Source organism: Papaver somniferum, chromosome 5 (assembly GCF_003573695.1).
Source record: "Papaver somniferum cultivar HN1 chromosome 5, ASM357369v1, whole genome shotgun sequence".
Classification (NCBI taxonomy): Eukaryota; Viridiplantae; Streptophyta; class Magnoliopsida; order Ranunculales; family Papaveraceae; genus Papaver; species Papaver somniferum.
In genome coordinates, this window is record NC_039362.1 from 214,465,006 (window position 1) to 214,523,939 (window position 58,934).

The following is a 58,934-nucleotide window of genomic DNA, read 5'->3' on the forward strand; positions in this document are numbered from 1 at the left end:
GGATCACGAACCCGGTTCGCAAACAATGGTGAACTGAATTATATGTTGGATAAATTAGCTAACAGTTGGCGAACCCAGTTCACGAACTTAGTTCAACTATGTTCCGGAGTATTGTAGGGTTTGCGAACCCGGTTCACGAACCGCACCCTGACTCGTGAACAAGCCTTGCGGTTCACGAATTGTTGTACCAACTGTCCTGACAATGTTTAACAGGTTCACAAAGACTTATTTCAAGCATTCCTTAAACCTTCTTAAATATTTATAATACTTCATTAATCACTTAAACACTTATATGTGCAATTCATGATTAAAGTCTTGAGTGTTTGAATGAACATCAAATAAGAATTTAGTTCTTTGGCTAACTTACCAAACAAAACACTCATTATGCACGACATGGTTACCGAACCAAACGTGTATATTCTTATATTGTGTTTCAAATATTGAAATGAGGTTAATTGATTCTCAAGTTATCTTAGATTGAGTTCTAAGCTAACCCCGATCTTTGAAAACTATAAATAGAGCCTCTCCGTCAACTGGGAAATTTAATCCCTCACACTTTGTGTCCAAGTTGATTATAGATTCGTCCTCTATCGACCGTTAATTTAAGTTTACGACTAAAAGAATTCGTTTTGGGTATTCATGAAGCTAGGTACGACTAACTTTACCTTGATAAATCGCGTATCCTGATCTTGCTTTCTGTTATCGAGGTTTTCTTCAATCTCTTTCAGGCAAGATAGATAGTAATCGCAAATTAATTCTCTTCATCTCAGACTTTGTGATTCTTCAAGATAGATATCTAAAGTTTGATCTTAGTTGATCTTTTGACGATTGTTCTTGAGAGGTGGTTAAGAATCATGCTACTCTTCGGGAGTCGTAAGTTTCGGATTTGTGAGGTTTGCTAGTTTTGTCTATTGTAAACAGATTTCTACACCTTGATCAATCTTTTAATCTAAACAGAAATCAAATAGGCTTATCTTTTATAGGAAGATTGGTATGAAAAGTCTTCAATTAGGATGAAGCAACTCTTAGGCTGTAAAGGACGTCAGCTAAGGGAATCAAGTGCGTAGAACCTTGCGAGATTCAAGAGAGACGTTAGGAACGCAACTGCAGCTGAATCGCATGGAGGGTGGATTCGGTCTCAAATACATTCTAATCTGAAGTTTGATAGTACGCTAGTGTCTGTAGCGGCTTAATACAATGTGGTGTTCAATCTGGACGAGGTCCCGGGTGTTTATGCTATTGCGGTTTCCTCGTTAAAAAAATTATGGTGTCTTGTGTTTTTCCTTTTTCGCATTATATTGTTTATCTTTATAATTGGGTTTACATAGATTTGTACGCATTCAATCTAAGTAGATACGTCCACTTAATTGTAACCGATTATGAAACTTGTTTCTTGTAGAATTCCTATCTTGAAAGATAGATAACAAGTTTAATCACTTGGAAGAATTCCGATTGGATTAGTTGGATACAACTAAATTGATCTTGAATATTGATTTTTGAGACCGTCCAAGTACCCTGCTTAACAATCAGGTTCACAGACCTTGTGTCTTTACAGGTACTGATTGAGTAGAGGTTGAGATATAAACTCTATATACATATTTTCAAGGGTCATTAAGTTGGTGTAGTTGATATTGTATTAAGTTTTGTCTATACAAGTTTCCGAACGAAAAAGTTGGGTGTATTTGGTATCCCTTGTGTTTTCAAGTTTTACACCACCTGTAGAAAATCTAGACAAATTCAAGATCATTGGCCCATTCAATGGGTTCATGTGCTTGTATAGGTTTTACATCAAGTATATTTTCGTAGTTATTATATAGTGTACTGCAAAAAAATTTAGTCTGAGACCGACTTAGTAGACTATAAATCAAAATATATTTGTTCAACTAAATTCGACGATAAGCTTGATCACATATAAAAACTCATGAATTTGACCGAGCGATATTCTAACACATTCGTTATAAAAGCAAAATGAAGATTTCCTGCTGAACATAAGTTTTTTCATCACTGAGATTCATTTGTGTTCTAATGTTTATATAATTTAGCGTGTTAGTCCCCGAAGGACTCAATTTGTATCAGGTTATGATGAGTGATTGGCGACCTTAGCAAATCTCAGAAGGATTTGATGTCCTTCAATTCAGGCAGCTACCGAATTTGTGAATTAATTCAAGGTTGAAAATAAGTTATAATCGTCCTTTGGATTAAAAGATTCGAGTGAACGATGTCTTTTTGCATTACAATTTTTTGGTACATGGATAAATTAGGATGAACTGGTGATATCATATTTTAGCGCTAATATACATGCTTGAACCAACCTATAAGATCTCGTTGAAAATTGAAATATTTGCATGACCTGAATTTCGTATACATGCTAGCCTAAGACCTGTCTATGCAAACCTGAGTGTTTATATTCATGACACTTAATGTATTCCGGCAACCAATATTATATGATCCCGTACAGTATAAGGAAATACATCTGTCCCGTACATAGACATATTTCTTTACAGTCCAGAAGTACCATGTAAATATAGTATGTGCGCATTACCTTGTTGTTCTAAATTTTTTTTTGCAGAGTTAGTTTTTAAAAATTATATAATAAGGCTTATGATAATCCTTTTTCATTGTTATGCTTGAAGTTAATGCGACAATCTGAAACTGGTGTGAAATAATGAAAGACATAGATACTAGGTATGCAATGTTGGTTTGCATCGGTTGCATGACCCCTCCACACATTGTTATAATAAAGTAGTATTCAGTAAGCGGTATAAGTTTTGCATCACCAGACGTTTTGAGAAGGTTTTACTTCAGAGGAGAGTAATTTTGCAGGATCTATGTTGGACTTAACATATTCGACCATTTCTTTAGTCAATGTTTTATCCTATAAGGGTAATTTCTTGCCAAAATTTTAATGAGGCATGTGAATCCAATGCTATCCGCAATATGAAATGTTATACTCTTTTTCCTTTATCCAGGATATGGTCCCTTTAGGTGTTTCCCGGACAAGGTTTTTAAGGAGGCAACATATACATGCCCGATTTAGTTTCTAGATTGTTTGTAATAGTACTCTTTTTCCCTATTAATTTTTCCTGAGAAAGCTATTGATGAGACAACCAATTTAGAAAAGCCACAAAAAAAAAATGCTAGAATAGACGTTCAAAAAAATTAACCAACATCTTGTTTTCAAATAACCAGAATAAGGAGCAATATTAAGTGATTAGTTTTACATCGCATCAAGAGGAGTGATTATCTTTGCTGATCGTGGTTTCTCTTAATTTTAACCAAAAAAAACACCTATTAATCATTTGAACGCCTCGAAGACATCCTTGTCCAATTATTTTGTTTAGTTATTATTTTATTTATTTATTTACTTATTCTGATTTTTTGATCTTAAAGAATTTGGAGTTGACGAGCTTCGGATTTAGGTTATTGGTATCATCTTAGACACCCAAATACTACCATTGTACTAGCCCTTATCCACTACCTAGATGGGAATAACCTAGTTAGGGAAACAAAATGACTGACTGGCCTCCATGACACCTCTCCCTTTGCTAATCTGAAGCTGTTTCAGAAGTTTTCACTTGCACACACTGTTTTAGTGAAGCAAATGAATGATCTCGCACGATGGATCTCCTCCACCTCCTCCCCTCTTTCTTGTGTCGATGTCTGAGTCTCTGACCTCTGTTTCGATCTCTCTTTAGTTTATTATTTTTCTTTCGTCTGTCCAGATTTTAGACAAAATCTGATGTATGAAACGTGATTAAAAAAATCAGGAGGGTTTACAATTTACCTGTCAAAGATGGATTAAAAAATTGCATTTGAATTTTGTTCGTATTGAGGTTTAATGTGGCGACCAAGTGTTCATCATCTTCAACAAAACTGTGAGCATCTTTTGTTATTTTATCATTACTTCAAATCTACTTCATTTGTTAATCAATTTATGTCTTTTTATTTGTTGAAATGTATCAATCAATTTTTTCTTTTTTTTTTTTGGATTTCCACTGATTTGTTCTTCTGATCCTTAAATTACTTATTTTAATTTAAGGTTTCTGAATACTTCACTTATTGTTTTGGACTTTCATTTCTACTGCATTTCTGATTGATTTCGATTTCTAGGGTTTTGATTGAAGTGTGAAAATGTGGGGTGGTATTATGGGAGATGGACCGGAGATTCCATTTGATGTGACGAAAGTTGTTCAGGTAGAAGAAGAATTTGAACCAACAAGTGCAATTGTGTTCTTTGGATTATGTATGGTTTTGGGAATTGGTTCAAGACATGCTCTTCGTGGTACTAGAGTGCCTTATACTGTTGCGCTGCTTGTCATTGGTGTTGGACTTGGATCTTTAGGTGAAATTCTTCTTCTTCTTACTCATCTTTTTTAATTGGATGTTTAGATTCTTAAACTAAATTTAGGTTTTGTAAATTTGGTTATGTGGACCTCATTAACTTTTTCAAATCTGCTTTTGCTTTTTCAGTTAAACTTTTCTACTGAATTTTGTTTTTTGTTTTTGTATTTTACTTTAGTTGTTTGACGAAATAACTGATAAAGTTGCAATGATTTAAGTGGAATTAGCTTAGTTTCGTTGTTTTACCCCTTAGTGCACTGCTTTTTTCTCTATTCTTTTTTAGTTTAGTTTAGTTGTTTAGGTGATTCACATGCTGAATTTTGTTAGTTGGGAGGATGATCTTCACACCATAGATCGTTGTTTGAAAACGACTGTTATGCTGGCCTTTGTTGTAACTGGTATTGCGGCTTTAGGAGATAAAATTTAGAAATGGAAGCAATCTAACCGGCTATTTACAACTGTTTAGCGACCACCTATGTGCTTTTGTCCGTTCATGAGGAAGAAAATGGCTGTTAAAATGAATTTTGTGGCAGTAATGGTGGAAACTGATTTCGATGTAGATCGTCTATATGAAACAGTCTGTCATCATGATAACTTTCAATCAATCTCATTTACAGTTAGTTTAGAAGTTGTATTTTTCAAATTCTATTTTAAGTTGTTCATTTAAGACTGTTAGATTGTAACTTTGCCTTCAGTTGCACGTGTTATGATATTTACAACTTACGCTGAATTTCCAAGTACTCATGTTATGTGCAGAATTTGGTACAGATCATCGACTTGGAAAACTTGGGGCGGGTATTCGCCTATGTAAGTTTTACCTAATCTGTGATCTTTGGCATGATGTTTGTTACTGAACATTAACTTGTGGTCAAGTCTAATGTCATCTCATATGAGGTGGCTTACTCCATCTTAGTATGGTTGGATAGTACGATTATATATCTCTATATAGTATCTTTGTTAGTAGAGTTGATTTCAACGAAATATCAGACCTTCTGCGATTATAATGGTCCATTTTTTGAGTTTCCATATTTTGCGGAGCGATACTTGTCAGCATTCTCTTGTTCGTTTTCTCATGTACCCGAGACATTGAACTGTTATTAAGGATATAGCATCACAATGCAATGAAATATTTGGTTTACATTTTCACTAAAAAATTTCTAGTGAGGTTAAATATGGCTTTTGAAAACAGGGGCAAGTATCAATCCGGATCTTCTCTTGGCTATTTTTCTTCCTGCTCTTCTTTTCGAGAGCGCCTTTTTGATGGAAGTACACCAAATCAAGGTTTGGCTTTTAAGTTTTTTCACAATTTAAGGACTTGATCTTTGTTATTTTTGTAGTGTTTTGTGTTATTAGGAATCAAAACCTGCATTTCACTATTCCAGATCAAATTTCATGCTTTTATGTTCTCCCAATGTATGCCATTCAAGTAAGCTGCATTTTTTTTGTGAATTGTAAAGAGGATCACCAAACCATTTTTGATTTCATGACCTCAACTTAGAAAGCTTGTCATATATGGACCAGTAACTGAATGACTAAAAGTACTTGACATGAGAAGGACAGAAGAAAAGGCAAATATGAAATTTCTAAACTTCTTTACAGAAATAGAAACTCTTGTTTGATATTTTCACTTTATGTAGGGTTTCAAGATTGATGTTGTCATGAATGTTAGATATAAAAATGGTTAGGTCAGAAACATGTGATGCAGCACAATTACAAAAGTTGCATAGAAATTACAATAAACTGAGAAGATTTAAGATGAGAATCAACAGTGGAAGAAAGGTTGGGCAGTGGAGGAACCTAAAAAATTGAGGTGAAAGAATCACATGAACAAGAAAATCTGAAGAGGGGTAATTTTTTTTATTTGTAAGATCCCTCATAATTGACTCAAAAGTTATGAAGCACAATCCACACTTATAACAATATCAAGGATTTACTCACAGCTAAAAAACACAGTATCTGCACAAGGCCTGTTAAAGTATACCTGGTTCAGTTTCATAGCTTGAGGCCGAAGTTGTTACAAACTCTTATATCACGCCAACCCAAGCTTTGTTTTGTTGTGTTTTGAATTCACGAGTGCTCTTTTCCTCCATGAATCCCACATAATAGCTGAAACATTAGATTAGGCAGACTTCCTTCCCTTACCGTTGATCATAATAGTTATTACATGATTCACATCCTTAGCGCTGACTTTTTCCTCTTACACTACTATTTAATCCCCTTCAGAGATGCATTGGTCAAATGCTTATTCTCGCTGGCCCTGGTGTTCTGATTTCGACCTTCTGTCTTGGAAGTGCAATGAAGGTAATTAAACTTTTGACTTTGTTTTCAAAGAAAGAACAATTTGCCGGTCTAATAGATCTTCTCAATAAACATCTGTAGCTTGCTTTTCCATACAACTGGACTTGGAAAACATCCTTGTTGCTAGCAGGGCTTCTTAGTGCTACTGATCCTGTTGCTGTCGTGGCTTTGTTGAAAGAGCTGGGTGCAAGCAAAAAATTGAGTACAATAATTGAAGGAGAATCATTGATGAATGATGGGTATTCATCTGACCCTTATAGTTGTCAGAAGTTCCACATTTTTTTTAGCCGATTAGTGTAATATGTGCTCTTTCTTTGGCTGCATGCTCATGAAATGCTTTGATTGCTTTTATCTATACGGTACATTTGGATGTCATAAGTATTTTTGAATTATAATGTTGGCTGTAAGAAAAAGTCCCTGTTTCCTTTTGCAGTACGGCGATCGTGGTTTATCAATTGTTCTACCGTATGGTCCAGGGAGAGAGCTTCAGTTTTGGAGATATAGTCAAATTTCTATCACAAGTTTCACTTGGAGCGTATGTGTTCTATCACCTTCATGATTAATTGTGTGTAATTGGAATGTTGGTTATGAGGCTCCTCCTTTTTCCAGTGTAGCTATTGGTCTTGCTTTTGGAGTGGCGTCTGTGTTGTGGCTGGGGTTCATTTTCAATGACACAATCATAGAGATTTCACTGACTCTAGCAGTGAGCTATCTTGCTTACTTCACTGTAAGATTCTCGTCAGTATCATTTTGCAGTTTAAATCTATTTCAGCATAAACTCTCTTTATGTTCCTTTAAAGCAATTCCGTGTGTTTTGGTCTTCACAGAAGGCCCATTACCAATTTTAGGCTATAATGTTTTTTGGGGGGTTTGCAAACCTATGTAAGTGTTACATTAATTTCTGTGGTTATGTTGTTATAACATGGATTGTGTTTTTTTTTATGCTAGGCTCAAGATGGCGCTGGCGTGTCAGGTGTTTTGACAGTGATGACTTTGGGGATGTAAGTTGAATATGCCACTGAAGTCACAATTTCAGATAATCAATTGTATTAATCAAACTTTGTAGAAATCTTCTTATGGAGTTAAAATCTTGACAGGTTTTATTCTGCAGTTGCTAGGACTGCTTTTAAGGGTGAAAGCCAACATAGCTTGCATCATTTTTGGTACGCTTCTTGTATTTTGTAAACCTATAAGGTATTGTTTCAACTGTTTAGAGCCTCTTACCAATTTAGTTTTAATGATATTGTTGCATATTGAAGAAAAACAGTTTTTACAAGTACACGGATTAATGTAAAACTAACTTTTGGAACCATATAACAATGAATTGTTTGGACTCTTGCCTTTTAAAATGTAACCTTTTTTAATCGAACCTAGAACTTTTACCTCGATTTGTCAAGAGACAAAAAAGCCTGCAACATATATAGGATACGCTGTTTGTTAGAACTCTATTAGAGTGACTCGGGAAAAGCCCATACGTGTCTTGACATTAACTTGCAGCTTCCACTTGTTTTTGAATTGTATTATCTGAGTTTATCAAATCTATCCCCAAAAAGAGTTCGGAAAGGAAATCTGTATTTGTAAAAGCAGTGAGTCTCTCATTGCTGATACTGCAGTGGGTCACAAAGGTTGCGTCCATTGAGAAATTTTGCTGAGCATGATATTTGTAGAAGTTGTAATTTTTGATGCCATTTGTTAACAAATATATTCATACCAATATTTGCTGCGTCGAACCAGATGTACACAAATTGGAACAGTAAGATACGTTCATGTGCACTGCAATGCTGCGAAGTCTCTGCATTCTGTTTCTTTGAAAGCATAATTTCCACATGAGTTGATTATTATATTACCTGTTAAGCTTGTATGCAACGAATGTATTTACTTTTCTATCTGGTTTCAGCGAAATGGATGAACTTTTAAATCTTTGAAAGTGTTTTTTTTTTCAGGGAAATGATTTCGTACATTGCTAACACCCTCATTTTCATCTTAAGGTGCGAATTTGTTCATGTATTTCAGTTCTTGTGATCATGTCCCTAAGTGGTGAATGTATCTGCATGACACTAGCATATAATTACCTTTTCTTATAATTGCGCTCCCATGATTTTATCTTTGAGTAAAGTAAGACGCTCTTTCATATGCCAATTGTCCCAAACTCGTTGCTGCTATTGTATCATTTATGGAAAACCATGTAGGTATGAGGATGTGTTGCCATTATCTCCATGTTAGGTATGAGGATGTGTTGCCATTATCTCCATGTTACTAATGAAGAATCATGTGCTATCACCTTTATTCCACTTTGGCTTTAAGGTGGGGGATTGTCATATTTTCTTGGTATTTTATCTCTTTTTATTTATCTTATGTGAGTCCAAAATTCTTCCACTTTAGCTTTAGGATGGTTGAACAGGGAGCTAAGTTTGTTTGTATCTATTCATCAAATTTTTGATTCTAACCCTTCTGGTGTTACTGTTGATCCAAATAGTCCTGTGAATCAACATCAAGTAATTAACACCTAATTTTATTGTGGGTTTCACGATGCTTTGATTTCGAACTATTTCATTACTTTGTCCTGTTGAACCAATGAGCTAGCGACACCTTTATAAGCAGAAAGGCTAAGTGGCACTTGTTTTCTTCAGATGGTCACATGATCTCTAACATAATATGTATTTATATATCCATTGTTGTAGGCTGACAGTTAGAAATATATAGAAGATTATCATTATCAGAATATTAATTGCAGCAGCAAATAATTGTGCAGTCAAATTTAAGGAGTATATTTTAATATGTTAGACCATGTTCTTGCATTTATTATTTGTTGACTAATAGCTTGGAGCTCGTTTGATAAAAGACACCTACTGTAATGCTTAGTTGTAGTGCGAACTTCTTTTTCCTAGTTAATTATTAACTATGCTTATCTGCACTTCCTTGTGTTGCAGTGGGGTGGTTATAGCTGAATCAGTTCTACACAGTGAGAATTATTTCTTTAAGCATGGTAAAGCACCATCAACCTCTTTACACAGTTTCTACATGATTCTATTTTTTACTTTCTAGGTTTGAGTAGGTTTGGCAAAACTTATTTTGTTCTGTACATTATTATGCAATTTTTCTGAGAAGCTTGCCAGTTTGGAAAAACTTGACGAACTTTGTTCTCTATAATGTCCAAGAAAAGAAACAGAGAAAAGCTTAGGTCAAAAATATTGAAATTGTGCGTCGGCAATAATGCAGTTTATAACTAGCAACATGGTCTAAAACTTCCAAACATTTCATAATGCTCAGAGCGTACATTTATAATGTTTGCATGTCTATATCAATTTCAACTTTCAAGGAAAAACCTGACTAAGCAATCTTGATCAGTCTGTCTAATTATTTTGTTACTGAGTGACGAATGCCAAGATGTGTAGTGATTTCCTCATGTGCCATAACAGATTGTAACTCCTTGGCTTGATACTGTTGGAAGGAAGTATAGCTATTTTGACATTGGTTAAATGTGTTCGGCAAGGAGTGACAAACATTTGTAACTTTCGTGACTCCTAGACCTGTTGTTATGGCAGTGCCTTTTCTTTAAGTGATTTGAACTATATCTTGCCTCTGAATGAAGCATCCAATTCACATAAGTTGCAATAGTCTAATGCTGTCCATCCTCAAATTGCTTTAAGTGTTCGCTTTCATTCTTCAACACTCATATTGAAGTCTCATGAGTGACTAATCACAGGAGAGACACTAAGTTTGCTTTTGTCTGATCATTGTTGGCCACTAAGGTCTCCATGGTCAAACAAAGTCTCCAAGTAACTTTGTCTAACTTTGAGTAAGTAGTGATACATGGCATTTCTTTCCCAGTAGGTTTTTGTTATCAGTGTTAGATATTCAAGAAGCAATGCTTTTGAGAAATTCTTGATGTGGGTGCGTGGGTCCGATCATAGTGTGACATGTGTCCTATGTGGTTACTCATTTAAACATAATCTGTCATAGATACTTTTATCACATGCCGTTTTTTTTTAATTAAATTTCAGGTCTACTGTACAGCAGATTGTGTTTCTAATGACTATATAATTTGACAAATGTGAAATGTTACACTATGTCATGCTCTCACAGAACATGGACCCACATCAAAATTTACTCAGTGTATTGTCATGCTGATTGTTTTGTTTGTTTCAGAAACGTCATGGGGCTACCTCATTCTTCTCTATGTCTTCGTTCAAGTGTCCCGCGTTATAGTTGTTGGGACCTTGTATCCATTTCTGCGTTATTTTGGATATGGTCTCGAATGGAAAGAGGCAACTATTCTTGTTTGGTCAGGCTTAAGAGGTGCCGTGGCATTGTCATTGTCACTGTCAGTGAAGGCAAGTTATTGTCATACTTGTTGGTAACTTTCTGTAATTTCGTTAATATTTCTCTCATAAGTTGTGTGAAGTACAGATACCCAATAATTGTGGAACAACACCAACTGAGCCTTATTGCAGGTTCTACATGTCCTATCAAACAAAACTTTAGATACCTATCAGTGGGAAAAACGTTTTTGTTAAAACCCAACTTTCGAAAACAAATTCGGCAAAATAATAGGTATTGAGAATAAAGTGCTTACATACCAAGTCTAACTGCAGAAATTGAGAAAATAGAAGAGAACAGGGAGCATTCCTCTATGTAATTAGTACATCCTGTATTCTGGTTCTTTGCCACTGTATCTTTTTGTTTTTATATTTCCTGTTACACACGTTGTTAAACTCAAAATTGCCACCTCAGTTTACAGTACGTGTTTTCTAATTTTTCGAACAGTTTCTGATTGTTACACACCAATTCACATTTTAGATTCTGTTTCTTTATGGTTTCAGCGTGCGAGCGACAGTTCGGCCTTTCTAAATCGAGAAACAGGAGCTCTGGTATATCATTTCAGTACACGTTTTTTATTTATTTTATGGCCCACCTTTTTCCTTCTGTAACGAATGACTGGATGCTTATAAGTACTCCTTCCTTATAGTAACTAGAACATTTTATTTTTACAGTTTTTATTCTTCACGGGTGGGATTGTTTTCTTGACACTCATTGTGAATGGATCAACAACACAGTTTGTTTTACATTTTCTGGGTATGGATAAGCTATCAGCTGCAAAGGTGATATTACTTTTAGTTCTTTCTTTATTTCCAGGAAATGTAGAATTGTTGATTAATTAATGACATTTGGCCATTGGCATTGTAGATTTGTGGCTTCTCTTATCTGTTCCTCATCTGATTTTAATTTTTCAACTATCTATTTGTGATATCAGAGACGCATATTAGACTATACAAGGTATGAAATGATGAACAAGGCACATGAAGCATTTAGTGATCTTGGAGATGATGAAGAACTAGGACCTGCTGAATGGTCCACAGTGAAAAAGCATCTTGCTTGCTTGAATAACCTGGAAGAAGACCAGGTGCACCCTCACTCTGTATCCAGACATGAGAGTAGCATCCATGCTATGAATTTAACAGACACGCGAGTTCGCCTCTTAAATGGTTAGTGCATAGTTTGGCTCTCTCATTTTCATTATCCTGTCTTCACTCTGAAACCTCAAGTATAGCGTTCTTTTCACCATGAATTCCATAAATTTTCTTTCTAAGTAGTATGATTGATTATCTGAAACTCCAGAAGTAAAATACTTTTACTATCCAGATCTCCTAATGCTCATTGTACATTTGATTAAGTACTGACTCGAATCTGATTGACGAATAAGCTATTTAAAAGTCAGAATTTAAGGAATCATTATCAGTCTTGCTGGGCTTTGTCCATCCCTTTCTCATTTCTTACTATTTTTTATCTTGATTAAGAACATAGTGACCATACTAATATATGTAATAATTGTCAGAGTAAGGTTATACGATGGGCTTCCAAGTTCTCCTAGGGAGACTACATCATGTGAAACCAGCCATGGCTATTGAAACTACTCACAGCTGGCAATATGCCTCATGCTTCTCGAATCGGTTAACACTATTGGCATCTTTAGTTCATTAGTTGATAACTCAAAAATCGATGGCAATCTCATATTCGATTTCACGAAATCTCCTCTTTGTGTTCCATTTCAATCCCTCTCTATTCAGTGTTTCTGAAATTTACTAATTAAAATCTTGTTCCATATATCTTCTCGCTTCACATTTCAAATCCTGGATATCTGTATTCTATGTCACAGGAGGTCTCTGTCTATATTAAACTATTACTACTTCCTTGATGCAATTTATAAATAAAGCTATTTAAGAATAACATTTATGGAGCCAGGAGTCCAAGCTGCTTATTGGGGGATGCTAGATGAGGGAAGGATAGCCCAGAATACTGCAACCATTTTGATCGAATCAGTTGATGAGGCAATTGATTTAGTCAGTGATGATTCTCTGTGTGACTGGAAAGGCCTAAAATCTCATGTTCATTTTCCAAGTTACTATAGATTGCTCCAGATGAGCATCTGTCCACGGAAGCTGGTGACTTATTTCACAGTGGAGCGATTAGAATTTGCATGTTACATATGCGCTGCATTCCTCCGTGCTCATAGGATTGCAAGAAGGCAACTTCATGAATTTATTGGTAACCTATTTTATCCTTAAATTTTGCAATGTAGTCTGGATTTTACCTTAAGTGAGTGCTTTCTTTTAATTCTGACCTCCCTTTTTTTAGGTGAAAGTGAGATTGCTTCTCTTGTAATTAATGAAAGTGAATCTGAAGGAGAGGAAGCAAGATGTTTTCTGGAAGAGGTCCGCGTTACTTTCCCTCAGGTTCGTAATTTATAGTACTCTGAATTGAATTGGCATTCTGATTTCTATCTAGACTGACTTTTTATAACGAATCCTTAAGTGTGCTTCAGTAGTTCATTTCTATCATGATGTTTTAGTTTTCAAACCCTTGCTGGTAGTTGGTTGGTTTAATGCTTGGTTCTTAATGTTTAGAACTTCTCATAGGTTTTGCATGTTGTGAAAACAAGACAAGTTACATATGCGGTACTAAAACATTTGAGCGAGTATGTCCAAAATCTCGAAAAAGTTGGGATATTAGAAGAGAAAGAGATGATTCATCTTCACGATTCGGTGCAGGTGAGTTGAGAGGGTTTCAGTTGTACGGCTACGAATATACACCCTTCTTCATTCCAATTCATACTCAAAATTTTGATATTATTCTGCTTGCCAGACTGACTTAAAGAAAGTTCTGAGGAACCCTCCTTTAGCAAAGATGCCAAAGATAAGTGATATGTTAAGAGTTCACCCTTTGTTGAGAGCACTACCTTCTATTGCACGTGTGCATATTGAAGAATCTACGAAAGAAGTAACAAAATTGCGTGGAGTAACACTCTGTAAAGAGGGAACCAAACCAAATGGAATATGGCTTATTTCAAATGGAATTGTGAAGGTAAATGAATTTCAACTTATTATGATTTGACTTCTCTTGGATTTTGCTAGTAACCATGTCAACTTTGACTAAAGAATAAAAATCTTTATTCTGCAGTGGGGCAGTAAGAATTTCAGAAACAAGCATTCTTTGCATCCGTCATTCTCACATGGAAGTACTTTAGGTCTTTATGAAGTACTAATTGGAAAGCCCTACATCTGCGACTTGATCACAGATTCTGTTGTACACTGTTTCTTTGTTGAAAGTGATAAGATACTTTCGTTGCTCCGATCAGATCCTGCTGTGGAAGGTATCCTGTGGAAGGTAACTCATGATAGAGAATATAAAGGATTAATGTGCACAATCTGTAGGGCTGCAGATAAACTCACACTAACCATATTATAAGGTGTTCAATCTGTTGACAAGAGATAGTGCTTAATTTGAACCAACCATTTGTACAAGGATTTGCCAGTTGATAGAGATGGGAAAACATATGGAAGTTCTTATTATTTTTCTTACTTTTGCAGGAAAGTGCCGTAGCCATTGCAAAAATCCTTCTTCCCCAAATATTTGAGAAAATGGCTATGCAAGAATTGAGATCCATTGTTGCGGAACGGTCGGAAATGAACATATTCTTAAGGGGAGAAATTATAGAAATACCCCCTCATTCCATTGGATTTTTATTTGAAGGATTTGTAAGAATCCAAACCAACCCAGAGGAATTGGTTGCATCTCCAGGAGTGTTGTTACCCTCATATGGAGATTTAAGCTTTCTCAATTTGGAAACATCAGGTAAGCAAATATCTCGTCCAAAAATATATGCTTATGTTTTTGTTGGAGCATTAGTAGTTCTGTGAAGCCACCCTCATAGGAACCTAATTTACATCTAATAGCTGAAACACGAACCTTAACCGCACGTCATTTTTATATATGACCAGAGTAACTCATCCATACAATTTAGTGTATCCTGTGGACCAAGATTCATGAAATGCATCATATACTGACAATAATAACGTCATTTACACTGCATACTTCGGAAGATAAAACAAGCTTGATAATGCTGTAAATGAGCTCAGTTGTTATACAATGATGAAATTCACCTCATCTGGAGTAACACACAGTATCATTGATGCTATGAATGGCATGAGTTCTGAGACCTGACCCTGGTTTTGCTTAGGGGTTGGCTTGCTTAAGAGTTTTGTAAACAGCTTTTTGCTTGTTGCACCCCAGGTTGAATGTAATGAATGAGACAATTTTAGAAGCTCGAACCCGACATCTGCTTGTTCGATGACCAGAAACTAAAATGATCTTCAACTCCTGATGATAAGGGTAAAAATAGAACTGTTTTTTTTCTATGCAATGTTCTTATACCCAACATTAGATCACTTGGACTGAGAAACAATTCTTCATCTAGTTTCAAATTAAGTCAACAAGTTGTATACTCAGAATTCTAAACAAAATATACATTTGCATAGAGAGTTTGCACAAGACATGGTATGTACTGGGTTTAATGCAAGTGTGTCGTGCTCGTGCATGCAATAGTGACTAGAGAGCTAAAGATGGAGTTGGAAGTCATCGGATCAGGTAAGTATTAAGCTACACAGCTGTACATGTTAAAATCTAATCGAGAAAAGTATCGCTGAGTAAATTATTACTTAAATAGCAATCTGGTATACAATACTTAAGCGACTGTACATGTTAAAATCTAATCGAGAAAAGTATCGCTGAGTAAATTATTACTTAAATAGCAATCTGGTATACAATAATTAAGCGACTGTTCTGAGTCACCTGTTACAGAATTAAGTGGAACATGCAATTTCTCATAATGTCAATCGACTTTATTTTGCATTCCTCTCACACATCTGGTTCATTACTCAGTTTAAAATGAAACATTAAAACCACTTTTGGGCATATGTATGTAGTCTGCCTATTTCTTCATGGTAAAACCATTCACTCGACTTTACTTGGTATGCACATCCTTTGTGACGCTAGAATAGTGATATATGGATATTGGGTTGAATGCAGGTGCCAAGGCTGCAAGTTTCTGTCATCAAGGGACCTCGTATGAGGTTGACTCAAGAGCTAGGATAATTATATTTGACATGGCAGCTGTTGAGGCTGACACACAACTACAAAGAAGAACATCTTCGCGTATCTCTGCTGCAGCTGAACCATCTAGAGGCCTAAATAGAGAGCATGGTGGCCTAATGAGTTGGCCTGAGCACATGTACAAAAGCCAACATAGTCAACATGAGGTAACCTATAACACCTATAGTTAATGTAGATGATCGTCTCTTGTGGTTGTATTTTTTGTTACTAAACGCAGTTTATTCTTACAAGTTCACTCAGTCAAGTGTATATAGTGGTTTTAAGGGGCCCTCTATGGCAAAGATCCAAGGTGGTACAGTGGGTGATATTGAAATTCTCACCTAAAAGTAATCCTGTCCTTGAGACAACGAACTCCATTTCCATTGATTTGTACAATGGTGCAATGGTATCTCAGTCCTCCATGATTTTGAATCACCAAATGAGGGGATTAGTTTACAGGCTTGATTGAGTTATTTTCTGGCGAGCATGGTCCGCGGGGACGAGAATATACACACACAGACACGCACACACACAGAGACAAGTACTACCCCAAACTCCACCCACTCCAAAATACCCAGCCTTGGATCATCTCTATATGGCCGCAGAAGCCACTGTAAAAGTTGATCCACGTCTTTGCTAATTAATTCTTTGCAATTGTAGCTCAGTTTAGCCCTCTATCCTTTTGTACTAACTGTTTCTTATCTCATCTCATCTGAATCAGAAGCTAGGTAGCAGCTATAGAAATTCTAAAAGTTTCAAGGTTTCTAGAAGTTTTAAGACTTCTCAGAGGAAGGAACAGCATAGCCAATCATATCCAAGGGTTCCATCAGGGAAAAAAGAGAGGTCACTTGTGGCTGTTCAATCAGAAGGATCTAACAATGTGAGAAAGACTAGCTTTAAAGTAAAAGATTTCGCAAGACCGGATGACATTCCCCTCAGCAGAAACAGAAATGAGAGTGGAAGAGATGATAACTCAAGTGAGGACTCCGGCAAAGAAGAGGAACTCATTGTAAGAATTGATTCCCCAAGTAGTCTTTCATTTCAACATCCTTGAGTCGCTCGACTGTTTCTTTGATCATTTTCATGTAGATGGTTAAGATACGTCGCAGTGTTGGTAAGTTCGTTGTGTGTGCGGTGAGCTGTTGTTGGATAAGAAATAAAACAAAGAAAACTTAAAAGCCTTTTTTTTCCTAGAGAACTTTTAAGAGACTTTCTTTTAGGGAAGGTGAAGTGTAAATTTTTATTGTTACTGTAGTATATGTATGTGAGTGAGAGTGAGGGTTCTGTTGATTATCGGAAGGGTATTCTAGGAAGGCTGAACTAGAAAGGGAGTGCCCCTTATCTACAGGGTGGACATAGTAAAACCCTCAGCAGCCTTGTAGCTTTTGTACATGTGGTAGAAGAGGCATAATGTAGAATTTGGTATTACTGGCTTCTTCTGTGATCACATTTCCGGTACAAGTTGTTTCAAGGTTGTACGCGACCAATGTAAGGAATTTGACTTTCGAATATTTTCCTGATTCGGGGTTATGAAAAAAGGTCCACGTCCCGTGCTTAAATACAGAGTCTCTTATTATAATCATGTTCTTGTCAACCTGGGTTACACGGACGGTCCATTTCTTGAGCCGTGTCAGTGTCCAACCAACTCGCATCGGACACGGGACGCGTGTGGGACGCTGACACGACGCGTGTCCGACGCACCAATTTGCGCTTCCTGCAAGCGTATGGTTTGGACATACCGACGACGCGTGTCCGACGTTTTTTTTTTTTCATTTTCATTTAAACTTCTTCCTAATTGTTATTATTATTAACCAAATAAAGAAAGACAAACATTTAGATCAATAATTTAGGTCTTTATTAAGATTTTATAATTGGAAATGACATCACTATGCTATTCTAAGAATGCATTTTAATTGTGCCATGTGTTTAATAGTGACTGATTGTTTGACTTTCGCAGTGTATAAACAAACGATATCTTCTTTTCTTTTGAAATTATACACATATAACATCATTTTCTAATTTTTAGGATCGAAATACTTGACTTTGCTGTATAAATACATGATAATATATAAATAAAATATGTATATACGTGTCCGCGTCCTAGTTTTTTGAGAATTTTATAGTGTCCGCGTTCGCATCGTGTCTATGTCCGTGCAACCCAGTTGTCAACAAAAATACTTTTACAACTTTTTAAAAAGGCTCCCAGTTAGCAATCCCAACCAAGTACTGTAGTCTTAAAACTTTTTCCAGCACCGCCCACCCCCTACCCCTACCCATAAGTCGCCACCACAACCACCAGCAACATAGTCGTCGTAACTGACGCCACCACCGCATCTTGAACTGTCTCTCATGAATCTTCAAAAACTATATCATTAACCGCCCATCATTGGTCTATCATTAACCGCCCACCATGAGTCTTCGGAATGTTACTCGGTGGAGTAAATTGTTTAGTTTTGGAGAGTCGAGTACATAATTACTTTTTTTTTCCCTTTTGGCCAAGTGCTAATGCCCATATGTGTAACACACTGAAACCGCGTTTGGATATAATTTTGCTTTTGATTTCTGCTTTTCCAGAAACAGGAATTAGAAGTAGAAGTCAGAAGTCCAGATATTTTACTTCATAAAAAATCGAGTTTTCTGCATCTAAAAGTTATACTGTAATTCTATAATTGACCTGACTTCTTGTTTTTTTATCAAAAAGTTATTTCTGGATGCATATCCAAACGCGTTATAAGACTGATCACTTTTTCTTTCCTTTTTAATTACAGTTGTTTGTCATGTCGGCGGGATTTATTTACGTCCTTTTTGCTTTACTTCCTTTCATCTTAATTACTTCTGCCGTCTCGACAACATCTTAGGCTGGTAAGATGTGGAAAATAAGTAGCCTCAAGTCACCGAGATAGAACTTCTAGATTAAAGGATTAACTACTAGGATTAACTAAAGAGAAGAGAGACAAGATTAAACAAGACTGTTTCAATTGATTTCAATATACAGAATATACAAAGACTCAATGCATATATATGCATAACTAACTTGAGGGTTAAGATACAATCTTTCCCAAATAAAGACAATTCCCTAATATACATAGATTTCCAAATATACAAGTTGTGTTATCTTGAGAGTTAAGTCACGTTGTGTTAACACCCTCCCGCAAGCGTAACGGGTTATCTTGAACCGTAAGCTTGAACCTTAAAAGAGAAAACCGATCACTAGAAAGTGGTTTGGTGAATATGTCCGCAATTTGATCTTTAGAAGATATAAAACGGACATCAAGAAGCTTGGAAGCTACTTGATCACGAACAAAGTGGTAATCAATTTCTATATGTTTCGTCCGAGCATGAAATATAGGATTAACTGTGAGATAAGTTGCACCAAGATTATCACACCATAATATGGGAGGAGAGCGTGTGGATATACGAAGCTCAGAAATAAGTGATTGAATCCACATAATTTCGGCAGTAGCAATAGCAAGTCCTCGATATTCAGCTTCAGTACTAGAACGAGAAACAGTCTTTTGCTTACGAGCACTCCAAGAAATAATGTTACCACCCAAATAAACACAATATCCACTTGTAGAACGACGATCATCAAGAGAACCAGCCCAATCAGAATCAGTATATGCACTGAAAGATAATTGTAAAGAAGGGGATGGCTTAAGAAGTATACCAAACGTACTTGTATGCTTTAGATAACGAAGAATACGTTTAACTAACCCCCAGTGAAACTCTGTAGGAGCATGCATATATTGACAAACCTTATTGACAGCAAATGCAAGATCCGGACGAGTAAAAGTTAAATATTGCAAAGCTCCAACAATGCTACGATATTCAGTAGCATCTGTTAATAAAGTGCTACGATCAGAGGAAACATCACCGGAAGTACTTAGCGGAGTAGTAATTGGTTTAACGCCATCCATTTTTACTCGAATAAGAAGATCTTGAGCATAACGATGTTGCGAGAGAAAGAGCCCCGAAGAAGTACGAATTGCCTCAATCCCAAGAAAATAGGATAATTGACCAAGATCTTTAATTGCAAATTCTTGCTGTAAACGAGAGAGAATAGATGAAATACCTGTAGTACTAGAGCCAGTGACAATAATATCATCCACATACACCAACAAATAGATCACACCATGAGTCCCGGTATGAATAAACAAGGACGAATCACACTTGGAAGTGACAAAACCAATTTGCAACAAAAAATTGCTAAGTCTGTGATACCACGCACGAGGAGCCTGTTTAAGTCCATAAAGAGAACGATGTAATTTGCAAACATGTGTAGGAAAACGAGAATCAACATAACCAGGAGGTTGTTTCATGTAGACTTCCTCTTGAAGTTCTCCATGAAGAAAAGCATTCTGCACATCAAGTTGATGAATGGGCCAATTGGAGGATAAAGCCAATGTAAGAATAATACGAATAGTGCATGGTTTAACAACCGGACTAAACGTTTCAGAGTAATCAATTCCTTCTTGTTGATTGTATCCTTTGGCAACTAATCGAGACTTACGACGTGCAATGGTACCATCTGGATTACGCTTGATTCGAAAAACCCACTTACAACCAATAACATTCATAGAAGGATGATACGGGACTAAGGACCAAGTACCATTTCGAAGTAATGCATTGACCTCATCGTCGGATGATGTACGCCAGTCAGGGTCCTTATGAGCTTGAGAAATGCAGGATGGTTCAAGAACTGAATCACAGATGAGAGCATATCGTGAATTTGGTTTGAAAATACCATCTCGAGCTCTTGTAGTCATCGGGTGTGTAACAGGGGAAGCATCTGTTGAAGTTACAGATTGAGCTTCTAGATTAAAGGATTAACTACTAGGATTAACTAAAGAGAAGAGAGACAAGATTAAACAAGACTGTTTCAATTGATTTCAATATACAGAATATACAAAGACTCAATGCATATATATGCATAACTAACTTGAGGGTTAAGATACAATCTTTCCCAAATAAAGACAATTCCCTAATATACATAGATTTCCAAATATACAAGTTGTGTTATCTTGAGAGTTAAGTCACGTTGTGTTAACACACCGGACGACTTGATATGCTGGGTCGTATAGAAAGCGTTCAAATGTGCCCATCTCAACTTTAAATTCTGTCTTCACTTGTCTGGGTCCAAGTGTGAATCTTAGATGAGATTTGCAGAGAAATTCAGGACCAAAATTAATGTGTATTATCAAATTAACTCCAATTTCAAGAAAAATAATGTAGTTCATGATGCCTCTTTCGACAAAAGAATTAATTTTCAGAGAAATCTCATGGTCGTACTACAGAAAGGAGGGGTATGCCCTTGTTAAATTTAAATCCAGTCTTGACTCCCCTTGGGGTCCTAATGCGAACGTTAGATAAATTACCAGCGGTTCAAATTAATTGTAGACCGGCAGTTTCTTCATTACTGCTTGAAAGCGTGAGAGTCTCTTCTCTTTTCCAAATTAATAGTCCAAAGTCACAGGGATAAAGTCATGCAATCCTGCACAGTTCAACACTCCCAATACATCACCAAATATGAAACTGATGCGCGGATGCAGAGGATGAACTTTAAGTTTATAACTAGGTTTTGTCCAGTTTTCCTTTTGAAGTGGTCAGTGGTCTCAGTGATGGAGTCAAGTTTTTTGGGTTGGAGGGCAAATGTAAGCAGTGAATATACAAATGGCGGCCACTAAGATACGGGCAAATTATCAAATACTCTACAAAATTTTGATATTTATATGAAACATTATACTATTCAAACCTGATTATAGTATTTGTCAAAGCAAATTATAAATTCATGCAAGGTAGAGGAAAGCAGTGCGAGATCACCTATATGAAGCATGGTTTAGTTGCAGGAAATCTTACGACTACATCCTTAGTAAAATCTAAAGAACAATCTAAATAATCATCATAAGAATCACAAGAACATTCATTAAAATCATCAAATTGGATACAAAGTAATGAGAAAACCTTAACTTGTTCTCCAAATAATATTTCTCTCTCCTAATTTTCTTGTCTTACATAGTGGATGACAACTAATAAAGCCCTTATTTTCAGATCTGGCATGCGCCGTTAACGCACGCTTACATTGACTCTTCTCGCATGCATTCTTAACACCGCACAACTCTTCACACTTTACTCATGATTAAGATGACGTCATCTGATACGTCATTCCGGATATGCTGTATGCGGTGTCCTTCGCTCAGTCTTGATGATCATTACTTCACATATTTGATTAGTGTGCCGTATTTTGTATCCATACATGGGGATCCCCACCTCATAAATCGGTGTTTATATATTTAAACCTCAGATATATTTCATCTTTTAATGTCGAACGCGTATAAGTGTACTATGTAGACTCTGCACCAAGGCAAAATCAAAGGTCAACCGTAAACGAGTGACTACTTACTATTACCACAAACACTTGAACAGCGAAAAAAAGAAGTCTATAAATGGTCACTCAACCAAATGTAATGTTCACTCCTACTTTCATGTACTTCTGTTGAAAAGAAGAAAAAGTTCGCAGAGGAAATTCGATGGAAGCGAAAGGATTTTTCGCTATTTTCTTGGCTCTTGTGTCCATAACAGGTTTAATCTTAATGCTTGTCTTATATCTTGGCTCTTTTTCCTCTTCTTTTTGGTTTCCGCTTTCCATGAATTATCAGCTGTACTGTTTAACAGTAGTTCAGACTGATATCACCAATGGGAAAACTAGTCTGCTGTCATTTACATTTGATGGTATTTGGCTTAAAAGGTGTTTATGACTGATATTTCAGGTGCATTTTCGGCTTCGTTTACATTTAAAAACGATTGTGAATACACAGTATGGCCAGGAACATTGACAGGGGCTGGATCCCAATTATCTAAAACCGGGTTTGAACTTGCAACTGGGGCATCATTATCCGTAGATGCATTAGCTAGATGGTCAGGCCGATTTTGGGCAAGAACCGGTTGCTCCACTGATTCCTCTGGGAGGTTCAGTTGTGCCACCGCAGATTGTGCTTCGGGTAAAATTGAATGCAACGGTGCTGGAGCTATTCCGCCAGCAACCCTACTTGAATTCACTCTAAACGGTGATGGTGGCAAAGATTTTTACGATGTTAGCCTTGTTGATGGTTACAATTTGCCTGTCTCTATTACTCCACAAGGTGGGTCAGGTGGTTGTAGTTCGACTGCATGCATGCATAAGATAAACCCCATTTGCCTACCAGAATTAAGCATCAAGGGTGCATATGGTAGTGTAATTTCTTGTAAAAGTGCTTGCGAAGTATTCCAACAAGCTCAATATTGCTGTACCGGTTCTCACAATACTCCTGCAACTTGCCCTCCGACCAAGTACTCAAAATTCTTCAAAGATGTTTGTCCCCAAGCTTATAGTTACGCGTACGATGATAGATCGAGTACATTTACTTGTGCTTCTGGTTGTAATTACGTGATTACATTCTGCCCCTGAAAGGAAATCTATGGTACTCTCTTCTACTTGAATGAATGAAAAAAATCAGAGAAGGCTTGTTTGCTAAAATCAAGTCTTTTCATCTTATGGCTTTAAGTTTTTATCAACTGATGTTTCAGTTTTCTCTATTATGGGTCATTAGATCCCCTTCACTGCGTGTTTCTAAATATATTTCAATAATATTATTACCAATTACAATTTGGATATATAGTATAATGCTTTTCTTATTTTTAGCCATGACCTGATTAAAGATAACCTATTTGACTTTGGTCCCCTGTCCCAAAGTGACCAAAATATTAAATTTGACATTTTTCTATTAGCTCAAAAACTAGGTAAGTAGGTCACTGACTTGATAAGACGCTGAGTTCAGATGAAGAAAAGAACAAAAATTACATAAAAAGATTGTCCCAATTCTGGACAGAAAAAGAGAAGTTCAGATGAGCGATGGAACCAAGAGCAGATGCCCAGGCAAAAACTAATGAATTTGCTTCATTTGCCAAATCTGAATCCGCTTTAAAAGTGTATTTCTCTTCAAAAGTGCAGGAATTTCTTTCATTCCGGAGAACCCAGACCACTGCAGCAGGAATCAGAGACCAAAGCAGTTTTCCAATGCTAGAAAAATGATTAAAATCCCAGCATAGAGCAAGCTCATAAAAATTTCTTGGAAATGACCAAATCCAATTAGAAGGGGTTAAGCGTGACCAAATCCTATAAGCGACTCTACAGTGCAATAAGATATGATCTGCTGTTTCGAAAGCACCTCCACAAAAAATGCATCCATCATCAACGACAATTCCTTTTCTAGCAAGGACATCTATAATGTTTAACTTCCCATGTATAGAACACCAAGTGAGGAAAATTATCTTTGGAGGGATGCTCTTCTTCCATACAAAAGAATGAGGAAAATTGTCGACTCCACTCTCTGCATTTAGATTAGTATACAGAAATTTGACGGAAAAAACGCCATTTGAACTGAGAGTCCATCTTCTTGTGTCAGCAAAACTATCAAGAACAGGCGGGGTATCTCATATAACTTGCAGTAAGCTAGCAAACAGATTAGGTCAAAAAGCAAAAGACCAATGAAACAAAAGAGACAATAAGACCCACTAAGTATACCTAATAGGTACCCACAAGCACACGATAAAAGTAGGTTAGACAATGACACTGATATTACAATTTTGGTAGATTGCCCTAACCGTAACTACCGTAAATCCAGTAGCACACCCAAATAAGAAAAGAAACAGATCTAAGACATGATAAAGGTTTTGGATGAGAAATTCTTTATTAATTAACCACTCCAAGTAATGAAAAATACAAGTTCTCGAGTACAAGGAAACCCTAATATCTCACCCTAAGCAAAGCTCTCTCCCTCTTCTGAATACGACCCCCCTTTGCATTACCCAAGGACCCCTATTTATAGATCAATCGATCCTAATGGTGTACAACTCATTTTACTTCGTGTGAATCTCGTGGAGATGCTTTATACTTCGCCCAGATCATTTTCCATAAAGTTTTCTCCTTTCTTTTGCTGACACTTTTGGATGTTGGTCGGGACAACTGTCTCTTTTCTTGGTCCATAATTTACTGACTTCGTTGATTATCTTTCCATCCAAGTAACCTTACTTCGTCCATCTTTATTTCGTGGTTGCTGTCTTGCGGGGTACTCCAACTGATTCTTCGCAGTTTAGATTCTTTATACGAGGTACTTTGTTTTTAGGGTGCTTCCTCTTCGTGCTTTGCGTTATTAGTTAGTAGCGAGGTAATTCTGACGTTTGATTTGACAAGTCACTGACCGAGATCTTTAAGTGAGATTCTTCAGTCCTATCTCGTGCCTTCCTGTGCGGCCACGTGGCGAACCTATTTTGTGTACCTACATTTGACTTTTCTTATTTTGTTCGAATCTTATGAGAATGGAATAAGAACCGTTTGGGATTCCTTGTCCTCCACGTTCTCCACCTTCTTGCTTCCACATGGCCACGTTCTCCTGTTAACCAGTTACTACCGGTCAAGTTTCCTCGAACGTGTCGTCAACCTGGTCTGTCGGTAACCTTCCACTTGCTTATAAATACCTCGTTTTAGCTCTAGTTTGGGGTTTCGTTCTTCTTCTTTAATACCTTTTTTCCGTGAACTCAAGCTATTTTTCCTTCTGCTCCTGTCTCTGCCCTTATAGTTACCCTTCTTTTCTCTCAACTGTCTTGCCTTTATTTTCATCATTATGGATCCAAAGAAGGTATCAACCCCTACTCAACTTAAAACTCTTGAGGATTTCCAAGCAGATTTCTAAAATATGGGTTTGTCTTTAACCTCTGCCATTGACTCCTCCATGATTCCTCCCATCTCTGCAACTCCTGATATGGAACTGAATTATCGATGGATTCTATCCGACACTTGGTCTGCAAACAGGATGATTGTCACTGTCGGTCAGTTAAGAGCCGGGTATTCCTTTCCCCTTTACGATACTTCTAATCCCATTTTTCTAGAGATTTTGAACGAGCTTCAATGTGGAGTCTTTCAGCTTTCTGGTAACACAATTCATATTTTTAACGAGTTTGTAATTCGCTCAGGAAAAGGTACTTCGCTGGTTCCATCAACAACTGAGGAATTCAACCTTCGCGACTACAGTGCGGACTCCTTCGCGACTAACTATTCCGCAAGGTTTATAAGCACTAAGAAGTATCAAGAGTGGGGAATTGAGCTCATCTAGAAGACTATCTCGGCCTCGTTCAAATCTCCTCTTTTAAACATGGATCTTCTCAAATGTCGCAGGACGAAGACTGGGCGAGGTTCCCTCTAGTGGTAGGGGGTCCCTTGGTCTGAAGGGTCGATGAGAAAGGGATTCCCCGCAAAGCTCCCCTTTCCAAACACTGTTATCTCGCCAGCTGCGATCCTTGGAAGCTTTGTTGGTCTGTGCTCGCTGAGGTATTTCTTCGTCTCTTAAACCTTTACCTAGTTTTTTGGCTTTGCTCGTTCTCACACCCCTTTTCCTTTTTATTTAGTATGAGATGCCTGCTGCTGGTCTTCTCAAAGAGTCCAAGGATGGGGATGTTGCTTTTAAACAAGTAACCACTTCGCATATCACTCTCTTTTCTGTGGTATAAACTTAATCTCTAACCCTTTATTCTTCGTAGGGTGATATGCCCCTTGTTAAAAAACCTCCTTCCGAGCCAACTGGGGGTCGGAAAATACGTGACCCTACTTCGCCCTCCCCTTCAAATCAGGTATCTCTGCTTCGTCTAAATTGTCTTTTCGCGCGTTATAATCCTTTGTTTATCAATCGTGTTGGTCCTGTTATTTCGCAGACTACATCTTCTCCTGTCCTTCCTTCTGGCGAACACAAGAGGAAGCGTAGGACCTTAGATATGGCTAGCTTGACCGCGGTTAGGAGCTCTATTGCTTCTCCAAGTCAACCTTCAGCTCATAAGCACCAATCTTCCCAGTCTCGTACAACTGCTTCCCCCAAGGTTGCTGATCCTCCTATTCCCCCTTCTCTAGGCGAGCATCCTGAGAAACCCACGGAGAAACCCCCTTCTCACGAAAAGGGGAAGCAAGCGGCTTCGTCTGCGATGTCCAACCTCATCTATGATCCTGATATGAAGTTCCTTCAAGATATTCATAACAAGGCTTGCGAATATCCCGCTACGAGGTCTCGTGCACTTGAATCTTTGGTGACTTTCAGTGCTGACGACTTTCTTTCTCAAGATTCTTCCGTGTTACTGAATGCTTCTATGAATTTGACTCTCCAACAACATTCCGCTGTAATAAATTTGGTGATCCCTACATATTTTTTCCACATCATCTTTACAGTACTTTGCGGTTTATTATTAAATTCTGCTTCGACGATTTACAGGAGGTCAATCGTCATATGGCCATCGTAGTGGAGACTAGGTTGGTTCGAGAGAAGATGAAAAAGGATGATACTCAAATCAAGGCCTTGACGAAGGAGCTCAAAGAGGAGAAGGAGTATTCCAGCAATCAAGAGAAGAAGATGGAGAAGTTTCGAAGTAAGTTTTTTCCCTTGTAGGTGAATTTCTTGCCTTTGCTTTTACTTCTGTTATTTTCTTATTTATTTTTTCGTCAAGCTCGATGCATGCAACGCCAAATGGATGTTTCCGAAGTGTCCACCTCGCTGGAAGATATTCGCGCTGAGAATCTGAACCTCATGACTCAGAGTGATTGCTATGTGTCTGAAAACTTGATCTTGAACGAGAAGGTCGAGACCCTTTTCTCGCAAGTGGACCGCCTGTCTACCGATTTTTCTCATAACGAAGAGTTGAACCTTCATCTTCACGACAAGAACGAGCGCCTTAAGTTATAACTTCAACGGGTTAACAATTCCATTACTACCTAGAGGAATCTTCATGCTTCGTCATTATCGGCCTATAAGAGACTGGAGGAAGACAACGAGCGCGTGATCAGTAGAAAAAAATCAGGTTATGGTTGATATTCGAAAATTTCGTAATAAAGTAGCGGTTTAAACGAGGAAATTTATTGTCTGAAGAAAAAATAAACCTTCACGCTCAAAGTCTGTCAAATCTTCCTCCCGAGTCAAGTCTGTGGATCTTCGCAAAAACGAGGGTTCTCTTGTCATTCAACCCAGCAAAGATACTTCGAAGTCTGGTCATGATAAAGGCTGGGACAATGCTTATCACAAGTTATGCGTTCAACTTCAAGAGTCGGATCTAAAAATCTCCTAGATGGATCATTTGCATTCTGATATCCAAGAGACTTTGAATACCACTATCTTACAGATAGAAGGTAGCTCTAGGTGCAATGCGAGATACTATTGGTTATTTCAAATTTCATATTTCTGATAAAATATTTTTTTATTTTTGCAGAATCCGAAGAGCGTTACAATAATCAGGTTCTTCACCTTTCTCGCGAAAGGGATGAGCCTCCCCAAGAAGTTTCTCGCCTCAAAGATGAGGTTAAGGATTTGAATGCTGATATTCTCGCCGCAAGAATACCCAGGACCACTTGGTTTCTATATTCAGCAACTTCTGCGATGAGCAAGGCATTCCTCATCCCACTTTTCCTCTGGGAGTATTTTCTGACGACGAGCAACCAGTCAACCGCGAGATTATCTCGGGTGGAGAAGAGAGACCCCTTGAAGGTGAGGAGGAACAAAAAACTGGTGTGACGATGGTCGAGGAGGAAGAGTCCAAGGATGCTTTTTCTTCCACGAGTTCTCTAGGACAACCTTCAAATCTTGATGCAGATACTGGTGCTGGTCTTGGTGGGGATGGTGGTGAAGTCCATGAGACAACAATTATTGATGGTGCTCCTTTTCAGAAACAATCTTAGATTCCCTTCTCTCGTATTTTTCAACTTTAGTTATTATAACAATCTCTTTATCTGGGCGCTCCCAAGCTTGGGGGGGGGGGGGCAGAACACCTTGACTTTTTCTTTTATATATTTCTGGTTGTCTTTAAGTAATATTTTTAAATATTATGGTTTTCCATTTCGTCAAGTATATACTCGCCGAGGAATACTCAAAAGGATAACAAAATTTAAAGTATATACTTGCCTCTTATTCTTTTGTGTATTTCCGAGGTATGGAATGAAAGTTTGGGATCCCGTTATTTTGATTTTGCGTACAAGCTTTGAACTTTGTTACTCGCCTCATTGCGTGTTCTTACTTTAACTTTTCGCCTGTGCTTCTCATGTTGTCTTTACTCTCGCTGCTTAACCTTTCCCCATTGTCCTTTGTCTGCCTTTGTCTTTTTACTCATTTCATGATAATATTGCTTTATATATTGTTCTTGTGTTATTCATTCATGTGTTGCTTTCCAAGGTCTTATTGTGCCTCCTAATTAAGGTCTTATTGTGCCTCATCCTTTTTGAAGGATCTTAATTCGACGAAGTATCAAGCGCTTATTATTTTTTCAAATAATAATCCATCTACCTCGTCTTAACATTTTGTGAACCTCATTACGCGACAGTGCGACGAGTCTAGCCATTCCCATGAATGTTAGCCCCATGACATTGCCGTCTTTTTTGGTCACGCAACTCACTAATCTGGAGGGTGCCATCCCTTTATATTCCCCCTTATTTCCCCTTTAAGGAGGTTAACCCTAACATGCATGTTGGTCTCCTCCCATCCAGTTATTACGACATTCAATTGTTTTCGTGACTTCTTATCCCCTTTGTCGATATGGCTTGAGGTTACGAAGTCACACCTTAAGTGAGGTTTTTTTGGGATCGAGTGCTTTGTAGCCAAGTCTTGGAACACAGTCATGGCCGGTAACGCTCTAGACGTCCCATGCACCCGCAGCTCAACCGAATACGTCGGCGCTTTGGTCATACTCCACACTCCTTACCGAAGGCCATCATAAAAGGGACCCTCAACGGATAGGTCTTATCATTACCCCTAGCTTCCTTTCTGAGAGTTGTTCACGAAATGCGTTAGGTTTTGCCTCTTGCACTTTCATGCGAACTAGGGTGCATGCCGTGGATTCTCAGCTTCCTAGGCTAAGGTTTTAAGTTTCCATAGAAACCATTCATTTTTTGGGTCTTATTCGCCTCCTAATCTGAGGTCTTACTTTCTTGTGGTTCGTGTTATTTTAAATGCCTTATGAAAATCCGTATCTTTGAATCGGTTCATCAAACTTCAAAATATTATTGCTATTATTTTGTAAACCTGGTACATTGCCCAATGATAAGTTCATAAGTACATTTTCTCGTTTCTATGATTCCTTCTCGATATCAGCATTCTTCTTCTAGGCGGATATGCTTTGACTGATAACTTTTCAACTCCTTCATCTTCACCTCGTTTCTGATCTTAAACAATGTTGAAAATAAGGGGTGTCTGGCTGACAATGCATCAATGAACGATCGTACTAAATCTTCTTCTGATAGCCTTCCCTTTAGTTCTTTGCAAATTTCATCCCATCTCGCCACAATACTTCGCAAGCTTTTGTTTTCCCTTTGTTTCATTAGATCTCCCTTAATCTTGCCTATTCCGCTTGGCATGGGAAACCGCATGGCCCTATGATATGTAGATGCAACCCCTTTTATCCCATGTATCCACGACCAGCCTATAAGAGCGTTATAAGGTGAGTCCATATCTAAAACACAAACAATAAATTTTGTTTCCAACTCTCCCGCGAAAATCTTTACGACTAATTCTCCCTTTGGTTTTGACGCAACCCCGTTGAACCCATATATGTTGTATGTCGATGGTACAAGGTCTGAATCTTTGTACCCCATGGTTCTAAATGCATGATAAAAGAGTATGTCGACTGAGCTCCCCGTATCCACCAAGATTCTGTCTATTGCCCAGATTTTCTCTTTCTTGACTTCGTCATCCTCCCACTTTGAGTATCTCTCAAAATTTAAGGTTACGACCAACGACTCTATGTGCGAAGCTCCTCCCTCTGGTGCGTCCTTTGCTGAGAATTTTATCTCCCTCTTTTGCCACTCTTCTAATGGCTCCTTCTTCGCCACACTGAATATCTCATTCCCTTCGAAGTCCCTCTTATTCACTCTTTTGAGTATATTATCATGGAAATTTTGAATGCTCTTGGTTGAATGTATTATCGAATTAAAATTCAGTTTGTGGGTTCCTCGATCTATTTCGATTCGGTACACTTGTTGATCGTTGCGAGGCACTAGTCCAAAATGCGGAATTTATGACAGGCAGAAAACTGTCGAAAATAGAGTTATAGGACTAATACCTTCCGTCCTAGAATTTATGACAGGCAGAAACTGTCGAAAATAAAGTTATAGGACTAATACCTTCCGTCCTAAAGTCTGTCCTATTTTTGGTGTACTATTTATTATATGACAGTTCGTTTCTGTCCAAAATATACAACAGATTTCTTTTGTCTAAAATGAACTACTGGTGATGATTGTTGAAATTCTGTAATCAGAGATTCATCCATATCTGATTCAGGTGAATCAGTTTCAGGCGAGTCTGATTGAGGTGAGTCAGTTTCAACCGAGTCTATTTCAGGTGACTCAGTTTCAGCTGAATCTGATTAGTGTATACCCAATTATTTTTCCTTTCTTTTTTCGTTATTGTTTTTAGATAAATAGTACAGACAAAAAACCAAACGAATTTTGTAAGAAAATGCAACTCATTAAATTAAAATAAACCTTGAATTCGGTTAACTTAACAACTCCAAACATCTCTAAATTAACAAAAAAATCTACTTCATGTTCAAAACAACAATAAACAATAAAAACAGTGTGATTTAACATCCAAGCGCAAGAGTAACGTATTTCTTTGGCCATTTAATCATCTCGCCAAGATAAATACCTCAAAGTGTTCCATCTCCAACTCATAGTTCCTTATTTCTTTCGATAAGCACTTCATAATTTTCACCATTTATACTGAAATTAACACGTCCAATTGCAACTGCTGTCTTCTTTAAATTTCTCAAGACGCGTCGAGTTACTAGATTCTGTCCACCAGTAATATGTGACTAAAATTATCATACAGCGCGAAACTTATACAAAATACAGAAACCCAGACACCAGTCTAGATAGAAGTGTACAATCCAGAAAACAATAGAATTTTTTAGGTGTATCAACAAACAGACATGATGCTTTGAAAAGAATGTAAATAAAAAGTAAAGTTTGTATATCATATATGCTACTTGTAAAATGTCATCAGGAAAGAACAATTATAACAGGCACACTATACCTGCTTTGGAGCAACAGAGGAGGGTTGAGCAGTATCCTGCCTGCCTTCCTCGAAAACATTAAACCTTGCTTCTAAAGTATTTAGATGAGTTTGAAGACCTTGATTGTTCGATTTCTCAATAAATAATTGTTCCCTACAAGCTCAAGAAGCAAGTATTTCTGTCTTCGATACCTCGCCACCCATCCCACATACATAGCCCTTTCCATCACATCCAAAGTCCTATTAGAAAATAGTAATAATTTTAGCAAAAACGAGATGGTAAAAAAGGCATCAGAATCCAAAAATGCTTGTGAAGATACAATATAATGGTAAATTTCACTTCCACCAACTAATGAAACTAACATCAGAATCCAAATGCTTTCATATATTTCCCTAACCTCTTCCTACTCTTCCTACTTAATGATAGAATATCATTGATAAATTAAATTATATGACCAATTAATTATACATGAAGCTCAGGAAATCAACAAAACTTACTACCTTCTTTGGTACAACATGTTTGAGATGTAACGGATCACCTGGGTTATTCTTGTAGACATGTGTAGCCATACACGATACAGGTCTGTCCACCTCACCATCTGGGCTCTCTTTTTTCTCTTGTGATAACATTACACACAAGTTCATATTACAAGCTAGTTGACTACTAAAAATGGGCGGTAATTTCACTCAACACTAACACAGATCAATGCAATTAGAAGTTAATAATAAAATAAAGTAGTACCATCTTATGTTCCACTCTTGGAATGCCTTTTCTACCAGTGCTATAGGGAGTCTTTACATTGGACCTTGCAACCTTCCCTCTTTCCCTAGCTTCTTGAAATTTCTTGGAAAAATATATATATATATATATTTAAAAAGTCAGGCCAGTCTTCTTGTTTTTATGCCTTCAAGCGCATTATTTCTAAACTCAACAACAATTCCATTTCTTAGAGCTTCATCACAGATCACATTAAGGGTGGTCTTTTTATATTTCCATGAATTGTTTGCTTTCATTAAAACCTTTTTTTTAGCAGCTTCAGGTATATTGTAAGTAGACTGCACAGGTGCATGCATAAAGCATTATATAAGACTCATAGGTTCTAAAACGATTTAAATCACAAATCGTGGATAAATAAATTCTGCCAGAGTTCAGTTTACCTTGCCTTTTCCTTTGTTCCTTAGTATCTTCTTTAGCCTAGTTCCTATAACAATTGCAAATATGATTATTATTCGAATGACATCATGATAAGCTCCAACCAATATTACTGCAATAACTAAATTCTAACATAGCAAACCAAGATTTTGCTAACGAACAGATGAGGGAATGATAAGAACAGAACATTGTGCATAGAAACAATAATAGCCATGTCTCACAACAAGTCTAGGTTAGTTTAATATGAATCGTCGGTACATATGCCCATTTCTGATCTATGGTCTCAAACAATGCTCTCATATCAATTTGATTCAATTTGGAACCTAGTTTAAATTCAAATATTAAAACTGCACTAAATTTGCCACTGATATGAACAATTCGTCCTATTTTGGTAGTCATTTTAGGAAGTGCTTCGAAATATTATAGGCGTGGTGTCTAACCTATGTGATGTTCAATATAATAAATGTACAACAAAAGCCTACACGAGTCAATGGCATAGCTTTCCATGTATGCACAACCGACAGATCATTGCCAGTGTTCATCAAAGTAAGCATGTGCAAGAAACTGCAGTCCTCCAAGAAAATGATACATAAAGCAATAAAGCAACTTATAGTAGTCCTCTGAAGAAAATAGTTTGGTAATATGGTTTTCAATTAATATGTGAACAAGAACTTGAAAAACCCAAAATCCAACATAAGTTTTTAAAGGATTTTCAACTAAACAGACCAAAATTTTGTTGCTACCACCTGTGAGTACCTGGGTTTGAGTTTGGGTGCGCAACAAAATAAAGGTGAAACAAAACAAACGACAACAAAAACGAAAAAGAAAACTGACTACTAGTAAAGAAATAAAGACAAGTACCTCCTACAGACTTTCGTGCTGCTGGGAAACATATGTAAATAGCCATCTGCAAATCGTCTTCTGCCTGTTTTTTACTGGTAAGAAACAACAAAACATACCCGGATTAGAAACCTATTATGTGTCAATCGATAAACATGTGTTCCGAATTTTACAAACCCTAAAAGTAAATTGAATGTGAAAACATACCAAATCACTAAACCCGATCTTCAAATCATCCTATTGACAGCTAGAATAGGAAAACCCTGAATTTTAAACCAAAAATACTGAAAACCCTAAATTTCATACAAGCAACAGATGATTATATCAAATTCGAATCATTTATAGCAGAAGGCAAATCTCATATAATAAGTCCCTCAATCTAATAAGAATTTCATAAAGAGTAAGATGAATCAGATGATTATATCAATCAAAATCACAAAAATCCTTACTGATTTCGAATCTCGATCTGTCCACGATTCTTCACATCAACATGTTTAATGATACAAGAAAATGAAAACGAAAATTCAGCAGAGAAAGGTTATGAGAAGAAGGTTCATCTGATTAAACCACGATGGAGGAGAATGCGGAGGCAGTTTTCTTCTCAATCTGTGTTCAGTCTTTCGAGTTGTTTTTAGGTTTTATAAGTAAGGTATTTTGAGTTGGCCGTAAGATCATTTTTATCAAGGGTCCAAACTAAATTAGAAAATTTAATTTAATTTTTTATCTGCTGGGGTGGAACTTAAAAGGGAACGGGGTAAATAGAAACCAAATAGAATGACACATTTCTGGTATTATATACTAGATGCAACTTTTCGACATATCCAGACTGTAAAACATTTAACGACGTATGGAAACTGTCGTATTACGCGAACATCAAGGGTTCTAAAAACCTGATTTTAGACTAGTGAGGTGGGGGTGGGGGTGGTTGTACATATCCCTTCAGAAAATGAGCGAGCTTCCCCTGTTCCACTAGACGAAGTATAATCCTTCGGATGTTTCGGCAGTCATTCGTGTGATGCCCATGAAACCGATGATACCTGCAAAATTCATGACTCCTAGTACTCGAAGGTGGTTCTCTTCCCAGATTCGGTGGGGAAGAATCTCTTCTGTCAGCACTATCTCTTCCCATACCTTCTCCACAGTTGTATTTAGTCTAGGAAGCTTTACATCTTCAAAGGCCGGTGCATTTAGTCTTCGCTCTCCAAACCTAGATCCTTGATTGCTTCTGTACTGATATCTTGTGTTATGGCTTCGGGGCTCATAATTCCTTCGTCTTGACTCCTCGTATCTCTGTTTATCGATCCACTCATGATCTCCGCTTGACACAGCTACAAGTTTCTCCGGAACTGGGGTTGAAGGTTCCCCTTTCTCATATTTCAGATCATCCTCCACGACATGTACTGTTCTTGGTAATAGCCTTGAATTTCCTTCCTTTGCTGGAAGTGGTGTTAATTCGCCGACTTGCCTCTGCTTCTCTTCCAACGCTATGTATTCCTCTTGGTACTCCCTTAATTCATTCGTCGTCAAGGAATTCCGGATTATGAATATTTGAGTGTCCAATTGGTTGGTCAGGAATAAGGCGTTCACGAAGGCTAGGATAAAAATTTCTCATCAAATCGTCTCGCAAGTTCGCTACACACTGTCCTCCATCTCGTTACTAGTCCTCGCAAACTTTCCGTTGGTTTTCTTCTTAGGTTAACGAAGGTCTCGATCCCCGGCCTCAACAAGTTGTTACTTATGTACGTTGTTAGGAATATTCTTTGTAGGTCTTTGATAGAAACATTTTTGTGTCCGATTTGTCTCGATTCTATATGTTGTTAGGGCTCATTTTTGTACTTATTATGGTGTTTTATTTATTTGTAGGTATTTTTGGCCAATAAACATTTTTGGAAAAAATTGGCTCGAAAAGTTGTCGGAAAGCACCCGGAGGACATTTGCTATTCGGACTCTCACTTTGGATAACGGGTAACCTAATTACTATGGGACATCCCATTTCCAGGCAGTTGCTAATCGCACCCCTACTCTGGATAAGGGGCAACCATCTTCAACATTCAAAAATCAGGTTTTTGGCGGGAAAAAAGTGCAGTTAAAGAGCAGTTTTGGAAATCGTGATTTGAAGGAGTTTGAGGTCGATTAAACCTCTGATTTTCATATGATAGACTCCTTATGGGTCTAGGAATCTGATATGGGTGTTTAAATCGATTAGAATGGGCTCAATCGACGTATTTTTTTCACAACAAGAAAATATGGAAAGTCACGTGTGTGACCTGTTTTAGGGAATTTTAGAGAGATTAAAGCGTTGTAAACCTTCCCAAAGATTTGTATCTAAGGAAGAGTTTAGAATAAAAAGGAAAGCTCAGAAACGCGTAGAAATCCTAAAACAAGAAATTGTCGCAACTTGGTGTGAAGAGAAGGAAAGAAATTTTGGAAGATTTGGGAGAGATTTAATCGGTATTTTTGGTATAAATAGATGTCTTGGGTCATATAGAAGAGGTGTCGAGAGTTTGGGAACCTAAGGAGAGCCAGAGAAGAAGAAATCAGAGCTTTACCAAACTCTATTTCTGTTGCTGCTGAAGAAGAAGAAGAACGCGATGAACATTGACGCTCGGTAAACAGTCGCAGAACAGTGTCGTTGTTTAACAGCTGAAGAACATTAAACTGTTCAGGGCAGTATTATTTTAGGGTCTTAAAATCAGCGACAAAGCAACAGTTTTTCTGTAACAGTTCCATTGTAATAGCTGTTTTGCAACACCAAGACACTGTTGCAAACAGTCTGTGTTATTACTTTTCACTATTTTAATCATCTTTTGAGAAACAAACACATATTTTGAGATCATGATTGATATGAGGAGCCCCATTGCTGAGGCGATAGAGGAAGCTATTTTTCCAACAAAAAGTGGTATATTCTACTTTATCTTTTTATTTGCAATAATTATATGATTATTTTCCTTGAACTATTATTGAATATGATTTTTATTTGAGTGATTGTGATCTATTTTGATGGAGTATGCTTAGTTTTAAGACTTTTGATGCTTCATACTTGGTATTTACAATTATTACTTTTGAAAATATACTTGTTGAAATATTTTAGAATCAAATTAAACAAGAAAATTGCATAAATATAAGTATTGGTTTAATCACTTTGAACTTGGAAAATAGTGGAATCTTAGCGTCAGTGTTTCTTTTAGTATTGATATCATCTTTGATTGAGTTTGCTATAATTTTTAGTGAGATTTCTATTTTAATACTAGAATTGAAGTTCTAATTAATATCCTTCACAAGATTGAGAATCGAACCACTTTTACCACTATCTACAAATCACATCAATTTTTGGCTCCGCCGACGCGGACTTGTTTTTAAGGTTTTAGATTTTATTTTTATTTATTTTTGTCCTTTTTTATGTTTTTGGGTATTTATCTTGCGTCTACAGGTTCTGGATCATAAAGAAAATTGAGGCAAGGAGTTTGGTGATTTCATAAAGACTTGGAGCTAAAGATTAAAGCAAAAAGAACAGAAAAGAAAACAATTTTATTTTAGACAATTTTAGTTTAGGGTTTGTTTATTTTATTTAAAAAAAAAATGTATTAGGGTTTATTATTTTTGTAATTTTTCTTTATTTTTTTGGACTTTTGGACTTTGGGACATTATTATTTTTTATTACCCTACGGAAGGGTACTTTAAATATAAACTGTTTGCAGAGAAGGATGACAATTACGATATTGTCTCTGCACCTTGGGTTCATACACTAGACATCGGATTCAGTGGCCCGAGTCGACTACAACCGATTCATCCCCCGTCTGGAACGGGAGGTAAGATTCTAAACACTCGCGAATCCCCTGTCAGCGAGTTACTGGACTCCTTTGTATGCATATATGTTGAGGACTGAATACGGACATTTATTTTTCTAGTAAAGGGACAGGCCTGGCCATACAAGATAAGGGTTCGGATTTCATCACCGTTCTCTTCTTGCCCGCTTTAGGAACATGTAACCTACGCGAACCCAAGCCTAAAATTTTGACTAGAACGAGACCGTTAGGGTAACGAGCTTAACAGGAAAGTCACTCGAAAAATATTGGTTACTCTTTTAAGCATACTTCGAAGTTCTTGACGGTTTCTGTAAGTTGAATGCGTGACTGCGCCGCCTTGTAATACCGGTGAGGCCTTGGGTATCAAAGCTCCACCGAGCTTCCCTCGCCTCTATTCAACTTACGTTAACTCGGATTGATTCCAGAGGGGTTTGCTTAAATTGTAACGAATTCCCGTTCGAAGGATTAAAAGATGGTCTAGAAACAATCTAAGTGGAGCCATCATGCTTTTTGTTTGCTAGAAATCAATAGGTTTGATTTGATTGAGTCGGCCTTGATCTGTGTTTGCTTACTCTTCCAATTTAGAAAATTCTATTGTATGCCTGAACGTAAAAGAGACGCACTAGGTAGATTTGTTAAAGAGAAACCTGGTATTTCGAAGCGTCTCGATTACCTTAATCTAGAAAGTTCCGCTTTTGAAGAGTCTGTTTTTGAACGTTCTTTGACTGATGAGAGAATCCTTGTTGCTCTGATAACGCCAGAAATGGCAACTTTGAAAGCTTTGTTGAATCCAACTAGGACTACCCGTCCTTCATGTATTAAGTTAGCTGAAACGGAGGCACCCTATGAACTGAAACCTGGGACCTTACAGATGCTCCCAATATTTTTAGGGAAAGAAAATGAAAACCCTTATTACCATGTTAGGGATTTTGAGGAAATTTGAAGTACTCTAAGAATTAGAGGCTTAGATGATGATGCTTTGAAACTTAAGTTATTCCCATTTTCCCTGAAAGATAAGGCCAAGTCGTGGCTGTATAGTTTGGACTCCGAGTCAATTGAGACATATGAAAAACTTACATCTGCCTTTCTCAATAAGTTATTCCCTAGGCACAAAACATCGTCTATTAAGACACAAATATGCACATTTTCACAACAAGAGGGAGAATCTTTACATAGGTATTTGGAAAGGTTCAATGATTTATTATCCCAGTGTCCTCATCATGGTTTAGAAAAGGTTAGGATAGTTCAGATCCTTTATGAGGGTTTAGATTATTCCACAACGACCATGATTGAGTCTCTATGCACTGGTGGATTTGAAAACCAAACTGTTGATGCGACGATGGAATTTTTTAATGAAATCGCCGAAAAAACCCAGCAATGGGAAAATAGTAGGGCACTCCATAAAACAATTCTTTTAAGTAGAGGAAACATTAATAGAGTAGAAGGAGGATATGAATTAGATGCCAAAATTGCTGCTATAGCAAAAAGGTTAGAAGCCTTAGAAGTGGGCCAGACTAGTGGTAGAGTGGAGCCTTTTTGGGAAGGCCAGAATATTGAAGAGCAGGCCAATGCTCTTTATAATAACACTAGATTTGATAACCGTCAAAAGATTGACCCATATTCAGAAACCTATAATCCTGGTTGGAGAAACCATCCGAACCTTTCGTGGTCTAAGGTCCAAAGTCAAGGTCAGTTTAGTAATTCTAATGCTCCCCCAGGTTTTGGCTATACTAAGAATCCTTCAGGACTAGCTCAGTTTTCAGAATCAGTCAGATAAGAAAATCCTAAGTTTAGAGGAATCTCTCGCCTTGTTAACTCAGCAAACTGCAAAATTCCAGTTATCCGTAGAACAGAGTCTACAAGCTAGTTACAGGATAGGACAAGAAAATAGTCAGGCTATTTCCAAGTTAAAAACCCAGGTTGGTCTGATAAGTGATTCTTTGAGATAAAAAGGTAAGTTTCCTAGTCAAACACAACCCAACCCTAGAGGAGTTCATGAATTAGGTGCAAAACCATCGAATCAATTGAATGCTGTTAGAACCCTTAGAAGTGGTAGAGTTGTAGATAATAAGGTAACCATGCCCGATAGTGAACATATTGTAGTTCACCCCTCAGGATCTGACCTCTCAGGACCAGTAGCTGAAGAGACTGATAAAGTTTCTGATGATGTGAATTCGGTTCCTAAAAGGTCTTATTTTAGGCCTAGAGCCCCATTTCCTCAGCTATTAGTACCAACAAAGAAGGAACCAACGATCTTTCTCAATCGAAGACCCGGATTCCGACCGAACTTTAATGACATAGTGGAGGTTTTTAAGCAAGTTACCATAAACCTTCCCTTTATTAGATGCAATTAGGCAAATTCCTGCTTATGCCAAGTTCCTTAAGGATATGTGTACGCGAAAGCGAAAACTTAGCGTCCATAAGAAAGCCTTTTTAGCTAGTCAAGTAAGTTCAATCATTCAGAACACCACAACTCCAAAGTACAAAGACCCAGGTTCTCCTACCATTGCTTGCACAATAGGTAACTTCCGGGTAGAAAAATCTTTACTTGACTTAGGAGCCAGTGTGAACTTACTGCCATTCCATGTATACTTACAACTAGGACTTGGTGAAATGAAACCTACTCAGATGACACTGCAGTTAGCTGATAGGTCTGTTAAAATCCATCGAGATGTTCTCGAGGATGTTCTTATTGAGGTCGACAAGTTTATTTATCCAGTGGATTTCATGGTCCTAGATACCCAACATGTCCCTGATCCATAGAACCAGATACCTGTGATTTTAGGTCGCCCATTTTTATCTACGTAATGCGATCATTAACTGTCGAAATGGTGTGATGAGTTTATCTTTTGTCAATATGACTATGGAGATGAACATTTTTAATGTCAGTAAGAAACTTCATGAGATATATGACACATGTGTTGAGGAGGTGAACATGACAGAAGCCTTGTTTCAGGAGTCATTACCAAACATCTTGTATGAAGACCCATTAGAAAGTTGTCTATCCCATTTTGGTTTAGATTTTGACGACGATAGCACTATTTAACATGTGAATGCTCTATTAGATTCTAACCCTGTGTTAGACACTGATAGATGGAAAGCTAGGTTCGAACCGTTACCAGTTTCTGAGACCACCCTAATTGCTTCTTTAGAAGAGCCCCCAAAGTTGGACCTTAAATCACTACCCGATACTCTAAAGTATGTGTTTTTAGGCCCATCTGAGACTTTACCTGTAATTGTAGCTTCCAATTTGGATAGTGATCAGGAAAGTAGGCTAGTAAATGTACTTCAAGACAATAAGGAAGCTTTAGGATGGACTATAACAGACATTAAGGGTATAAGTCCTACTGTAAACCTTTAGGGAATTTTAGAGAGATTAAAGCGATGTAAACCTTCCCAAAGATTTGTATCTATCTAAGGAAGAGTTTAGAATAAAAAGGAAAGCTCAGAAACGCGTAGAAATCCTAAAACAAGAAATTGTCGCAACTTGGCCGTGAAGAGAAGGAAAGAGATTTTGGAAGATTTGAGAGAGATTTAATCGGTATTTTTGATATAAATAGATGTCTTGGGTCATACAGAAGAGGTGACGAGAGTTTGGGAACCTAAGGAGAGCCAGAGAAGAAGAAATCATAGCTTTACCAAACTCTGTTTCTGCTGCTGCTGCTGAAGAAGAAGAAGAACGCGAAGAACATTGACGCTCGGTAAACAGTCGCAGAACAGTGTCGTTGTTTAACAGCTGAAGAACATTAAGTTGTTCAGGGCAGTCTTATTTTAGGGTCTTAAAATCAGCGACAAAGCAACAGTTTTTCTGTAACAGTTTCATTGTAACAGCTGTTTTGCAACACCAATACACTGTTGCAAACAGTCTGTGTTATTACTTTTCACTCTTTTAATCATCTTTTGAGCAACAAACACATATTTTGAGATCATGATTAATATGAGGAGCTAAATCCCATTGCTGAGGCGATAGAGGAAGCTATTTTTTCAACAAAAAGTGGTATATTCTACTTTATCTTTTTATTTGCAATAATTATATGATTATTTTCCTTGAACTATTATTGAATATGATTTTTATTTGAGTGATTGTGATCTATTTTGATGGAGTATGCTTAGTTTTAAGACTTTTGATGCTTCATACTTGGTATTTACAATTATTACTTTTGAAAATCTACTTGTTATAATATTTTAGAATCAAATTAAACAAGAAAATTGCATAAATATAAGTATTGGTTTAATCACTTTGAACTTGGAAAATAGTGGAATCTTAGCCTCAGTGTTTCTTTTAGTATTGATATCATCTTTGATTGAGTTTGCTATAATTTTTAGTGAGTTTTCTATTTTAATATTAGAATTTAAGTCTAATTAATATCCTTCACAAGTCTGAGAATCGAACCACTTTTACCACTATCTACAAATCACATCAGTCTTTAAATGACGAAATCGACATTTCCGGTAGCCCTTCGAACCATGCCAACGCTTCGCCGGTCAAGATCGCCGGGAAGTATTTACAGAGCTCCGCTTCGTTTCGTCCCCACTACATCAATGATAGAGTATACTGCTTCAAGTGTTGCACAACACTTTCCGATCCACTGAATATGCTTGAAAATGTTGGTAGCTAGCACGCACTTCTCAGGAATGTCCGCATACATTATCTCGTAGGTGAATGGGGATTTGTATGCCTCCTCTATCGCCCCTGCCAGTTGCACCCTGCCACCTCTTCGCGAATTTTTCACCAGCGTCCTTTGATTTTGTAGCTCATTCAAGACCTCTTGGTTCAGGTTTCCTCCATTTCTTTCGTGACGGTCGCCTCTCATCACACTAAACCTCCCTTACCCTCGTCCGATTGCTTCTTCATGTCTCCGGTTCACATCGTGTTGCCTTTCCTCTTCTCGCCTCATTTCGTCTAAGTTCCTCCTTTCTTCTTCGTATCTCCGCCTCTGATCTTCCCATCTCGTTGCCTCCAACGCTCTCCTCAGATATCTTTCTTCACTGCCTTCCCTTTGCCGTCATTTTCGTCGCTCTCCTCCATCGTCCTCATGGGAAAATCTCCTCCGTCGTGGCTCTTCCTCCTCTGACGATATCGTGTTTCCTTCCAATTCCATGGCGTCAGCTTATGTTTCCTCGTTAAGTTGGCAATTTTGTAGCTCCAACCTAGTATTTTGTCTCATCAGTCGGGCGTGTTGCTCCGCTAGATCCCTGTCTCGTTCCCGTTCAAGGCGAAGTGTTTCCCTTAGCTGCTCCAACGTCACGTGTTCTTCATCAATGTTTCCTTCCAACTCTTCGTGGGTCATTTCTTCTTCGGCATCAGTGTCCATATCAGAAGTGCGTATTGATCCTTCCCTAAAATCATCTTCTCCGGCCTGATTATTCCGTCTTCGGTTCACGCCTTGCCTTCCCCCCGCAACCGATTTTTCTCCCTTTTCCATTCTTCCTCCTTTCTTCGCTTCCAAACGCTTGCTTCTTCTTGTCGCTATCAAGTGCCTCGATCGATCTGGTACTCTGGCCGTCGACCGATCCTTGGTTCGGTATCTCTAAATCTACTTCCTCTTCTACGATGCAACACCCAAAGATTACTCCCTCTCCTATATCTCTAATCTTAACTACGAATGAATTGTTTAAGATCTACAAAACCCTAATTTTAAAACAGCTCGCCGAAATATCTAACTTCTATAATTTTAACAGTTTCAACCTTTCTCAAACTCTTAGATGAGGATAAATCCCCGATATAAGTCCCTATTTCTGGACGCCAAAATGTAATTACCGTAAATCCAGTAGCACACCCAAGTAAGAAAAGAAACGGGCTAAGACATGATAAAGGTTTTGGATGAGAAATTCTTTATTAATTAACCACTCCAAGTAGTGAAATACAAGTTCTCGAGTACAAGGAAACCCTAATCTCTCACCCTAAGCAAAGGTCTCTCGCTCTTCCGAATACGACCCCCTTTACATTACCCAAGGACCCCTATTTATAGACCAATCGACCTTAATGGTGTACAACTCATTTTACTTCGTGTGAGTCTCGTGGAGATGCTTTATACTTCGCCCAGATTATTTTCCATAAAGTTTTCCCCTTTCTTTTGCTGACACCTTTGGATGTTTGTCGGGACAACTGTCTCTTTTCTTGCTCCATAATTTACTGACTTCGTCGATTATCTTTCCAGCCAAGTAACCTTACTTCGTTCATCTTTATTTTGCGGTTGGTGTCTTGCTGGGTACTCCAACTGATTCTTCGCAGTTTAGATTCTTTATACGAGGTACTTCGTTTTTAGGGTGCTTCCTCATCGTGCTTTGAGTTATTAGTTAGTAGCGAAGTAATTCTGACGTTTAATTTGACAAATTACTGACTGAGATCTTTAAGTGAGATTCTTCAGTCCTATCTCGTGCCTTCCTATGCTGCCACGTGGCGAACCTATTTTGTGTACCTACACTAACCATAAGCGATGTTTGATTTTTAACCGTGGAAAGAAGCGGAGTGACAACTAATGGTCATGCAATTATTGATGCGGTGGAAAATTTAGGTTTTTTTCTCCACGTGAACCCTCTTGGATCATTATGGTTGTAACTTTTACCGAGGCAAAAAGTTTTTAAAGTCCAAAACAAACAGAAAATATATATATTTTATGATCGATAAAGAAAAGATTGATTGATCAGAACAGTTATAAAGATTTGTAACACTAGAGAATACAACTCGATGGAAAAGATCAACTGAAGTATATGCGCTTTTCCAATTCACCGTAACATGGAGGCCTTTTCCATAAAATAAATACGTTGCTATAGAAATTATTTTGATCCATGTCTAAAAATATAAAAATATCTTACATAATGAAAACACCAACTACCTTCCACTGTAATATGCTCAGCTTGGGTTTTCTAGTCATGACTTATATACTTAATACTTAAAACTTTGTATAAGGCATGAGAACGAACCAGAGGACAACAGGCCAGGATAGGAAATGCATTACAACATAGAAGGTGATGGATTCTACTAGTAGATGTTGGTAATATAGAAATAACTCCGGTGTTTTGTTTTTGTGTTTAATGGAATTCTAAAGTCCGAAGATGTTGAAAATTAAGTAAAACTTTTAGTTTGAAGTAATTGCCAAGACACGATTAAGGTTGATTTTTTTTCCTTAATAAATATTTCAAGCATGCAGAAACTTTTTAAGAGAGGTGGAATTTTCTAACTTTACTCACTTTAGAAATCGAATATACTACAATTGGACTTCTCACAATGTGAACCTCATCTGACCACACCAGTGACACCCTTGCCATTTCACCTGAACCCAATCCATCTCCAACAACACTTACAACAAACGACTTCTTCTCGTTCAGTGACTTGAAATGAAGGGCTTTAGGTTCCACTGACACTGCAATCCTATCATCCGATGTAATCTTCGCCTTATATGTTGAATTCGGGGTGCCAACGTTGGTCATAGTTCTTGTAAACTTTAAGTTGATCTTTTTGCCCACTTCGACTTGAGAACCAAATGAAGGATAATTTAGATTCCTAGGTTGAACAGTTGTAGCTCCTTTGCCAGGACAAGTACTGTTCGTAATGAGCTTAATTGTGAAAGAGTCGTAACCCATACCACATAAAAATTGGACGTAGTCATCTGCATGTGCGTCATAAACTAGACCAGGGTTTAGAGCCTTCACTGGATCAATTTGACCAGACCCATAAGCAAATTCAGCATCAGAAGTCTTTGTATTCTTCATCGCAAAAGCTGTGGTCATAAGAGCAGATTTTATAGCCGAAGGAGACCAATCAGGATGGTATGTTTTAACGTAAGCTGCTGCTCCCGTTGCATGAGGGCACGCCATGGATGTCCCAAAGAGTATATTGTACTTCACTGACCTAGTATCACCCACAATCTCTGAAGGACTAGCTACAGGTGAGAATGCAGCCAATATATCAGCTCCCGGTGCACTAATATCTGGCTGTTTAACAGAATGAACAGAAACAATTTTAAAGAACGACATTCCATCAGTAACAAGTAACAAACCAGTACGTAGAGATGCATTTTTTTTTCCTTCACCTTGATTATGTCGGGTGAGGATGGGTTCGGTCCGCGAGAAGAAAACGAAGCTACTACAGGAGCTTCAGAATCTTTTATTGATACAGCTTTCAAAATGGTGGCAACAGGATTTCTGTTGGAATAAATAAAAGATGTTCAAACTAATATGTAATCTAATTCTTCAAAAATGAATGTATTTTCAGTCAATTAAAAATTTAGATACTTACAGGGTAGACTTGAAATAAGACTTGACAAGGTCACCACTCGTAGTGTTTATTAGTGCTGCCGGTAATGGATAAACTGAAGACACAAGAAACCTTTCTTCTAAAACCATGATGGTTCCTAGAGCTCCCGCTTCAAAAGGCACAGATACTACCATATCTGTAGTTGAATCACATATGACAATTTTCCCCTTAACCAAGTCTTTGTCCAAGCAATCTTTCACGCAACTCCTGACGTTCGGTAAACATATATTCAACCCGTAAGTGTTTATTTTGTTGGAACTCAAAGTTCTTTAGACGTAAATTACAAAAGTAACTTACTTTGCTGCAGGAAGTTCACATGTGGTTGAAACATTATCCCCATACAGAAGCGGGAATTCAGTTCCATTCAACTCGAAACCGTTCACTCCAAGACCCTGTCACTCGCAGAATATGATCCTTAATAAAGAAACACCAATTAAGAACACTGAACCCTGGATAATCAAAAATATGTGGGTTGCAATATAAACTTACCTGAAACGTCTTTCCATCTCCCAGGACAATTTTATCCATGACCCGTCGATCAGTAGTACTAGCCGCCACAGTTAATAACCAAGGTGCGTCATTGGCCACTGTCTGTGGATTAGGTCCAGAGTTACCGGCTGAATGTGAAGTGAGTACACCTTTCTTCATAGCATGAAAAGACCCGATGACAATAGGATCTGCGTCAAAACGAGTTGGATATAAACTACCCAGTGATACTGAAATGATATCAACACCGTCGGCAATTGCATCATCAAATGCAGCCAAGATTGCATCTGTATTACAACCACCCGAGAAGCAGACTTTATAAGCTGCGATCCTGGCTGATGGAACTGCTCCCCTGGCATTACCTTTTGCGATTCCATAGAAGCTAGCACCCTCAGCAATGTTTCCCGCTGCTGTAGATGCAGTGTGAGTACCATGGCCTTGTGTGTCTCTAGCAGATCTTTCGCCAGATGGTAAGCCCGCCTCGTAGTAATATCGGGCACCTATTAGCTTGCTGCAGATTAACATTTGAAATCAGCAGAATGTAATACTTTGATATTACTTAAATGAGAATTAGAAGAAGACATGAAATAAACAAAAAGTTACTTGTTGCAGGTAAAATTGTGACCACCATCACAGACACCCTTCCACTTCTTAGGAGGAGGACCAAAACCAACATCAGAGAAACTTTCCGACTCTGGCCATATCCCAGAATCGATGACACCAACTATGGTATCACTTTCAACAGTAGGGATTCGTTTCACATTCTCAGGAAATCCTATAAAATCCCAAGACCTAGTAGTTTGGGGTTGATAGATTCGATTTGGAAAAATCGATACTATTCCCTCCATATCTGCACAAACATAAGAAAATTTAAATGAATATCAACGTTCCATAGTGATCTGTACATCAACAATGTACAAGCTAATTACCAGAGAGCTTTTCAACTTCTTTTTCAGTGAGTTTTGCGGAAAATCCATTAAAACTCCTTTTATAACTGTGAACTAATGTGTCCTGCACTGAACTGCACATCAATAAATGAAATCCCTCTTACGGCCAGTACTAGAACTCTTCATTTTGTTTCACCATTCAATTTCAACCTTGCAATAATGGTGATTTTTTGCTTACCTTCCCTCGAGAATTTCTTGAAGAATATTTTGGTGGTGAGACATTGGGGTATATGTGCTCTCGGTTGGAAGCTCACCCATGTACACAATATAAACCTGCAGGGATTGACATAATAATTAAAAAACGGTTAAAAGGGCGGACAACTATGAGAAATTTATACCCGGGAGAGAGGGACTTCGATATCATTTTAACGTAGTGATAAAGTCACTGGGTGACCATACTAATGATCTAAGTTCAAAATTCATTTGTCAGATTTCTTTATCTATCAAAAATAAAATAATAATAAAAGAGAAAAGGAGTTTTAATTTCAAACTAACCTTTCTGTCTTGAATTTGAGCATAGCAACTAATGTTAATGGATGCAATAGCTAATAAGAAAAGAAGAAAGAAAGTATTGGAAAGTAAACTTGTTGTAGCCATTGTTGAACTTTGCATAAGAAAAAAGATCAAAGCAGATTGTAATTTATAACATTAATGTAAATTAGCTTTAAAAGTAAATATCTTACAATTAAATGTATTATGAGATTTTGCTTTTAAAGTTGCATCACATACGGTAAATATTACAGCCAATTTTCTAACAAAAAAGAAATTGCAACATTAAATGTATTGTCATTAAAGATGTCCAACACCAACCTCTATGACACCATGAATAGGGAGAATAAATGAAATTCTTGAAGGTGAGCGAATCATTTGGTTGAGTAAAATTAGTTTAAAATAGGAAACCCAAAACATATCAACAATTGTAAATATTCCAGTGGTATCTACAATAAACTCTTCCAACAAAAATAAAGGGTTTGACCCTACTGCAGAGGAAGAAGCTCAGAGAGTCTTGAATTTGGTAAACTTGAAGTTGGCTATAGCATCAGTTGATAATAATACATCGAGCAGTAGTAAAGTTCGTGGTCCTTTACAGCCACATAAACACATTTTTAAATGAAGTTATGTGCTAGAATAACAATTGCTTCGGAAACGAGTAATCTAACGGGTGTTATAGGTTTTTACGATTTCTTATAAGGGCATGTTTTTCCAATTTCTATTAATTTTTAGATATTTAAAAGAAAAAATGTTAGCAAGAACAACAATCGGAGGATAGCCTAACGGCAACTTCTATGGAGTCAAAATGTATCCATGTCTTTGTGATGATCCATATTTTATAGATAAAAAAATGCCACTGCGAGAAGCATTTCGGTCCACGTCTCTTAGAAGTCTAGATGATACTCCACAAATTTGAGGTGGTAGCTCTGGAGCAATAAAGTCTTTCATGGATAAAATTAACTAGGCTGATTTTAGAGTCTGGGTTAATGAAAGAAAAGAAGATTTTATCTAATCATGCGATGTCTTGCATGAGCCTTGGGGGCCTTCCACAACATAGGAATATCAAGGATTTGTTGTATATAGCTAATATTGCGATGTCTTGTGAGTCATGCTAAAGGGATTTTCAACATATCCATACTTGAAAACTTTTAGTGTATGGTGATTGAGGGTCTTAAGTTATTTTCGTGTGAAGCACAGAAGAGTGGATCCGTCCATTCCCTACTGAGTGCAGTTGATTCCTTCCAGATCTTGATGCATTACTTCACTGTTGCGACGGGGCATCAAGTGGCAATCCTGGAGCAGCTGGTGTGTGTAAAGGGATGGAAAAAGAAATTCGGAGAAGATAAAGAAAAGGTAGAAGGATGAAGAGGGAGAATAATCTCTCTCCAGAGATATTTATTAAGGTACATAAACTGTTTAAGGTGGTTACCAGTCAAAAGTGGAAGAAAACAAAAACATGTCAGTCAGAAGGAATGAGTTACAACACGTGTATACGTACGGAATTGTGTTGGTGGTCATAACGGATACCAAAGGTCAGGGCAAAAGCGAGGAATGCTTGTGGTTCTCCTGCTATCCTTCCTTCATCAGAACAGTGCGAGAAGAGAAAAAATATGAATACGAAGTATCTCTTCGCTACGTGGAATGATTTAAAATAACCTAATAATTATGAAAAGAGTTAGTAGCAAATATGAGGACATAAACCTAGTTGGTCACTGATGAGGTAAGTGATGACGTCAATTAGGATGAAGGCAACGGTATCCTTGCGATGTGAATAAAACGCGAAGATACATTAATCTGTGAAAAGATATAAATGGGCGAAGATACAGTTGACTGAATACTTGATGCTCAACGAAATGGATAAGGTTCACATGAAAGGTATGGCATTTCCCGCGAGAAGAAATTTGATTTATTAGTACCATCGCGATGGCAGGAGACAACATCACGCAAAAATAGCCGAAATTATAGGCGAAGCAATGGGTTTTTTATTAGCTGTCATCCATTATGTAAATGCCTATATAAGGGGCAAGAGAGTATTTTAAAATGGTTTGGGTTATTTTGTAGTCTTAGAGATATTTTCGAGAGAAAGTTATATTCTAAGTTAGAGTTTGAGTAAAACTTATTCCTTCATAACAGAAATTTTATGTTCTTACTCTTGAGATATGAATTGGGTATAGGTTTTCCTGCAACTACAATTATCGAAAAGATAAGGGTACCCAAATACACCACAATATTTTATTTTAAACCTATAAGTCATATACCGAATGTAATCTTCTATGGAAAGAGTCAAGATAATACGACAATTCTACTCACACTTCGTGTGATCGTCTATGGATATAAGATCAAGGTGGTACGACAACAAAGTGTGTACTTGATAATAGCTTTCGAAAACTGAAACTCTATAGGATAAATATCAAGTATCACAGAGTTAATGTAAAGTGCAATTTACTTTAGTTATAACATATAATTATAATGCGGAAAGGTAAAGTAAATGGAAAAACAAGATTTTGTTAACGAGGAAACCACAAATGCAGAAAAACCCCGGAACCTAGTCCAGTTTTGAATACTCTCAGAATGAAAAAGCTATACAAAATATAAAACCAACTTCGTAAAGTTGAGACCAAGCAGACTACCCCTAGCTACTTAGTTTCCTCGGTATCCATGCGTCTTCGACTTCTAGAGTCACGCACGTGAATATCAAGTTCCTTTGGATCGTATTCCAAATAGTAAAGGAAAAATCTATTTGGTAACCACTTTAATAAATCTTGTTAAAGATAAGATGAGTCGTTGACAAAGGCTCTTATGTTTAATCTAATAAATACTTTTGCCGTGTTAGATCAATCTATCCAATAACTACCAAAATAATCAAGTTAATTGAGATTTACACTCAATCGATATAGATCTCAAAGAGAATTATATAAAATGTCGATCTCACACAACTAATCAATCAGCTCTATCAAAGATAAATTGATTCTAGTTGGATCCCAGCCGATCAAGTTTTTTGCACTTAATCCACAAGATACGAAAACTAATAAAAATTCTTTTTCGTCTTCAAATCTTCTATTGCCTTCAAATACCTGCCCAACACCACTTTAATCTCTTGTGATCAATCACACAAACAACATAGTCTATTAACAATAGATTATCACAAGATGTCTTTAGATATAAAAACAGTTCTAAAGATCCCTTCGATACTTCGATCTAGTTAGAGTGAATCTTATATCAGAAGAGAAGATTTTCAAGAATAAACAATCTAGGTGCAATCAAAGTTTCAACATCCGTTATTCAATCAAATTAAATCTAAAACTAATAACATTGCAATTATCTAGTTTCCCACCAACGGTACTCGTGTAACTTCTTGATTCCATAGAGGTCTTTAAACGAGTGGTCGTAAGAAATTTCACCTAATTAGAATACTTTCCTCTCCGATTAGACGACTCCACCAGAAACAACAAGAATGCAGTATTCCTGGATCTTAGCATAGTTTTCTAGAAATTCAAACTTAGGTATTTATATACTAAGAATGTTTGGTCACCAAGGAATTTCCAAAACCGAAAATATTCTCAAGATATGCAATGAATAGAAAAATTCGGTTTTCCTAATTCCAATAAATGCTTTTCCAATATTTATGAAATCTCTAATACATAATTTCCAATAAGTAAATGCACATTACTAATTTTTATTTCTTATGAATAGGGAATGAGACAGAAAATAGAGAGCAAAGTGGAGAGGGATTCTTATTATTATCTGTATAGAATACAATGTTTAAGCCTCTATTTATATAGACAGAAGACTTGGTGTCCAAGATATGTAAACCCTAAACTTAGACATTAAGGACATCTTAGTCAATAAACTTGGTTTATAACACTCCCCCCTGATGACCACCGGGGCTAAGTCATTACAAATATACCAGGAAAACTCAAAAGAGAAAAACCTGAAATTGCATATGCATGTAAGACTCGGAACAGTATTGGACATGCAAATATTTCCTCATTAAAACCTTGACAAGGAAAACCCAATGGGACAAAACCTTGACTAAGGAAAAATAGTACAACGCGATAAAGTCCAGTGAATGCATTTAATTTGATGATGGCGCTCCCCCTGATAAATACTTCAGTCAAATCTTGGCATGCAAATCTTTGAGTCGAGACTTTCCAATTTTGAAGAACGAATTTCTTGAATGCAGAAGAGGACTGTGCTTTCATGAAGATGTCGAATAGTTGTTGAAGTCTTCATTTTTGTTGCACAAGCAGTAATGCCTTCGATAATACTTTTGCGGAGTCTACATTTTTCTTCAACACATGGAGGACTTTCTTCTTGGATTGCTAACTTCTCGAAGATGATTTGCATAAGTAGTTGATGTAATTTCTTCAACAAAGTGCCAATATGTAGTTACAGTTGTATAAGTGAACAAAAGTTGTGGTCAAAACTTATATGGATTAGAATAATATCCAAATTCATAGGAGATGTTTATGTTGACGTGGTCTAACAAAATGACCTAGTTAATGGTGGGAATCCACCAAATAACCGAAATTGATACAACTCCCCCTTGAATGACCACCATGTTGAGTTTAATTGTCTCACTAAAATCTGGCCAGTAAAACCCGATGGGAAAAAAAATGGGCGAAAGAAAAAGCGCACAAATATCAACATTTTGAAAGAAAATTAAACGTCAATGAGATGTTTCCTCATTAAAACCTTGTCAAGAAAACCACATGGGACAAAACCTGAAACAAAGGGAAAAGAGTACAACTTTTGACGTAAATATGGATGCTAACTCAACTACATGAGTTTTTCAAAAAAAATAGGCATCAAAATAATAACTCTAGTCTATCTTAAAGACGAGTTTATGCTAGCATAATTCTAACTGCAGGTTTAAGAAAGGAAAGAAAATAGAATTTATGCTGCTAAAACGTGGATTTTTGTGTTTTTAAGGACCCTTCAAGAGACCTATAAAGTTGATATCTTCAAATGATTAATCCGTCTTTTTGGCTTTGTACCAAATTTCTAAAAACACTCAAAGGATTGTTAAACTTGATAATTGAGTCAGGTGGCTGCCAAAATATAATTTGAATCCTACAAGTACTACAAATACGAATACGGTCTCTGGATACATACGAGTCATTCAAATACTACCACGCCAAATTTATCATATCATATAAAGAGAATAATTATTAAACCAATCCTAGGGTTTGAGAAAAAAATAAAACCCTCAAATCGTTTATACAACGAAAATATTTCTCTTATGAAGATGCAATATCACTACACCAACCTGTAATTAATAGGCTTGGCATGTTTAAGGTGTTAAGTTTGGATCCAAAATTGCATCAATCGAGAAATTAATCCAACCTAATTGGATTATATGCCAACCAATCACATATATCGATATTCCTCTCCAGAGGGGTTAACAACCATCATCTTTTATCATTTCAGTAGCTACTATAAATTAATATTAAACAATGTTAACTAACTATGATCCTACATAATTCTCAAGTATATGCATATCTTGAAAAATTCACATAAATACTAGTACCAGCGCCCGCGGGCATTATAATCTCCCCATCTTCCAGTGAGGTGATATGAACTATGAGAACGTGGATCTTGTTTTGATAGACTCTATTGAAGTATTGTATGTAGATTATTCTAAAATGCTACTTTTTGCTATATGTGATTGGATTTTCCTTTTAAGAGAAAAAAGCTTATATAAAAGCAAAATGAGATATTTTACACCTATTGGTAGTGACGGCCTTTTTCGGTTTGATCATTTTGGGATAGAAATTGATATAACTTTTAAGTTAATTAACACAAGGTTCTGATAGTGTATCCCTCCCCCTGATCATGGTGGAAATTTTCTTTTTGTCTCATATACGAAAACGTCAAGTTTCGTAAAGTATTATCCTATTAATGCGAGACGTATACTCATTATGAAGTGTCTTTCGACATAAGAAAGAAATGTATTCTTCTTGATATACAAACTGAACCATGGATTTTATTGGTTTAGCAAAAAACATATAAAATATGCAACCAAATCTCCAATGACCTATACGGTCGATGAAATATCCATTCACCTAAGAATGAAATTATGGACACTTTATTTCATCAAAATAATTTAACTTTAAGATTAATATAGTCATTACAAAGACGAACGAGATAGGCTAACAAGCCGGATGCACACCCTTTGATCTTTAGTGTCCAATTCCAACTACAAGTTGAACTATTTCAAATTTTGGAGATTTACCATGAGGGAAAAAATGCCCAACATCCCTTAAGAATGCAACAATTCCTCTTGGTGTTTGCAATTGTTAATATCATAAGATATTTTAAATATCTCTTTAGGATCGATAGGGAAAAACCAAATCAATTGGCTTATATGATTCTTTATAAGAAGATAAAGAGATCATCTTCGTTGTTAAGGAATCCATGGTTTCCCGTAAGAAATGGAAAATGATGGTTTATTAGTAGAAAGTAAAACCATAATTGATAAAGATTTGTTTAGACGATTATCGTCAAACTGGCTAAAATTTCTTAGGATGCCAATTTTAACATCTCCTTCGCTAAATTGATGGAGAAAACCAATATTGGTTAGTACTACGATACACAAAATTGCATTGATAAAAAGAAAAATAAATGTCGACTTAGTCATCGCATAGGGAAAATCCACTTCGTGGTTGATAGATGGTTTATTTAATAAAAATAGAAACCGATTATAAAAATCACATGATCTTCATTAAATAGGTGAAGATACCAAAATTAATTGGCCATAGGTTTTTCAACCATGCATATGATTAACTACCGTAAAGGTAGCTAAATCAAGATAACATCAATTTTCGGCGATTACAGTTTCATGAAAGAAATAGAAACTCTAGACCATTTTTCAATGGATTTTTATTTATTTTTTCTTTCTCTATGAATAAGAATTTGAGAAGAAAGGAGATCAATTATATTTGATAAAGATTGATCACCCGTAACTTAATATGCCCAATAATTAATTAAAAAAAGAACTTAACAAAATATTAGTAACCAATATAAAAAGACACATTTGAGATTTTATTGTATAGTGGTTGATAGATGCCACTTTTAATTGGTACCTATTCGCTCATGTATCTTTGATAGAAATATACAGACGGAACTTTTTAACCACAAAAATCCATCCGCCAATGGTATTGGTTTATATCTCGCACACCAAACAGACGATGAGATCAGAGAATCAACATCTCCCTAGCATACTGTGAGTGGTATGAATGGATCCGATTTGACCTACAAAAGGACAAATAAAGTTAATTCTAAAAACGATGTGAATAAATCTTTGTTATAATCAATTTAAAAACAAAGATTAGAATATCCCTCTCATACCACCACATTGTGTTGTCCCACGCGATGGAAAGTTTAACTGTCTGATCACACCGTAAAGAACGAAGAAGAAGCTTAGTTGGTAGAGTTACGATAACGTCCTATGAATAGGGAATGAGACCGAAAATAAAAAGAGCAGAGGGATTCTTATTATTATCGGTATAGAATATAATATTTAATTAAGCCTCTATTTATATAGATAGAAGACTTGGTATCCAAGATATGTAAACCCTAAACTTAGACACGAAGGACATCTTAGTAAATAAATTTGTTTTATAACATTATTCTCTAGAGCTATGCATTAGTTACTGGTAATTAAAGCATATAAAATCAAAAACCTTAATTAAAAGATTCTTAAGTTATTTCGGCACAGGATCACCTTGAGTACCAAGGAACATTTTTGAAAAATAAATGATAAGAGTTATTGCTTGTGTTCAAAGGATGTTTACATGTTTTCATTGCAAATCCTTATTTCATATGTACATGGATTTGCATCCTGAAATCGGTTCTACCACACTTCCAAACAAGTTTGGAATTGATTCTACCAAACTTCTAATACTACTATGTGATTGTCATACCAAGTGACAATGGTTAGTTGTGATCGGTCCTACCAAGTCACATACATGGGTTTGGATCGGTTATACCAATAACTAGGATCAGTTCTACCTATATATGGCATCTATTTGTGATCTGTCACACTAGTCACTATGATCGTTTACACCAATTACAAGGATCAGTCACACTTTTCTTATGATCGGTCACACCAATTACAAGGATCGATCATAACAACACATGGTGATTACTTAGGATCAGTTACTCCAATTACCAGGACCGGTCATACCAAATCATAAGTCTAGGTATTGTGATCGGTTATACCAAGATACATAACATGATTTAAGATTGGTTCTACCAACTCATATATATTCGTCATCAAAGAATATGCAACGAATAACAAGACCAATAAACCTATTGATTTCCCTTTCGATTCATGAAACAAGTTCATGAATGTACTTCATTTAAACAATGTAAAACATTGTTTCCTAGAATGAAATCTTCACCATATACCCATTCATAATCATAAAACTATATACAAGATTATGTTGATATCATATCTACGAATTTCAAAAGATAAGTGTTATACTTCGTAGTCTATTTCCTTAATACTATAATCATACTATTATAATGATGCCTCTCCACTATAGTATAATATACATTATATACAGTATATACAGCTTTGCAGTTATGTTTTCAATGTAGCACGACTTGAAAGATAATTCAGGAATTGGAACAAGTTCAAGTCAGTATTACTAACCTCAAGTGGAAGGATGATGTCGTCGTTGTAGTCGTTACTTCTTCACATTCTTCAGGTCTTCGGAGTAATACTTGTATGTCTCAACATTCCTATACTTTCTAGTCTAACCTAAAAGAAGCTGAATCTAGTGTTTAATCAAGCGAATCTAGATGAGTTTTGATACTAAAATTTGACAACCAATCTTGACATACCAACGCTTGGTGAGTTTAACCGAGCTATTGTTGGAAACAATAAAGAAAATTCCACAAAATAAAACTCAAACAGCTGAGTCGCGGACTAGGTCGCTATCTTTAAAATATTTCGCGACTCTGCCTCTTGATTGTGTTGGCAGTCAAAAACTTGTCGAACACCTATGGGATAAAATAGTTGATTCTCTCTTGTTCGATTTCCCTGAACCTTGAGAAATCGAACCAACTCTTACTCTATCTTACACTTGCTCATAATACAAATAGATGAAAAAACTCAATAATTCATCTTCTCCAAAAACTGTCTTTTATAACTCAAAGGAAATGAATTCGGTTTAATGAGAATTAAATAAATAATAATTGCATACTTAAAATCCTCCATAACAGTAATAAAACGGCTAGAATATAAAACCGAAATTAATGAATTTAATGGAGAATATTAAGTTGACAAAAAACCGTTATGGAAATCAGAAGTTAAATCTGCAAAAAAATTAACTTTTAAATCAGTAGACCTCCCAAGACCCCCAAGGCCCCGCTATCCCGGATTTTTTAAGTAATATAGATATATATAATATACCTAGCCAAATGCATGGGGTGAGACTTGAACCCAAGTCTATAGTGTGGGAGCCCAAAATAATACCACCACACTAATTTTATAAGTTTGATATGATATTACAAAACTATGTTTTTTAAATATATATATCTCCCAACAATCCCCCACTTTTATTTTAAAAACATTGAGCAAGTGTTGTATAGTTGTGCATATGCAAAGGTGCCTTTCGACTTGAACCTCTGCATAGTGTTAAACTTTCTAAGTATCAGGTGACTAGAGTGACTTGCGTCTTGAACTCTAACTAATATTAGATTGTTTAACACACACAACTATATCTAGTGTAAAGTCCTTAAGTTCGCACATTAAGGTCATGTGCTTATCCCCCTTTTTTTAACAAATGATCTAGAGAAATTACCAATTTCTCATAGAAGGCGGCCACACCTTCACATTCGTATAGGTGAGTCTATCAAGAATACTCATGTGTATCCCACTCTAACTTAAGAGCTATAGACATCATTAAGAGTTAAAAACTCATCCTGTTTCCCACTTCAGGATATCATGCTATGGGAATGCATGACTCTATCATATTATTTATAACTTCGTCTAGTCCCTTTGAACCTATTTCTAGGTTGGGTATCCATTACAAATGACTCAACTTCTAACGGGAAAAAGTCCCATGCTTATAGAGGTATTCCATACCTTTTCTCTTGCTAATCGTTTCGTCAAAGGATCATCTAAGTGTCCTTCAGATTTCACATGATCTACTCTAACAACGCCAGTTGTGAGAAATTCTCTAATTGTGTCGTGCTTTCGACGTATCTGTCGATTCTTGTTGTTATTATAACAATTCTCTACTACTCCGATAGCTGCAGTACTATCGCAGTGGATCAAAGTGGCTGGTATCGGTTTTTCCCATACTGGAATGTCTGACAACAGACTCTTCAGCCATTCTGGCTCTTCACTAGTTGCTGCTAGTGCCATCAGTTCATCCTCCATCGTAGATTGTGCTATAATTGTCTGTTTCTTTGATCTCCAAGATACAGCGCCCCCAGCAATAGTAAAAACATATCCACTGGTGGCCTTGGAATCATCTGAAAGAGTGTTCCAATTAGCATCGCTAAATCCTTCAAGGACTGCGGGATACCTCTTATAGTGTAATCCTAGGTTTGTGATTCTTTTCAGATACCGCATAACCCTCTCAATAGCATCCCAGTGTTCCAAACTAGGATTACTGGTAAACCTGCACAGAACTCCCACTGCATATGCAATGTCTGGTCTAGTACAATCAGTTGCATAACGCATACTTCCAATTATACTATCATATTCAGATTGTCTAGCACTTTCTCCAGTATTCTTAAACAATTTCAAATTAGGACCAAACGGAGTACAAACAGGTTTACAATCAAAATATTCATACT

General features: G+C 36.9%; 4 protein-coding genes and 1 pseudogene across 20 annotated transcripts; 2 read left to right on the forward strand and 3 right to left on the reverse strand.

Annotated features, from left to right (window-relative positions):
• The first annotated feature begins 3,551 nt into the window (after positions 1 to 3,551).
• On the forward strand, positions 3,552 to 17,627 carry LOC113284607 (sodium/hydrogen exchanger 7-like). Of its 7 annotated transcripts, none has more exons than XM_026534107.1 (25): positions 3,552 to 3,875; positions 4,111 to 4,342; positions 5,098 to 5,148; positions 5,531 to 5,622; positions 6,565 to 6,642; positions 6,721 to 6,878; positions 7,073 to 7,174; positions 7,249 to 7,366; positions 7,588 to 7,640; positions 7,737 to 7,802; positions 8,583 to 8,627; positions 9,570 to 9,625; positions 10,789 to 10,973; positions 11,463 to 11,510; positions 11,634 to 11,741; positions 11,894 to 12,125; positions 12,883 to 13,185; positions 13,276 to 13,373; positions 13,557 to 13,688; positions 13,783 to 14,001; positions 14,098 to 14,304; positions 14,508 to 14,772; positions 15,523 to 15,564; positions 16,006 to 16,235; positions 16,790 to 17,627. In XM_026534107.1, the coding sequence occupies exons 2-25, from the start codon at positions 4,132 to 4,134 to the stop codon at positions 17,120 to 17,122; spliced, it is 3,432 nt and encodes a 1,143-aa protein (XP_026389892.1). In that variant the 5' UTR covers positions 3,552 to 3,875; positions 4,111 to 4,131; the 3' UTR covers positions 17,123 to 17,627. The 7 variants fall into 7 exon arrangements, 6 of the variants coding, with proteins under 6 accessions (XP_026389892.1, XP_026389894.1, XP_026389895.1 ...); XM_026534109.1 differs by having other exon boundaries at positions 16,793 to 17,627; XR_003328272.1 differs by lacking the exons at positions 16,006 to 16,235; positions 16,790 to 17,627 and adding an exon at positions 15,211 to 15,309 and having other exon boundaries at positions 15,456 to 15,564.
• A 4,938-nt stretch (positions 17,628 to 22,565) lies between these two features.
• Positions 22,566 to 23,665, forward strand: LOC113278596 (thaumatin-like protein 1b). The gene is made up of 2 exons (XM_026527400.1): positions 22,566 to 22,647; positions 22,836 to 23,665. The coding sequence occupies exons 1-2, from the start codon at positions 22,596 to 22,598 to the stop codon at positions 23,510 to 23,512; spliced, it is 729 nt and encodes a 242-aa protein (XP_026383185.1). The 5' UTR covers positions 22,566 to 22,595; the 3' UTR covers positions 23,513 to 23,665.
• Positions 23,666 to 31,574: 7,909 nt separating this feature from the next.
• LOC113284609 lies at positions 31,575 to 34,753 on the reverse strand. 11 transcript variants are annotated; one of them, XR_003328280.1, is made up of 7 exons: positions 34,578 to 34,753; positions 34,150 to 34,223; positions 33,294 to 33,337; positions 32,878 to 33,191; positions 32,637 to 32,743; positions 32,157 to 32,375; positions 31,575 to 31,914 (listed from the first exon to the last, which is right to left on the reverse strand). XR_003328280.1 is itself a non-coding variant. In XM_026534114.1 (7 exons), exons 2-6 carry the CDS (start codon positions 34,193 to 34,195, stop codon positions 32,298 to 32,300), a joined length of 348 nt encoding a protein of 115 aa, XP_026389899.1. In that variant the 5' UTR covers positions 34,196 to 34,223; positions 34,578 to 34,753; the 3' UTR covers positions 31,575 to 31,914; positions 32,157 to 32,297. The 11 variants fall into 11 exon arrangements, 2 of the variants coding, with proteins under 2 accessions (XP_026389899.1, XP_026389898.1); XR_003328278.1 differs by having other exon boundaries at positions 32,637 to 32,752; XR_003328281.1 differs by adding an exon at positions 34,336 to 34,391 and having other exon boundaries at positions 32,637 to 33,191.
• Positions 34,754 to 39,061: 4,308 nt separating this feature from the next.
• Positions 39,062 to 39,161, reverse strand: LOC113284799 (annotated as a pseudogene).
• Positions 39,162 to 45,090: 5,929 nt separating this feature from the next.
• LOC113278597 (subtilisin-like protease SBT4.13) lies at positions 45,091 to 47,897 on the reverse strand. The gene is made up of 8 exons (XM_026527401.1): positions 47,806 to 47,897; positions 47,610 to 47,701; positions 47,284 to 47,530; positions 46,684 to 47,191; positions 46,492 to 46,586; positions 46,177 to 46,401; positions 45,971 to 46,082; positions 45,091 to 45,872 (listed from the first exon to the last, which is right to left on the reverse strand). The coding sequence occupies exons 1-8, from the start codon at positions 47,883 to 47,885 to the stop codon at positions 45,096 to 45,098; spliced, it is 2,136 nt and encodes a 711-aa protein (XP_026383186.1). The 5' UTR covers positions 47,886 to 47,897; the 3' UTR covers positions 45,091 to 45,095.
• Positions 47,898 to 58,934: the final 11,037 nt, after the last annotated feature.

Coding starts and splice junctions, on each gene's coding strand:
- LOC113284607 (XM_026534107.1), top strand. CDS start 4,132: ATGTGGGGTGGTATTATGGGAGATGGACCGGAGATTCCATTTGATGTG. Junction 8,628..9,569: donor ACCCTCATTTTCATCTTAAG/GTGCGAATTTGT, acceptor CTTGTGTTGCAG/TGGGGTGGTTATAGCTGAAT. Junction 15,565..16,005: donor GTTGGAAGTCATCGGATCAG/GTAAGTATTAAG, acceptor GGTTGAATGCAG/GTGCCAAGGCTGCAAGTTTC.
- LOC113278596 (XM_026527400.1), top strand. CDS start 22,596: ATGGAAGCGAAAGGATTTTTCGCTATTTTCTTGGCTCTTGTGTCCATA. Junction 22,648..22,835: donor GGCTCTTGTGTCCATAACAG/GTTTAATCTTAA, acceptor CTGATATTTCAG/GTGCATTTTCGGCTTCGTTT.
- LOC113284609 (XM_026534113.1), bottom strand. CDS start 34,195: ATGGCTATTTACATATGTTTCCCAGCAGCACGAAAGTCTGTAGGAG. Junction 32,980..33,293: donor GGAACAAAGGAAAAGGCAAG/GTAAACTGAACT, acceptor TATTTTTCCAAG/AAATTTCAAGAAGCTAGGGA. Junction 32,376..32,636: donor AACATGTTGTACCAAAGAAG/GTAGTAAGTTTT, acceptor ATTTTCTAATAG/GACTTTGGATGTGATGGAAA.
- LOC113278597 (XM_026527401.1), bottom strand. CDS start 47,885: ATGGGTGAGCTTCCAACCGAGAGCACATATACCCCAATGTCTCACCAC. Junction 47,192..47,283: donor CACAATTTTACCTGCAACAA/GTAACTTTTTGT, acceptor GTTAATCTGCAG/CAAGCTAATAGGTGCCCGAT. Junction 46,402..46,491: donor TGTGAACTTCCTGCAGCAAA/GTAAGTTACTTT, acceptor ACCGAACGTCAG/GAGTTGCGTGAAAGATTGCT.